Raw genomic sequence first — 72089 nt, forward strand, 5'->3', positions numbered from 1 at the left:
CATGATGTCATAACAAGAAAGCGACTCGTTATGGGTCAAAACGGTCACTTTCTTGACAGAGTTCTGACGGGAAATCACCTTTACGGCGAAATCCCGCCAGCCGGGCTCGTTCTTCGCCACTTCGTAGTTTGACCAGAAGAGTTCAAGACCCTCTGGACGAACGAAACTGACGTCAAACTCAGACGAACCGTAGGGGTGAATCAGGGCAAAAATGTCACTCGCCCTGAATTCCATCTGAAGGAGGAGCTTAACCACTTTAGCGCGAGGTGGACACGCATCTTCGCCCCTCCAAATCAGATTGACCACATTCCCTCTACCTGAATCGACCTGTCACCCCTGCGTAAAGCCTCCAGGAGGCGCTGTTGCAAATGGCCCCCAGGGCCGGCCGGAGACGGGGACCCCCCTGAACCCCCGGCAGTGACATTGGCATAGCTCCTAGGAGCAGTCACTACCGGCGGGGCAGCCAGACCAGACCCAGACCCAGAACTACTAATACCACCATTCACACCACCACTCTCATTCCCACCAGACTTACCATTTATACCTCTACCACTCCCACCAACATTCACTCCACTGACACTCCCACATACACTCCTCTCATCCACAACACTACTACACTCAGCATTCACCCACCCTGCACTCTTGACCAGACTAAAAGATTCTGGGCTGGCTGGGAGTTGTAGTATTGCTGGCTTCAGAATGGTCTTTTTCTCTGGCTTAGGTGCTGCTGCTGCTGCTGGGGTTGACACCAATGGCTCCTCCTCCATGGCTGATGTTATTATCAGAGTCTGAGGCTGCCCCACCGGGCGCACCCCAGCTCCTCCCACAATGCCAGCACCTTCCTTGCCCGACCGCACGGGCTCTGCGGATGATTCCGGCACCCGGACACTCGTCCCCCTCACAGAGGAGTGACCCGCAGTGCCCGCAGAACACACTATACTCGGAGGACCACCCCCCGAGCACATGGACCTACCACTCTCTGCCACCAGCACCCGGACACTCCCCCCCCCCTCACAGGGGAGTGCCCTGCAGTGCCTGTAGTGCCCACAGCACTCGAGCACACGGCGGCATAGCTCGCCTCTGGCACTTGGACACGCCCCCCACCACCCTGGGGCGGTCCTCCAGTGCCAGAGCTGCCCACCATGAGCCCATCCTGCCCCTCCCTACCGGCAGGATGGGTGGGCTTCACTTCTATTGCGTCCACAGCCTTTACTGATGCCATGCTGTACCCCCCATGCTGGCTCCGTTCCACCACAGAAACGGGGTATGGCAGTCTGGGGAGCCCAGCAGCCTGAACCAGCTTTGCAGCTGGCCCAGACTGCTGGAAAGGAACAAAGACATACTGCACAGTTTCCTGCATCTTATGTTTCTTAGCTTTATGCTTAACTGCCACATCCTCACATGGGTCTTCTCCAAAAGTGAAATTCTGGAGGTGGGCTGGGGACTCCTGTAACACTATAGCCCTCAGCAATCCCCCAGCCTCACTCTATGCATCATCCTCATCGCTATCAGTAAGTGGAAGTGCCACCTGTGCCGGCTCAATGTAGCTGTCCTAGGTGGTATGGGCTACAGGCAAAGCATCTTTCTCCACAACTGCACTTTCCACCACCTTCTCCTCTTCCTCACCACCATCCTCACTTTCTTCACCGCCACTACTCTCCCCATCATCCACCTCCACCTTACCTGGGGATTTCGTGGTGGCAAACCGATCCTCGTTGATCAGCTTCTCCCGGAAGAGGCCGCTCCCTTCAATGATCTCCGCCCTCCGCATCTCTAATTTCACAATTTCGCTTTTTAGCGCTGAGATCCTTTTCTTTCATTCTGGACGGTTCTTTTTGGACCCCGTATTTGCCAGATTCTGAGACAACCGTAGATCCTCTCTGGCCATCTTCAGCTCCTTGCTGCACTGGTCATACTCCGCAAACCTTGCGGCCATGCGAGAGCAGTAGGTCTCGCTGGACTCTTTGGGCCCTCTCTCAGCCCACAACTCCACACTTTTCCTCCTCGCCTTCTTTCCACCAGATCTCTGGCTGGCACCCGTTGCCGGAGGAGCAGAGCCCGCATTGCTGCAGACTCTGCTAGATCTTCTTCCTCCGGCCGGAACATTGGCTGTTGCAGTTTTCTCTCCACTCCCCGCCAGCCTGGAAGAACGAGGAGTGGAGGCCCGAGACTCGATGCAGGGAGGCTCTCCTGAGGAGCCTGCCACGCTCCTGGGAAAGGCTGATGTAACACCTGCTGCTTTGCCTCTGGAAGTCTGGAGGAGCTCAGAAAGGGACGCTCCCGCTCGCTGCACACACTGAACTTCTCTGGACTACAGGAAGTGCTCTCTGCTGACACCTCTGTCCATGTCAGGAACTGTCCGGAGTAGGAGAAGTTTACTATGGAGATGTGCTCCTACTCACAGAGAATACTGTAGTCAGACCGAAAAGAACTATACAAATTCCTCTGTAGCATACGGCAGCTGATAAGTACTGTAAGGATTAAGATTTTTAAGAAGTAATTTACAAATCTGTTTAACTTTCTGGCACCAGTTGATTTAAAAAAAAATAATAATAATAATGTTTTCCCACGGAGTACCCCTTTTACGTAACACCTGTAAATTCTGCACTACGAATATCACCAGCCACTGAAGAGAGAGGTCATCCAACAACTGAAGTCCCAAAAAAATCTGCCACTAAATCCCTCAAGCAACCGTTCAGCCCCATTCCAGAACTATCTGACCCGACCACAGGGACCAGTGTGGAGGAGAACAGGGTCCAGGCTGTAAAATAGAAGAACACCGGAGCAGCCAGATACACTGACTCTAAGGCTGAGCCTCATACTTCTACCGAAGCTGCAGAGTTATAGGGGAACTGTAAAAATGAAAGTACTACAGTGTGGTACCCCCAGTGTGGTCCGTCTGTGCCCCCCTAAGGGTCAGGGTTGGAGGAGGCACAGGTTGAACAGACACACTACAATGGGAGTTGTAGTACTGTAGTTGTTAAAGAAAAAAAAGATGTTTTCATCAGGTTGCCCATAGCAACCAATCAGATTGCTTCTTTCATTCCTTATAAGACCTCTGAAAAATAAAAGAAGTGATCTGATTGGTTGCTAAGAGCAACTGGACAACATTTCCTCTCCACAGGTACATTTCCCCGATTGTCTTCATATTTAGGATGAGAATCTACTGACAAAGTGAGTAGCCAACCATTTCTGGGCATAAAACTCTGTAAGAGACAGCAGTCTGGGGGCATCTGTGGTGGACATGAAGGAAGGGGGTGGGGGTCCAGGGAAATTGAGATTTGACGTCTGCAGCGCGCGCTTCTCACTGAGCGATGGGTCTAATCCCAGGTATTGCAGGGGGACCCCCCACGATCAGCTACTTATCCCATAACCCATGGATAGGGAATAAGTTCATTTTAATTTTTCATTCTCCTTTAATTGGCCAGATTACACCCAAAATCGGTCCCAGCCAAACATTGCTTCATTTCCTGTCATTTCTCCCAGCTGTTCTTTTTCTACCTGATTGTAAGGCATGCCTACACTCTCTAATTCCTTAAAGTGGTACTCCGCCCCTAGATATCTTATCCCCTACCTTAAGGATAGGACAAAAGATGACTGATCACTGGGACCCCCGCGATCTTCATGCAGCACCCGGCGTTCCAAAAAATATATTTAGAACTCTGGGTTCTCGTGGTGCGAGTCATGACCTCACGCCATGCCCTTTCCATTTATGTCTATGGGAGGTGGTGTGATGTCACAAGAAGGTGTGGCATGATGTCACGAATCCTGCCACAGGAACCAGTGATCTAAACATACTATTTAGAATTTTGGTTGCTGCATGGAGATTGCTGGGGTCCCAGCAGCAGGATCCCCTTGATCAGACATCTTATCCCCTATCCTTTACATAGGGGATAAGATATCTAGAGGCGGAGTACCCCTTTAAGGGACAGTTCATGTACCCAAAAGTTGATCCTTAGCAACCGTATGACCCCTAGCAAGTTCCCTGCATGAATCCCATTCATCAGAAAAAGGCTTGTGCATGGAACTTGCTGGGTGTTCTACGTTTGCCTCATAAACTGCACCACCCAGCACCAGTTGCCTCTCTCCGCACCGCATTATGCAGATCGTGCAGGAGAGCAGCTTTGGTCATCCATGTTTTGCTAACTCTATTTTCACACACAGAAATAAATAAATGAGTCGAACAAGTCAAAGAACAGTTTAAAAAAAGTGGAACTTTATTTATAATTTATTAAAATGTTTGTGTAGGGGATTTTTTGTAACCTCCCATCACTCACAAAGAGCGTACAGTAACTAATACTCAGGACAGGAAAAACCTCCAGAGGGGAGGAAACCTGTAGGGAATCCATGGCTACTGTATTGCCCTTCCTCTGGGCATACTAAAGGAGGTTACCTCTATAATTTGGGCAAATGTTTCTGTGTATGTGCATGATTCCTAGGCCTGTGCCTTCATCCAACGTCTTGCTGTAGGTCCCGAAATGCTACTCCATGTCCTGGAAATAGTGCATCTAAGATAGGGGACAAAAAAAGATAGATTATTTACATGTTTATCATAGAAATGCACATGGAACTGCAATAAAGACCTTTTGGACAAAACAATGTAACACTTACCAGTCACAGTCATGTGCATGACTTTGCATTCCCGTGTCCCTACACAGTGTCCAGCACCGGCCCCTCACTGATGAACATGAGCAGTGTTATTTCTGGGGCTATGCCTTCATCCAACGTCTTGCTGTAGGTCCGGAAATGCTACTCCATGTCCTGGAAATAGTGCATCTAAGATAAGAAAAAATAAAATAAATTATTTACATGTTTATCATAGAAATACACATGGAACTGCAATAAAGATCTTTTGGACACAACAATGTAACACTTACCAGTCACAGTCATGTGTATGACTTTGCATTCCCCCGTCCCTACACAGTGTCCAGCACCGGCCCCTTTCTGATGAAGAATGAACAGGAGCAGTGTTATTTCTGCTCAGTGCTGCTCTTTGGTGGACAATGGTTATGACATCACATGTGTGACACGCTGTTACCTCCTGGGAGTTCTATTTCAGTAGTGCTGCTCTCTGATTGGCTGAAAATCAAAAAAGCTTTCTAATATATTCTGTATGACTGTTATCTAAGGTTTTTGACAATTTTTATTAAAATGGCGCCACTCCCTGTGGGTGCGTTATATTTGTTTCTCCTAACCAGACATTCTGTATATGTAATATCATTTGGTTGCCCCAACAGTCTGGGCCCCTAGGTTTCTTACATAGATCAATGCTACTCCGGTAGGCTCAATGAGCAGCGCTGGCCGCCGGGACGTCTGACGAGTGACGTCCCTGACGTTGCGGTCTGGAGTGAAGGATGTCACTAGTCAGACGTCCCAGCAGCCATTGATTTAAAGTGGTCGTGGCTCCTGCTGCCAGTTCAAGATCAGACACCATGGCCCTAGATTGACATACTGCAACACCGATCCCCTGTGGCTGCCCACCTGTTGCAAAACTACAACTCTCAGCCTTCGGCTGTCAGGGCATGCTGGGAGTTGTAGCCTTGCAATAGCTGGACAGACGTCTGTCGAAAAGGGGGAAAAAGCACCAGAAATAAAGCAATGTGGGCTTTGAAAAACACCATTTATATGTTGTTTTTAATCACAGCCTAAGCCTAGGAACAAACACAATTCTTGTTTGGTGTTTTTTTTTTTTTTGCAAAAAACGAAGAAACATCAAAATCTTCCCCCTCATTTCTTTTCTCAGCTATCTTTGTGTTATTTTTGCTAAAAGCACTTGGGGGGGGGGGGGGGTCTTAGACATTTATCAAAACCAGGGAAGAGGGAAAGTGGACCAGTTGCCCATAGCAACCAATCAGGTAGTTTCTTTCATTTTTAAAAAGGCCTCTGAAAAGTGAAAGAAGCGATCTGATTGGTTGCTATGGGCAACTGGTCCACTTGACCTCTGCACAGGTTTTCATACATCTGTCCCAATGTGTATTATTATTATCATCATCATCATCATCATTATTATAGGAAGTGTTTTTTCTTTGGTGTTTTTTTTCCCCCTCTGGCTTTTCTCATTACAAGTCATGTGATTCTTTCATCATTTGACTGAAGAATTTCTATAAAAAAAATAGTGAGAAACCCCCCCCCAAAAAAAAATAAAACATGCTCTCGGCATCCCACAGATTTGATAGCCTAAAAACACCATAAAAGGATAAAGAAACCCCCATTAGTGTTTGGTGTTTCATATTACCCTATTGATTCCAACCTAACATGTGCCCGCAGCGAACATGGTGTTTTTTATGACAAACACGCCAAGTGTAATCCCAGCTGAAATGAATGTTTTCACAATAGGTGTGAACAGGCTGCAGGCTGTGCTAGATATATTGGAGGGGCAAGCTGTGCATAACTAGCTTGCCCCCTGACTGGTGAGCAGTTAAGGGGTTAAGAAATATACAGGCAATGTTTTTTAGCCCCCTCCCCCGCCTGTAAAAACTTGTTGCTAACTATAGTGGTATGTCCCATGGGTGGGGGGGGAAGGAGTGCACCAATCAGGGGTCGAATAGTTTCCCGGGCTTTCAGGGGCCCTCCCCTGGGTATTTATAGCTGTGGTGCCTCCCTTCCCCCCTCAATCTGCCCAGGACCCGGAGTTTTGACTGCTGGCTGGTATGTGTCTGCCCCTTATTTGTGGCCTGGATGGAGCAGGAGGGTGAGGGCTGGCATGCTCCCTTGTGGCTGAGCTGGCCTCCCCTCCTGTTGCACCCTTGGCGGGTTCAGGAGGCTGGCGGACCTCTTATCAGTCCTGCCCTCCTTTCCCACTATAATCCCTTTGAGCCCTGTCCCGTTCTTTTGCCCTATCCCCTGCCTGTACTTTGATCCCTCTCTCCGGGGTGCTCCTGGAGCAGGCTCTGATTACCTACTTGCCCCGTCCGTCTCTTTTTTCCCCCCTGTTGCGGTCCCCTTCGTCTGCCTCCCCCCCCCCTGTTGCGGTCCTTACCATAATCCCCCCCCCTCCCGCCTGTTTGTCCCCTCCGCTCTGGAGGTGGCGGCCCCTGGGTGGCTGCTGCTGTTTTAACCCCCTTTAACGTTTGCGCAAATGGACGTTTATTAACGTCCATTTGCGCGTCCCCAGCTATAATCCGCGCTCACATAGTGAGCGCGCATTATAGCTGTTGGGTCCCAGTTGCTATTAGCGACCAGGACCCCTGATAATGCCAGACATCGCCGATCTGGCAGATGTCCGGCATCACCTTTTCAGACGCGGCGATCAAAGTCATCGCCGCGTCTGAAAATGTAATTGAACGCATCCCGGCTGCTCAGCGGGCTGATCGGGACCATCGCGATAAAATCGCGATGTCCCGATCAGCTGGGACGCAGCTGGAGGGTCACTCACCTGCCTCCTGCGCGTCCGCTCCTCAATTGATTGCTCCAAGCCTGAAATTCAGGCTTGAGCAATCAATCATTGATAACACCGATCATTGCCATGTTACTACATGGCAAGTGATCGGTGTCAGGTTCAGTGTGTGCAGTGTTATAGCTCCTAGGGGAGCTATAGCATTGCAAAAAAAAAAAAAAAAAAAAAAAAAAAAAAAACTGTTGAAGTATTTGAATAGTTAAGTTAATAAAGATCTTTTAACCCTTGCAATTTTACACGTTTGATCACCCCCCTTTTCCCCATCATAAAATAAATAAATAAAAAATAAAAATTAATAATAATAATAAAAAAAAAAAAAAAGAAAATAAAATAAAAATATCATAATAGTAATGATAAAAAATTAAAATCTATAAATAAAACAATAATACATAAAATACTGTATATTACAACAACATACACATGTGTGGTATCGCCGCATGCCTACATGTTCGTAGTATAAAAAAATAAATTAATTAATTAATTAATTAAAAAAATTAATAAATAAATATAGTCATTTAAGGCGCTCCGTCTATGGCGTACGTGTATAATATAAAAAAAAAAAAAAAAAAAAAAAACATTACAAATTTATTCATTAATGAATAAAATACATAAATAAGTAATATTACTTGAATAAATAAATTTCACAGTCCAAAATAGCGTATTTTTAACCCCTTTTTATACCGTAAATATGAAAAACAGCGATCTCAAACTCTGATCGAAACGACAATGGTACTGCGGACAGCTTCAGATCAAAACGCCAACTATATGAGCCCTCATACCGTCCCCACTCCTTTGCCCGGCTCCTTACCCCCACCACACTAGCACTCCCCCCCTGCCCACTGCTGCTGCTGCCCCCCCCTTTTTCCTCGTGCTCTTCCAGTGCTCCCCATGGTTCTTGCAGCCACTGCGCCCCCCCCCACGCCTCCCCATCACTTCTCTGCCCCGAGTTCCCAACCCCCCCCCCCTTCCCCCACTGCTGCCGCTGCTGTCCTCCTTCCTCCTGCCTCTCCAATGCCCCCCGTGGAGGGGTAGGGAGTGCTCCCCTGATTTCGTGTTGCTCTTCCCCCCTCTGGGGCCGGATGGGGGCATAGACGTATTTGTCGCCGCTCTCGCTCTGGTCCTGGGGGGCGGCACAGGAGGTGTTTTTTGGGCCTTCTGTTCACCTGCGGGGAGTAGGTGTTTCGGTTCTTCCCGCAGGGTTCTCCCTCGGAGTCCTCTACTGCTGTTTTCCCGGCGTGGTTTCCGGCGCCGTACCGGGCGGCGGCCGAGTGCCCGCGACCCGGCGGTCTCCAGCGTGCCTTGTCCCACGCCTGCGGCGGTGGTGATGTGGTTCCTCCCTCTGTTGTGCTTCTCCATTTTCTGGAATTGGTGAGTGTTCTGATGTGGGGCTTTGCCCCTTCCCTGGTTTGTGTGCTTATGGCTACGTCTGTGTAGTGTTCGTCCTTTTGTTCCCGTGTGTTTGTTGAGTTTGGGTCTCGGATATGGGTGTATATCTGTGTTGGTCTCTGGTTGTGAGTTGGGTACGTCTCTTCTTGACGGGGTGCTTTGGTAGGGTATCATTTTCTGCGGTGCGCGCTTGGGTGTGTGGTCTTTTGGCCTTACGCTCTAGGTGGCCGGGGTTTTGCTGACTTAGCTCCCGTAGGCATGTTCCTTTTTCTGAATCGGTGGCTGCCACCCAGTCACGGTTTTGTTTCTTTGGGTTTTCTCCCCCTTTGTTTGGTTTATCTCTCCATCTTAAGTTGTAGTCTCTCTCCGCTGCTCCATTGTCCTAGTATATTTGTCTGCTGTTTTTTCCTGTTTCGCCCAATCTCATGTAGGCATGGGACTCCTGTATGTCGTGCTGGGTGCTTTGGCCGATGTGGCGGAGGGTAGGTTTCGCTTGAGTCTCTGGGGGTAGGTTTTGCTTGTGTCTCCGTTTGTCTTGCCTGTGTGGTTTCTTCTGTTCGTGGTGGTATTCCGGAGGGTGATTCTCCTGTGCTCTACACTTGTTGGGGTGTGGTTTGTTGCTGCAAGGCTGACATGCAAATTTGTGAAGCGTCCATATTTTGTGCTCGCTTCGGCAGCATGTATGTTAAAATTGGAACGATTTTGAGGAGATTAGCATGTCTTCCGCATGCCTTGTTGGCGTTGGTTTGCTGCTTTTCTATGGTCAGGGAGTAATTGCGTTTTCTCTGTTTTGGTTTCTTCAGGGCTCGCTATGTGCCCCGGTTCCGGTCCTTGCTGGTTTACTGAATGTTCCACGTGGAATGTGGTTCAGGGCAGAGTTTTTTCCTGCAGGTTGTCTCTGGCCGCCGAGGGTGTGTGGTATCTGTGCCCCCGCATATGTGCCCCTGGTGCACTAAGGGCTGACGTTCCGGTTGGTTGGGGTTTTTTCAGGCGTGATGCAGTGGACAGGCCTGCTTTCAGTCCCCCGTTGCAGCTCATGGGGAGCTCGCTCTGTTCCCGGGTGTGGCTGGTTTGGTTGGTTGTTGGTGTGGTGTTTTGGTTTTCCAGTGGTGCTGCAGGGTGGTTTACTACTGGGTGTCTTGGTAGTCAGTGGGTTTCTGCCATGCTTGGGTTTTTTGTTTGCGCTTTTTCCTTTGGTGTTGGTTGTGGGACTTTGGGTGCTTGCTTCGGCAGTTCATGTTCTAGGATTGTAACGGTACTGTGTGGGTTGGCGTGGCCCCTGTGCTTGATTGCGCTATAATTTGGTGATGCTTTTCTTTTTTGGGTGTGATTTGAGTGATCGGGGGCGTTTTGTCGGTCTGACATTTGGGGCGTTGTCACTGTTATTATTTCTTTCTTTCGGCTTTCTTCCTGCGCTCGGCTTGTTGCACCTAGTGCTTCGCTGTTTGGAGATAAGGTTTATTTTGCGGCTGTACTCCCTGGGGTCGGTATTGGGTGTTGACGCTTTGTCCCGTTCTCTGGCAGTGGTTCCGGAAGTTGCTCCCTCGGGTGGAGTCGGAAGGTTTGCTCATATGGCTGTGGAATGGGAGACCACCTCGGGTTCGGGTCCCGGGGTAGGACTGAGTGATACAGTTGTGGTTAAATTTTCGGCCTGTGGGTCATCGTGGAGATTGGTGTATTTCTTGGTCCGCTTTAGTGGCTCCTGCGACTTGGTCGCACTCACGGTGAGGCGCTTGCGAGTAGTTGGGGTTGGTGTGGAGGCCGGGATGTCTACACTCAAGGAGGGTCCCGAAGGTTCCAAATGTGTCTGTGGATAGGGGTTTTGTTTTTTGTACCTACAAGGTTCTGCTGTTTGACTTCCTATTTCGTTTTGATAGGCTGTGATAAAATAAGTTAACTGCTGTGTCTCCTATCCAAGGAGGTTCGAGACTTGGGCTGTATTCTGCATGTATCCAATTAACATTCTTAGTATGTGACGCTGGGTATCTTCACCTGTTCGTGTGAATCACCTACTACTCAGTGCAAAAAAAAAAAAAAAAAAAGGGTGCTTTCCCACTGTGCTGCGATCCAGTGGGGGTGAGGTTGCCGCATGGCGGGGGGTGATTTTTCTTTTCTGCTTTGCGGTTGGTGGGATGTTGGTGTATACCTAGGGGCTGGGCCCGTGAGCGGGTGGCCTTGCTGTCGGCGACCGTTTTTTCCTATCAGTTTTTGGGTCGCTTGGTGGCGGCTGTGGGTCGGATTTTTGGTTGTCGCTTTTGCGTCGTTTTTTCTGATCCGAGGTTTTGCGCTGGCTTTTTTCGGGGCTAGGTGGATGGGGCACTTTCTTTCTCCTCGTCTCCTTCCATGACACTTGGGTGTCTGATGTGTTTTTTGGGTGTATATTTTGTGCGTTTTCAGGTCCGTCGGTCCGAGATTGCTTAGGCGATCTGGGACACACAGCTTGTGCTGCATGAGGGTCCACGAATGACTGTTTTTTCCGGTTGTCGTCCTATTGTTGACTGGACTGCGGTGGGGGCCTCCCCCCCCCCTTTTTCTTTTATGCTCCCCGCCCTCGATTGTCTGTTTTGGGTTTTGGCTTCTCTTTGTAGGAGGGGGTGTTGTGAGTTTGGGATTCGCTCTCTTTTTGTGTCGGTGTCGGCGGAGAGGGCTCAGTTTCCGTAGAGGGTAGCGCAGCGCGTGGGGCGCGGGCGATCTGCATGTTGCGTTGCTATTTTCGCCCAGTTTGATGTTTCCCACATGTGTTTTTGTTTTGCGAGCGGCTTTCCGCAAGGTGGTGCGAGTGCTGCGGCACTCTTCGGTGTATGGGCGAGTCTGAGAAATGAGTTCACACAAGAGTTAGTGAATACAAAAAAAATACAAAAAAAATAAAAAAAAATAAAAAAAAATAAAATGCAAAAACATAGGACCTGGCGGCAGGTACCTCGGATTTCCTGGAGAGGTTATGTGTTGGGCGACTTTCCTGGAGAGGAAATGTGTTGGGCGACTTTCCTGGAGAGGAAATGTGTTGGGTGTGTTCGGGGGGCTGAGTTGGCCCCAGGTGTTGGCTATCCAGTATCTCTTGGGTGGGGGTCGGAGCCCAGTGTAGGGCTAACTGGTCTCCTCCGTGGCGGTAAGAAGACGGTGAAAGCGGGGTCAACCCGGGGTAGACCTCCACACAGGACAGTGTGGCAGCACCTCTCGGGTTGGCAAGAAGCCAATCGGTGTCTTTGTTACAGTTAAATTGTTATTTATATAAGTAATTTTATAAATAAAGCTTTGGCCGATCCCCACCCACGGAAAAGTTGAATTGTTGTTGTGTCAGTTATTATTTAATTAATTATTGTAGTAAGGGGGAGGGGTAGTTATAGCCTGCTCGGAGCTAATTGGGTCTCAACAGTCTGGAGGGGCAAGCTGTGCATAACTAGCTTGCCCCCTGACTGGTGAGCAGTTAAGGGGTTAAGAAATATACAGGCAAAGTTTTTTAGCCCCCTCCCCCGCCTGTAAAAACTTGTTGCTAACTATAGTGGTATGTCCCATGGGTGGGGGGGAAGGAGTGCACCAATCAGGGGTCGAATAGTTTCCCGGGCTTTCAGGGGCCCTCCCCTGGGTATTTATAGCTGTGGTGCCTCCCTTCCCCCCTCAATCTGCCCAGGACCCGGAGTTTTGCCCTCCCTCCCTCCCTTTTTGTATCTCTGTTTATTGTAAGTCACAGCTTGGCGGTAAGAAGACGGTGAAAGCGGGGTCAACCCGGGGTAGACCTCCACACAGGACAGTGTGGCAGCACCTCTCGGGTTGGCAAGAAGCCAATCGGTGTCTTTGTTACAGTTAAATTGTTATTTATATAAGTAATTTTATAAATAAAGCTTTGGCCGATCCCCACCCACGGAAAAGTTGAATTGTTGTTGTGTCAGTTATTATTTAATTAATTATTGTAGTAAGGGGGAGGGGTAGTTATAGCCTGCTCGGAGCTAATTGGGTCTCAACAGTCTTGCATAGTTGCGGCATACAGCATGTGCAGCATTTATGTGGCGGCTTTCCGCTGGCATATGTGGCTTTCTGTGCTGGTGAATGCAGCGGGCACTTACTGGTGTTTTTTTTCCTAGCTGCACAGTTTTGCACCACAACCACTCCGGCTGGGACCAGGCTGACCGATCTAATGACCAAGATGCCGCAGTGAACGGCTTTCTTTCTGTGAAAGTTCTGGCAAACTACAATGCTCAGAAGAGGAGGAGCGCCATTGAGCTTTTGGAAAGAGAATTAGTTTGGAATGCTCAGGGCCATGTGCGTTTACAAAGCCCCCCGTGGTGCCAAAACAGTGGATCCCCCCACATGTGACCCCATTTTGGAAACTACACCCCTCACAGAATTTAATAAGGGGTGCAGTGAGTATTTACACCCCACAGATCTTTGGAACAGTGGGCTGTGCAAATGAAAAATAAAATTTTTAATTTTTACGGACCACTGTTCCAAAATTCTGTCAGACACATGTGGGGCGTAAATTCTCAATGTACCCCTTATTACATTACGTGAGGGGTGTAGTTTCCAAAATGGGGTCACATGTGTCGGGGGTCCATTGTTCTGGCACTATGGGGGCTTTGTAAACACATGTGGCCTTCAATTCCGAACAAATTTTCTCTACAAAATCCCAATGGCGCTCCTTCTCTTCTGAGCATTGTAGTTCGCCCGCAGAGCACTTTAAATTCACATATGGGGTATGTTCTTACTCAGAAGAAATGGGGTTACAAATTCGGGGGGGCTTTTTTCCTATTTTCCCTTGTGAAAATGAAAAATTTAGGGTAACACCAGAATTTTAGTGAAAAAATATTTTTTTTTTCATTTTCCCATCCAACGTTAATGAAAATTCGTCAAACACCTGTGGGGTGTTCAGGCTAATTATACCCCTTGTCACGTTCGGTGAGGGGTGTAGTTTCCAAAATGGGGTCACATGTGGGTATTTTTTTTTGCGTTTGTCAGAACCGCTGTACAATCAGCCACCCCTGTGCAAATCACCAATTTAGGCCTCAAATGTACATGGTGCGCTCTCATTCCTGAGCCTTGTGAGCCCGCAGAGCATTTTACGCTCACATCTGGGGTATTTCCGTACTCAGGAGAAATTGCTTTACAAATTTTGGGGGTCTTTTTTTCCTTTTACCGCTTGTGGAAATAAAAAGTATGGGGCAACACTAGCATGTTAGTGTAACATTTTTTATTTTTTTACACTAACAGGCTGGTGTAGCCCCCAACTTTTCCTTTTCACAAGCGGTAAAAGGAAAAAAAGACCCCCAAAATTTGTAGTGCAATTTCTCCCGAGTACGGAGATACCCCATATGTGGCCCTAAACTGTTTCCTTGAAATACGACAGAGCTCCGAAGTGAGAGAGCGCCATGCGCATTTGAGGACTAAATTAGGGATTGCACAGGGGTGGACATAGGGGTATTCTACGCCAGTGATTCCCAAACAGGGTGCCTCCAGCTGTTGCTAAACTCCCAGCATGCCTGGACAGTTAGTGGCTGTCCAGAAATGCTGGGAGCTGTTGTTTTGCAACAGCTGGAGGCTCCATTTTTGAAACCCTGCCGTACAAGACGTTTTTAATTTTTTATTGGGGGGGGGGACAGTGTAAGGGGGTGTATATGTAGTGTTTTACCCTTTATTATGTGTTAGTTTTTTTTAGGGTACATTCACACTGGTGTGTTACGGTTAATTTCCCGCTAGGAGTTTGCGCTGTGGCAAAAAATTTGCCGCAACCCAAACTTGAATCAGGAAATTTACTGTAAACCTGTCCGTGTGAATGTACTGTGTACATTCACATGGGGGAGGCAAACCTCCAGCTGTTTCAAAACTACAACTCCCAGCATGTACTGACAGACCGTGCATGCTGGGAGTTGTACTTTTGCAACAGCTGGAGGCACACTGGTTGGAAAACCTTCAGTTAGGTTCTGTTACCTAACTCAGTATTTTCCAACCAGTGTGCCTCCAGCTTTTGCAAAACTACAAAACTACTATGTGGGCATGCTAGGAGTTGTAGTTTTGAAAGATCTGGAGGGATATAGTTTAGAGACCACTGTATAGTGGTCTCAAACTGCAGCCCTCCAGCTGTTGCAAAACTACATATTCCAGCATGCCCAAACAGCTGTCTGGGCATGCTGGGAGTTGTAGTTTTGCAACATATGGAGGGCTACAGTTAGAGACCACAGTCTCAGACTGTAGCCCTCCAGATCAACTTACCGGCTTCCGTAGGATCCCCTTCGGTTCCCCATTCTGCCCCGCCTATTGTGGGTGGGCAGGATGGGGAAAATGAAAGTTAACCCCCCCGCCCCCGGTCTGCTATTGGTCGTCGCCTCTGACGATCAATAGCAGACCAATAGCAGGGATAGGAGGGGTGGCACCCTGCCACCTCACTCCTATACCTACAGAGGGATCGTGGGTGTCTTAGACAACCACGAACCCCCTTCTATTCCAGGTCACTGGGTCACAATAGATCCGTATGACCCGGAATCAGCGCAAATCGCAAGTGTGAATTCACTTGCGATTTGCGCCGACCGCCGATGGGGGGGTCTGATGACCCCCTGGGCATTTGCGCGGGGTGCCTGCTGATTGATATCAGCAGTCACCCCGGCCCGGTCCCCGCCCGGCGCGCGGCGGGGACTGAAATTCCCACGGGCGTATGGATACACCCTGGGTCCTTAAGTACCAGGACGTCAAAGCGTATCCATACGCCCTAGGTCCTTAAGTGGTTAAACACTAACCTTGAGGTTGGGGAAATTTGCCAGATTTGTAAATTATTTCTATTTAAAAATCTTAATCCTTCCAATACTTATCAGCTGCTGTATTCTACAGAGGAAGTTATTTTCTTTTTGGATTTTTTTCCAGTCTGACCACAGTGCTCTCTGCTGACACCTCTGTCCATGTCAGGAACTGTCCAGAGTAGGAGAAGTTTACTATGGAGATTTGCTCCTAGTCCCAGAGAGCACTGTAGTCAGACCGAAAAGAACTATACAACTTCCTCTGTAGCATACGGCAGCTGATAAGTACTGTAAGGATTAAGATTTTTAAGAAGTAATTTACAAATCTGAAAAATACAATGTAGCCCGGACCTAGGTCCGGGCTACATTGTATTTTTCTGGTTTCCCTTTTTAGCAATTAAGGTATAGTTGCTTAGCCCTGTTTGACCTCGGTGCGTAATAGTTGTGAGCTGCACACATCCACATTTCTTTTTCCTTAATTTACAAATCTGTTTAACTTTCTGGCACCAGTTGATTTAAAAAAAAATATATATATATATATAAGTTTTCCCCCGGAGTACCCCTTTTACGTAACACCTGTAAATTCTGCACTACGAATATCACCAGCCACTGAAGAGAGAGGTCATCCAACAACTGAAGTCCCAAAAAAATCAGCCACTAAATCCCTCAAGCAACCGTTCAGCCCCAGTCCAGAACCATCTGACCCGACCACAGGGACCAGTGTGGAGGAGAACAGGGTCCAGGCTGTAAAATAGAAGAACACCGGAGCAGCCAGATACACTGACTCTAAGGCTGAGCCTCATACTTCTACAGAAGCTGCAGAGTTATAGGGGAACTGTAAAAATTAAAGTACTACAGTCATAGGCGTGCGCAGCCTATTGCATTAGGGTGTGCACCCTAAAGCACAAACTCACTCCGCGCACGCGTGTGTGTTTATGTATATATATATATATATATATATATATATATATATATATATATATACACACAGACATACATATACACACACTCCTGCTTGCATAGTGTAGGAGGATTGGATCCAGGGCCAGTTTTAGGCTTAGCATGGCCCTGGGCAAAATCAGAAGTGGGGTCCCAAAAGTTGTAATAGTGCACTAATCAGATTAGCACATTTTTGGTCACTTCAAATACCATAACAAATATCTAAAAAGCAAAAAAAAAAAATGGTACCGATAAAAACTACAAATCACAGCGCTAAAAATGACCCTCATACATCCCCATATACAGAAAAATAAAAGTGCTATAGGGATCAGAATAGTACAATTTTATATTTTTGTATTCACATTAGGTTGGCAGCATAGTTCCCCCACATTAGGTTGGCAGTATTAATCTCCCACATTAGGATGGAAATATATTTCCCCCACATTAGGTTGGCAGTATAGTTCCCCCACATTAGGTGCAGTATAGTTCCCCCACATTAGGTTAGTAGTACAGTTCCCCCACATTAGGTTAGTAGTACAGTTCCCCCACATTAGGTGCAGTACAGTTCCCCCACATTAGGTGCAGTATAGTTCCCCCATATTAGGTGCAGTATAGTTCCCCCACATTAGGTGCAGTACAGTTCCCCCACATTAAGTTAGTAGTACAGTTCCCCCACATTAGTTTGGCAGTATAGTTCCCCCACATTAGGTGCAGTATAGCTCCCCCACATTAGGTTAGTATTATAGTTCCCCCACATTAGGCTGGCAGTATAGTTCCCCCACATTAGGTTAGTAGTACAGTTCCTCCACATTAGGTGCAGTATAGTCCCCCACATTAGGTTGGCAGTATAGTCCCCCCACATTAGGTTAGTAGTACAGTTCCCCCACATTAGGTGCAGTATAGTTCCCCCACATTAGGTTAGTAGTATAGTTCCCCCACATTAGGTTGGCAGTATAGTTCCCCCACATTAGGTTAGTAGTACAGTTCCTCCACATTAGGTGCAGTATAGTCCCCCACATTAGGTGCAGTATAGTTCCCCCACATTAGGTGCAGTATAGTTCCCCCACATTAGGTTAGTAGTACAGTTCCTCCACATTAGGTACAGTATAGTTCCCCACATTAGGTGGAGTATAGTTCCCTCACATTAGGTGCAATATAGTTCCCCCACATTAGGTGCAGTACAGTTCCCCCACATTAGGTGCAGTATAGTTATAATTGTAGGGAGGAGGACAAGTCTAGAATTTACCATGAGGCTTACGGGACTAATTCTACCCCTGATCTTATATTTGCCAAGGGGTTTAATGGGCGGAGCCAAAGGGTTGTCAAAATTAGGTTTTGCCATGTATGATTGTGACTGTCTATTATATGTAGCCTACATATAATAGACAATCACACATGATGGGGATGTAGTCCTTAGCTGTGAGCCTACATATAATAGACAATCACACATGATGGGGATGTAATCTCCTTACTACTGGGGTGACACATTGTAACAATCCTCCTTCTCATGTAATCACCTCACTACTGGGTTGACACACTGTAACAAACCTTCTCCTTATGTAATCTCCTTACTACTGGGGTGACACACTGTAACAAACCTCCTCTTCATGTACTCTACTTACTACTGGGGTGACACACTGTAACAAACCTTCTCCTCATGTAATCTCCTTACTACTGGGGTGACACAGTGTAACAAACCTCCTCCTCATGTAATCACCTTAATACTGGGGTGACACACTGTAACAAACCTCCTCCTCATGTAATTTCCTTACTACTGGGGTGACACACTGTAACAAACCTCCTACTCATGTAATCTCCTTACTACTGGGGTGACACACTGTAACAAACCTCCTACTCATGTAATCTCCTTACTACTGGGATGACACACTGTAACAAACCTCCTCCTCATATAATCTCCCTACTACTGGGGTGACACACTGTAACAAACCTCCTCCTCATTTAATCTCCTTACTACTGGGGTGACACACTGTAACAAACCTCCTCCTCATGTAATCTACTTACTACTGGGGTGACACACTGTAACAAACCTCCTCCTCATGTAATCTCTTTACTACTGGGGTGGCACACTGTAACACACCTCCTCCTCATGTAATCTCCATACTACTGGAGTGACACACTGTAACAAACCTCCTACTCATGTAATCTCCTTACTACTGGGGTGACACACTGTAACAAACCTCCTCTTCATGTAATCTTCTTACTACTGGGGTGACACACTGTAACAAACCTCCTCATGTAATCTCCTTACTACTGGGGTGACACACTGTAACAAATCTCCTCTTCATGTAATCTCCATACTACTGGGGTGACACACTGTAACAAACCTCCTCCTCATGTAATCTCCTTACTACTGGGTTGACACACTGTAACAAACCTTCTCCTTATGTAATCTCCTTACTACTGGGGTGACACACTGTAACAAACCTCCTCTTCATGTACTCTACTTACTACTGGGGTGACACACTGTAACAAACCTTCTCCTCATGTAATCTCCTTACTACTGGGGTGACACAGTGTAACAAACCTCCTCCTCATGTAATCACCTTAATACTGGGGTGACACACTGTAACAAACCTCCTCCTCATGTAATCTCCTTACTACTGGGGTGACACACTGTAACAAACCTCCTACTCATGTAATCTCCTTACTACTGGGGTGACACACTGTAACAAACCTCCTACTCATGTAATCTCCTTATTACTGGGATGACACACTGTAACAAACCTCCTCCTCATATAATCTCCCTACTACTGGGGTGACACACTGTAACAAACCTCCTCCTCATTTAATCTCCTTACTACTGGGGTGACACACTGTAACAAACCTCCTCCTCATGTAATCTACTTACTACTGGGGTGACACACTGTAACAAACCTCCTCCTCATGTAATCTCTTTACTACTGGGGTGGCACACTGTAACAAACCTCCTCCTCATGTAATCTCCATACTACTGGAGTGACACACTGTAACAAACCTCCTACTCATGTAATCTCCTTACTACTGGGGTGACACACTGTAACAAACCTCCTCTTCATGTAATCTTCTTACTACTGGGGTGACACACTGTAACAAACCTCCTCATGTAATCTCCTTACTACTGGGGTGACACACTGTAACAAACCTCCTCTTCATGTAATCTCCATACTACTGGGGTGACACACTGTAACAAACCTCCTCCTCATGTAATCTCCTTACTACTGGGGTGACTCACTGTAACAGACCTCCTCTTCATGTAATCTCCTTACTACTGGGGTGACACACTGTAACAAACCTCCTCATGTAATCTCCTTACTACTGGGGTGAAACACTGTAACAAACCTCCTCCTCATGTAATCACCTTAAAACAGGGATAACACACTGTAACAAACCTCCTCCTCATGTAATCTCCTTACTACTGGGGTGACACACTGTAACAAACCTCCTCCTCATGTAATCTCCTTACTACTGGAGTGACACACTGTAACAAACCTCCTACTCATGTAATCTCCTTACTACTGGGGTGACACACTGTAACAAACCTCCTCTTCATGTAATCTTCTTACTACTGGGGTGACACACTGTAACAAACCTCCTCCTCATGTAATCTCCTTACTACTGGGGTGACACACTAACAAACCTCCTCATGTAATCTCCTTACTACTGGGGTGACACACTGTAACAAACCTCCTACTCATGTAATCTCCTTACTACTGGGGTGACACACTGTAACAAACCTCCTCTTCATGTAATCTTCTTACTACTGGGGTGACACACTGTAACAAACCTCCTCATGTAATCTCCTTACTACTGGGGTGACACACTGTAACAAACCTCCTCTTCATGTAATCTCCATACTACTGGGGTGACACACTGTAACATACCTCCTCCTCATGTAATCTCCTTATTACTGGGGTGACACACTGTAACAAACCTCCTCTTCATGTAATCTCCTTACTACTGGGGTGACACACTGTAACAAACCTCCTCATGTAATCTCCTTACTACTGGGGTGAAACACTGTAACAAACCTCCTCCTCATGTAATCACCTTAATACAGGGATGACACACTGTAACAAACCTCCTCCTCATGGAATCTCCTTACTACTGGGGTGACACTGTAACAAACCTCCTCCTCATGTAATCTCTTTACTACTGGAGTGACACACTGTAACAAACCTCCTACTCATGCAATCTCCTTACTACTGGGGTGACACACTGTAACAAACCTCCTCTTCATGTAATCTTCTTACTACTGGGGTGACACACTGTAACAAACCTCCTCCTCATGTAATCTCCTTACTACTGGGGTGACACACTAACAAACCTCCTCATGTAATCTCCTTACTACTGGGGTGACACACTGTAACAAACCTCCTCCTCATGTAATCTCCTTACTACTGGGGTGACACACTGTAACAAACCTCCTCCTCATGTAATCTCCTTACTACTGGGGTGACACACTGTAACAAACCTCCTCATGTAATCTCCTTACTACTGGGGTGACACACTGTTTAGCAGACAGTGGAACAGTATTAGATAGAGATAGTATCGGGGGCGTGTCCTGCAGCGCATGGCGGCGGTCGCATAGTCTCTGTGCTCCGCTATTCTCTGGGCCTGCTAGCGGCTTTACTGCATCTGTACCTAACTACTTACCCCCTCACCGACTGCCACCGGTTGGGGAACTACTGGCCAGTGGGACCATGACCCGTACGAGAGGCCACAAAAAGAAGAGTCCTATGAAACTCACAGCGTTCTTCCCCGCTGCCGAGGGTTCGCAAGATGGCGCTTCGGCGTCCCCGCCTCAGCTCCTTGGAGTGCCTTCTACAAGCGGCTCTGCATCGCCACCTGCGGGGAGAACTTCTTCGGTCTCGGACTCGTCCTCAGCAAACGGCGCACACCTCCATCCTCTGATGCCCGTGGCCCTGTCCATGGCAAGCGGACCAGCACTGCACCAGGTACGATTCTCCCCTGCGCCCCCGGCAAAGCAAGTGTCAGAGAGTCTGCCTGTGAGGGGGACGGAGGAGATCAACCAGGTACCCCTTACAGAGCATGTTATGAGAGGCCTGCTAACGGAACTGCAACTCTCCATACAGGCCGACCTACAGAAAGCAGTTTCCAGTATACAAACTGAACTGACTAATATAGGGAACCGTACCTCCCATATTGAATCTAAAATGGCGGAGCTTACGGCTTCACACAATACTGTGGTGGATGTGGCCAACTCCTTAGAAGATGAAGTACTGGCTCTTAAATTGAAGATTGCTGATGTGGAAGACCGCTCCCGGCGTAATAACTTGAGAGTTAGAGGGGTGCCGGAGTCGGTCAAAACCGAGGATCTGAATGATTATTTAACTGATTTTTTCACCTTGCTTCTCCCTCAAGCTAGCCCATTAGATCTGCTCATGGACCGGGTGCATAGACTGCCCAAGCCGAAGTCCCTCTCGGCCTCAGTGCCACGTGACGTTATCTTACGCATGCACTTCTACCATACAAAAGATCAACTAATGCAAGCGGCACGTAATGCACCCACTTTGCCTGACAGATTTAAAGACCTGCAACTCTATACAGATCTTTCAGCAGCTACGCTGGCCAGACGACGGGAATTCAGTACCGGAGCCAAACTGTTGCGGGAGCAGGGGATTCCTTACAAATGGGGCTTTCCCGTCAAGATGATTATTACCCGCAATGGCTCGAAAAAGATAGTGACCACACCAGAGGAACTGGAGCATCTTTGCAATGAGTGGAATCTGCGTGTTCCTGCCTCTTCAACTCGATCCCCTGGTTCTTCTCCTATACCTGCTGTGGAAGAGGAATGGAACCTGGTCACCAACCGTAAACGGAAATCTAAGTGACACTGGGTTACTGGGATCCCCCACCTTGCCCTGGACATATGATCTTATGGACTATGGTTGCTGCGACTGGATCCGGTACAGTCTTTATGGTTCTACTATGTCCCCTGTTTTTCTTTTTTTCTCTGGAGCTGATTAGGTACTCTTCAGTTGTTTTTTTTATTCTCAGGCCCAGCTGCGGACATTTTGTGAACTGTTGTCCCCCACTGAGGCTTACCACATGGCCTTTATTGACATATGTGTTTATGTGTTTCCCCTGTTCTTGTTCCCCTTTTCTTTGTGTTTTCCCTTTGTTTGTTGGTCTGTCCAGTCCGGGTCTCTTGGGTACATGTTTTTGAGTCCAGGGTGCCCTGGTTGTATGCGATGGCGGATGATACCAGAGGCGGTGAATGTGCTTGTTGTTATGAAGTCGATGCTTATAATTCAGGGCTCCCTTTTATATTGTTATGGTACTTAAGCTGGTTTCCCTTAATACTAAGGGATTGAATTCGCCATTTAAACGCTCTCTGGTTTGGGGTGAGGCTAGGCGTTTAGATGCCGATGTTCTCTCGCTACAAGAAACACATCTGAATTTAGAAGATGCTGGTCGTCTTAAACATTCTAGATACCCTCACATGTTTCACTCCCATGCCCTGCACAAAAAGAGGGGGGTGTCCATTGCTATACGTGAATCTGTGGCCATTTCTGTGCAACATACCCATATTGATGCTGATGGGAGATATATTATCTTAACATGTATGCTTAATGGGGTACAATATACATTGGTAAACGTGTATGCACCTAATCACCGACAGTGTGTTTCTTAAATCACTCCTGCGCAAGGTGGAGACAGTAGCATTAGGTCACATAGTACTCCTGGGAGATTTTAACATGACGATGTGGCCACAGGTTGATTCTACAGCTGCTTCTTCCAGAATAGGCCCAACAGGTTTTTTCTCTTTAGTATCTGCCTTTGGGTTATATGATGCTTGGAGGGTGACACATCCTACTGAAAAGGACTTTACGTTTTACTCTAATGTGCACGAATCCTACTCACGCATAGACTATACTTTAGTGTCTAAGTCTCTGCTCCCCTTGATAGCACAGACTAAAATTATGCCTCTGGAGTGGTCTGACCACTCTCCCATTAGTATTACTATTAGAGAGACATACACACATCATCCGGTCTCTGTCTGGCGGCTTAATTCTATGATCTTAAATAATCCAGAATATGCAGACACCACCGCTGCAGTTATTCCTGCTTTTTTTCAGGTTAATGATAATGGGACGGTAACGGACACTACGTTGTGGTGCGCCTTTAATGCCACCATTAGGGGCCACTTCATTAGTCAGACGGCACATGAGAGAAAGAGAAGAGTGTCTCGCACATTGGACCTTCAACAACGGATAGCGGACTTGCACAGACGTAATAAAGTTTGCTTTTCACCTGAGGCAGCTGCTGCACTTAAGGTACTGCAGGCTGAACTGCACACTTTATCTTTACATTCTTACGAGTTAGCACTTAGGAGACTCAAAATGAAGTACTATTGGCAAGGCAATAAGACTAGTTCTATTTTAGCGAAACAACTGAAGAAAAAAGTGGTTAGATCTAGAATAGCCTATCTCACTGACTCTCGGGGTGGTAAACTTACTGACCCAAAGGGCATGGCTGATTGCTTCGCTAGCTATTATGAAAAACTGTACAATCTACGCTTGGATCCCTTGACTCACCAGCCGTCTGCTGTGGCTATTTCTTCTTTCCTTTCTTCTGTATCTCTCCCCGCCCTGTCTGCGGACCAGGCAGAAGACCTTAATAGGCCCTTTTCTGAAGAGGAGGTGGCCTCCTGTATACGCTCCCTTAAAAAAGGCAAGTCCCCAGGGCCGGATGGCATTTTGAATGACTTTTATAAAAAATTTGACACCCTGATAGCTTCATACCTGACTAGAGTATTTAATAGTATAAATGACTTGGGTCACCCCCCGAAGGAGATGTTGGAGGCCCTGATAGTGACTATCCCCAAGGAAGGTAAACCCCCCGATGATCCAGGTAGCTATAGACCCATCTCGCTACTAAACAGCGACATCAAGCTGTACGCTATGGTGTTGGCGTCCCGACTTAATACATACCTCCCATCTCTGGTCAATAGAGACCAGGTGGGCTTTGTACGGCAGCGTCAGACTCTTGATGGCACTAGACGCCTTCTGAACCTGATTTCTAAGGCCCGCTCTGATCGGACGCCTTCTCTGCTCCTGTCCCTGGATGCGGAGAAGGCGTTTGATCGGGTGCATTGGGGGTACTTGCATGCGGTCCTCCAGAAGTTTAAATTTCCACCTGCGTTTATTCGAGCGATAATGGCCCTCTATGCCTCACCTTCGGCGAGAGTATTCTCGTCTGGTGCCTTATCCGGGAGCTTCCCTCTTAGTAATGGGACAAGACAGGGGTGCCCCCTGTCCCCGGTCATTTTCACATTAGTTATGGAACCGTTTGCGCAGCACATCAGGGACTCGCCCAACATCACCGGCATAACAATAGGCCCTACGGATCACCGAATCGGCCTTTTTGCTGATGACGTTATCCTGTGCCTTTCTCGGCCTCGAACCTCCCTACCAGCTGTGATGGAAGTTTTGGAGAGCTTCAGCAAGATTGGTTACTATAAGCTGAATGCCTCTAAATCCAACATACTGGCTATTGATGTTCCTGGGGATTTGGAGAATGAGCTGAAACTACTGTTTCCCTTTAGCTGGGCAAAAGAACAGATCCCTTACTTGGGCATATCATTAACCCTTCACCCTAACAACTTAGTGTCAATGAATTTTTCTGCTTTAAAGGCGCAAATTGGGAAGGTTATGGAACACTATGTTTCCCTACCTATCTCATGGGCCGGACGTATAGCTACTGCTAAAATGATGATACTGCCTAAAGTTCTATACTTTTTTAGGAATCTGCCAGTGATAGTACCGGCCTCATACATAGCGCAGCTTCAGAGGATGATACTCCGCTTTATTTGGGCTGGGAAGCGGCCTAGGACGAGTGCATCCTTGTTGTATCAATCTGTGGAGAGAGGGGAGATGGGAGTACCTAATTTACGGGCTTACTATCAGGCGGTCTTATTGGACCAGTTGAAGAAATGGTGGTGGCGAGTGGACCCACCGCACTGGGTTGATATAGAGGCTAACCTTCTCTCCTGTGACTCACTTCTCTATTTTCTATGGACTCTTCGCTTCAACCCTACGTCTTCGCCCTCCTCTCCCTATTCTACTATAGCAGCAGCAATTCGGATGTGGTGCAAGTCTAAGTTATGCACTAGACTACTTCCCCCAAGACTACAAGATGCTCCCATAGAAGCAATTGGCCAATTCCTTCCTGACATTGACTTCCGACACTGGGTGACTAGGGGAATTAGAATTCTGGCTGATGTGGTAGACGTGGATGGACTGCTGCCGTTTTCTAAAATAGTCGACATATATGGGATCTCCAATAAGGACTTTTTCTTATACCTTAGATTGAGACATTTCATACACTCCCTACAATGGCCGGTGGTTCCCCTTAAAACGACCTATGAATCCCACTTCTCGAATGGGGAGACATTTCAGAAAGGCATTGCGATTGGGTATTCTGAGATACTAAAACTAGATTGCCCAGAGCGTTATCCCTTCCAGACTAAGTGGGAGCAAGACTTAGCTATGACGTTCTCCGACGAACAGTGGGAGCTAGCATTTTCCCTACCGAAAAAACATTCTAGGTGCGCTAACCACTTTGAGGCCTCCCGCAAACTTATGTACAGGTGGTACTACACCTCAGCCAGACTTGCTAAAATATTTACCTCGGTGTCACCTCTGTGCTGGAGATGCAATGCTGCAGAGGGGTCACTACTGCATGTTTGGTGGTCTTGCCCTAGGGTGCAACCATTGTGGGGAAAGGTGAAGGACCTTCTTGATCACTTGCTTAAGGTCCCCTTCGCGTGGGGTCCGGAGGTGGCCCTGCTGACCATGAATGTAGACCTGTTACTTCCTAAGCAGATTACGATTTTGTTTCATGTTCTCACAGTGACTAGAACAGCTATTGCTAAATGTTGGAAGTCAACGGATGTTCCGGACCCACAGGCTATTAAAGCAGTGATACGCCATAATCTTACTCTTGAGGGTCTCATAGCTAAACGCCTAGGACTCTCTAAACAACGTATTGACATGTGGTTCGACTGGACCAAAGATCTATAATGCCTTATATTATGTTTCCTGTTCATGTAACCCTTGGAATTTATGTACCCTGCTATATATGATTGCACATGTAATTCTGACCATGATGTTGGATGGACCGTGTTACTTTTCTTGTTCTTGTTATACACAATTAAAACTAAAATAAAGTTTAAAAAAAAAAAAAAAAGATAGAGATAGTATCACACATTATAGGATTAGATACAGGGGCTCAGCAACCAGTATCAGACATAGGGGGATTAGATACACAACTCAGCAGACAATATCAAACATAAAGTGAAATACACAGCTCAAATCACACATGGGGATTAGATACAGGGGCTCAGCAAACAGTATCACACATGGGGGGATTAGATACAGGGTCTCAGCAAACAGTATCACACATGGGAGGATTAGATACACTGCTCATCAGACAGATCACACCTGGGAGGATTAGATACACAGCTCATCAGACAGATCACACATGGGGGAATTAGATATAGGGGCTCAACAAACAGTATCACACATGGGAGGATTAGATACACAGCTCATCAGACAGATCCCACAAGGGGGATTAGATACATAGCTCAAACAGTATCACTTATGGGGGGTTTAGATACACAGTTTAGCAGACAGATCACACATGGGGGATTAGATACACAGCTCAGCAAACAGTATCACACATGGGAGGTTTAGATACACAGCTCATTAGACAGATCACACACTGGGGGATTAGATACATATTTTATCAGACAGATCACACATGGGGGATTAGTTACACATTTTAGCAGACAGATCACACATGGGGGGATTAGATACACTGCTCATTAGACAGATCACACATGGGGGATTCGATACACAGCTCTGCAAACAGTATCACACATGGGGAGTTTAGATACACAGCTCATTAGACAGATCACACACTGGGGGATTAGATACACATTTTAGCAGATAGATCACACACTGGGGGATTAGATACACATTTTTGCAGATAGATCACACACTGGGGGATTAGATACACATTTTAGCAGACAGATCACACATGGGGGGGTTAGATACACATTTTAGCAGACAGATCACACATGGGGGGATTAGATACACTGCTCATTAGACAGATCACACATGGGGGATTTGATACACAGCTCAGCAAACAGTATCACACATGGGGAGTTTAGATACACAGCTCATTAGACAGATCACACACTGGGGGATTAGATACACATTTTAGCAGACAGATCACACACTGGGGGATTAGATACACATTTTAGCAGTCAGATCACACACTGGGGGATTAGATACACATTTTAGCAGATAGATCACACACTGGGGGATTAGATACACATTTTAGCAGATAGATCACACACTGGGGGATTAGATACACATTTTAGCAGACAGATCACACATGAAAGGAGCCTCACCAGGTCAGTGTCTCTTCCCTGTCCGGCTGAGGCTCTGAGGACAGGAATGGCCGATATTTGTGACTGACCTTTTCACCCTGATTTGAAGACACTGTCGAGCAGCAGCTGAGGCAGAGAGAGGCACTTCGGGGGAGGAAGCAGCGCTCCTCGTCAGGATGAGGTAAGCAGAAAAGCAGCCGCAATGTGGTTGTGATTAGGGGTTGGGGGGGGGGGGGGGTACTGGATCTCACAGTGCTTCTCCAGCAACATGAGGGGTGGGGGGTGAAGGATACAAGGGTCTTGATAAAAAAATACAGATCTGTAATCTTGTATGATATATATATTTTAATTCTGCCTTTTGTAACCGCAAGGCTCGTACCATACTTCTTGTTTTCTCAACTGTTGATTCGTAACTATTGTGCACGTACATCTGGTTTTGTGTTCTGCTGACTTGTAACTATTAAGCAACCATGGTATATATATATATATATATATATATATATATATATATATATATGAACGTTGGCAAATAGTAAAACAGAGCGTACTTAGAGGGCATCTTGTGTGCATGTCTTTTTTCCACACCTGACAAGACGCTCTCCTGGCCAGTACAAGCCTTAAGCCAAATTGGACCTAGTACCAGGGGTACAGAAAAGACAGAGAACCAGTACCAGGGGTACTGAGTAGACAGAGAACCTTTCAGCTGGGGGCTCGTCCGGGATCGAGAGGGTCATCCTCCAGACCGGTAAGAACCATATCCTTGTGTGGTATTGTCGATCCGGGGGGCACTGGCCACGTCTCGATTTCAGTAAGTATAACGGTTACTTTCATATCGTGTCTAGGACACAGTATTACAGTATTTGCCTTCTGTTCAGGGAACAGGGGAAATGAGGAACTAAGAGTAATTTGACAATCCAGGGTGGTTGTCTTGTTTCAATTTGGCTTAACGCTTACAAAAACTTCTTGTATTTCTGTTTAGTTCTGTTTAGTGTTTTACTTGTAACTTTTTCCTTTAAGCTTAAGAAGACACATGAGTATACTAACATTGCTTTAATGTCTAGAGTAAGGTGCATATAACTGTAATAATAATAATAATAATAGTAATAATCTGCTGGTTCTCAAAACATCTGTAAGACGCCCCACCCTCCCGGCTAGAGGTAACTTGTTGACCCGGGATGTGGGGAAAGCAAGTGACAGTTTGTTCAGAGATACCGTGCATGCTCAGTGATTGGTGCAATTAAACTAGAGAATCCCTACTCTGTTGAGAGGAATTGTTGGAGACTTCAGAGTTCAGTACAGCCAAATCCAGAGATTGAGGCTTTGCACCAATTACTGAACATGGGTTCCAAATCATCTAAGTCATATCCTCCTCCCCTTCCTGATGAAACATGTAAGGCTTATGTGGCCCGAGTTAGCCCTACAGGATGGGACTTAGTGAATCCGTGGGTAGATGATATAGCTGGTTGGTCAGAATTCGTGAAGGACTCCAGCCCATTCCTAAGGAAGGAGGCCAATGATAAATACCACCTGACCCCCACTCTAACAACTACATTTGTAATCTCGAGAAGGGTAGAGAGCGTATATGGAGAGAATTAGAAGAGGAACTTAACCAAGTTTTCAAACAAAAATCACCACTGCCTATTGCTGTGGCATGCAAACAAAAAAACTAGTTGAAACTGTTACTGAATTTTGGAAAAGGTTCACAGCATGTTGGCGTTATGATGCAGGGCTGTGTAAATTGTTTGATATGATTAGAGATTGTTGTCAGAAATAGAGACTCAAAGTTTTGGTGGAAAAGCAGGTGATTTGTGAAGGAGAAAGCATGTGAAGCAGCATGAGGAATGTAGGATGAGCAGAGCTGAAACTGCTGGAATAAATGAAGTGAAGATGAGTGTTCAGTGCTATGGAATGGAGTGATATGGTACATCGCTAGGAAAGCCCTGTGTATGTAGTCATATGATGGCGTTTATAGGATGGTTCTTATGATATAAAGTATGTTGTATATGTGTGAGGTGTGTTAATGAGTTAAGAGTGTATAGCAAATGACCAGTGAATGTTTTCCCTGTGAAGCTGTTTGTGTTGTAATGAAAATGGTGTTAAAAGAAAAATATATTCACGTGGTATTAAATTGAACTATTTGATGATATTTCATTAATTTCTTGCCTTCACAGTAACACAGGGTTGATGCCAAAAAAAATGAAATGTATCAGGAAATGCGATTAATTGTCTGATTATATTACAGGAGTAATAAGAGAAGAAATTTGGCCAAGAAGATAAAATAAATTAAAAAAAAGTGATCACTATTTAATTGATAAACATTACTTTAGGCATTTAAAATCAAGCTAATGGTTTACTGGATTATAAACAATGCGCATTGGAGATAATTATTTTTCAAATTTTTTAAGAGAGCTGTGTACACTTTTATTTTTATATCTTTGGTGAGAATGTGGGCCCTGTGTGTTGTACGTTAAGTATTTGTAAATGTCGGTATTGTTACATGTTTCTTGTATGTCTCTTGATGTAAAGTAACACTGTCAGTAACACATGTGATACTAGACGTTTCATGGTGACTGACCAGAACTGGGGAAAGACAAGAAGCCAGACTCAAAGGGGCGGTGACTGGTGACATAGAGGTTTGGGAGGAGTAAGGCGGGGTTTATAGGGAGCATGACAGCCTCTTCTTCTTCTTCGGATCTGGAGTAATTTTCTTTTTCAGGGGATATATATGTATGTGCATATATATAGATATGTGTGTTTGTGTATGTATATATATATATATATATATATATATGTCTACTGTTTGAAATAGAGTATGTTCATAGCACCTGTATATACAATGCCCCGAGGGTGACCATTTAACCTTCCATTCTTTCGTATCATACCTGAATGCCCTGTAAACCTCCTGGGAAGAGACCTCATATGTAAACTTAAATTACATATCACTGCATCCCAGTCCAGGTTACATGTCACGTCTGACCTCGCACCCATAGTCACACCTGCAGGGTACTAACGTTATCCTGTTATGTCCCCGACCCAAGTCCCACCTGAGGTAGACCCCATTGTCTGGTCACATGGAGACCATGATGTGGGACACCATACAAGGCAAGACTCAAACCAGACATTCTCCCGGTCTACCAAAAAACAGTACCCCATGTCACCTAAAAAACTCAAAGGTATCCGCCCTATGATCAAACATTTCCTACAAACTTGAGTCTTAGAACATACTGTCTCTCCCTACTGCACTCCAATTAATCCGGTCCCCAAACCTGATGGTACTGTCTGTTTTGTACCAAAACCTGAGAGCCATCAACAGACTAATTGTGCCTATTGCCCCTATAGTTCCTGATGTCACCCAACTGTTGTCATCAATCCCAGCACAAGCAAATCATTTTTCTGTCCTCGATCTGAAGAATGCTTTCTTCTCGATCCCAGTGGACGAAGAGACCAGACTCCTTTTTGCTTTTTCCTTTGAGGGACTACAGTTAACCTGGTGTAGAATGCCCCAGGGGTATGATGATTCACTAGTTGTGTTCAGCATTGTCCTCCAAGCCTTTATAAACTCATGGCATGCCCCCCAGGGTTCAGTTCTCCTCCAATATGTTGATGATTTGTTACTGTGTAGTTTCTCTGAGGAGGCCTGCCTTGAGGATGGTGTTGTGAACAGGTTGAATATCTGGATTTTGTTGTGCCAAAAGGGAAAAGGGAGTTGAGCATGTCTAGAGTTCAGTCTGTAGCGGGCCTGGTCACCCCGCACGCCCAGAAAGAAATGCAATCTTTTCTGGGTATGATAAACTACTGCAGACAGTGGATTCCCGACTGCTCATAGAGATGCAACCCTATCAGGCAAACCAGATCTCATCAAATGGTCCTCATAAATGTACAAAGCTTTTAATGACAAGTCCAGGGCTAGGCCTCCCAGATTACAATTTGCCTTTCCACATGTATGCACGAGACAATTGTAAAACCATGGCGGGTGTGCTGACACAGTTTCATGGAGGTAAACTACGTCCTTGTGCCCTTTTTCTCAAAGGTGATGCCCGTCTCCATACAGGGGATGCCAGCATGTCTGCGAGCTCTTGCTGCCTGTGCTATGATTGTTGAACAAGCTACCATCCTCACTTTAGGACATGACACTACCTTGTACATATCTCATGATGTTATCTCTCTCCTTAAAGGCCTACATACACAACACATGTAAACACAACGGCTCTCTGGATATGAGGTAATTCTCCTCAGTAATCCATCCTTGCAAATGGTGTATGCCTCCACTACATCTTGCCCTGCGCACTAGTTGGCCTGAAAATTCATGATGATGTGATGCCGGACATACATGACTGCTTGCAAGCCATCCACACTGACGCCTCACCCAGACCCGACTTCTCTTCAGTGCCCATATCTGATGCTCCAGAAGTCTTTGTAGATGGGTCATGCACCCGCCCCAATGACAATGTTTACCATACCGGTTATGCTATTGTCCAATTACCTGACATTGTCCTCAAGGCCCAGTCCATCCCCTATAAGTCCGCACAACCTGCAGAACTCATCGCCCTCACAAGCGCCTGTACACTTTTTGCTAAGAAACCTGTCACCATTTACATACACTTACCCTACCATCACAATTAGCCATCATTCACTGCAGGACACACACACGTGGGACTGATCACATTTCAAAGGGCAATGCTCTAGCAGACCACACCGCCAAACTGGCTGCTACACAACAACCTGTCTCACTGATGTTACCAGTTCTTACACCTCCTTCACTTGAAGAAAGAAAGAAAACAAAATTCTTCTCTCTCCAGTCCTCTGTTCCCGAACAAGAGGAATATGATTGGTGTTATCCGGTATTGCAGTAACATCCTGTACCAGGATTGATCTGCAAAGAGGGGACACCATGCATACCCCAACACAGTGCCCCAGTTTTATTGCTCATTTCCACGGAGTAGGCCACAGGGAGCACCTTTGAGAACTGGAAACAAGTCCTGCCCATCATACTCTCAGAAATTAGAATGACCCCCCATAAGACTTTAAAACTCTCCCCTTTTGAGATTCTCATGGGTAGGCCTTTCCCGACTCCGTGGGCCCAACGACCACTTATAACAGAAGAAGGGGACCTCGACCAGATAAGGGAACAATATGTCACAGACCTTACCCAAACCCTTGATAAAGTAGAACAAAAAGTTGTCTGTAATTCTCCTTCTCTCCCACAGGAACCAACACACCAGTTCCAGGAAGGTGACACTGTCCTGGTTAAGACTCTGTCAAAAGGAAAGAAGCCCGGAGACTTCACCTTTGGACCCCCAACCACAGTTGTTGCCGTGACAAGGATGGCGGGTCTCACGGAAGACAGCCCTTCTTGGATCCACGCCTCTCGGAGCAAACTCGTCCAACATCACCCAAAGGAGGTAGTAACGGGGGCAGACAGCTCTGACCTTGAAAGCCTACCGAAAGATGTACCCGCTGATGCCCTGGCCTTGTTCTGGCAGATGGTCGAAGAAACTAATTCTCATGATGTTTGCATTAATGATTTTATTGACTTTGATTCACCCCACGGTGACTCTGCAGAATGAATTAGAGAGACACCCAAACAATAAGTTCCTGAAACACCATATAATGTTTGCACAAAACCTCACTGCGAAGGATTGTTGGATATGCACCCATGCCCCTGTGTCTGCCCAAAGCATGCCCTACTTTGCTATCCCTGTGCCCTCATATGAATTATTTCAGGGAGACTGTTTTGACATGCTTGCTGACAACGAGACACCATACGCAAAGAACTGAAACACCTCAGTGGAAATTCCTATAGTAGGATGGGTGGGGCAGCCATGGTGGCAGAGAAACTTAAGCAGCCCAGGCCTAGGACCACAACAAGTGTTGGCTTTCAAGGGGGGTTCCTGGGTAACTCGAGTAGTCACACAAATACTAGACCTAGGAGAGATCCCACAGAAGGGATAAAAGTTAGTTTTCGCAGGACATCCGCAAGTACTGATCTTCTTAAACCCAGCCAGATAGAAAGGTACTTACATGACCCAAAGTGGCCAAATAACACCCTCGTTACTAAGGCTACTCAAGACGTAGACTGCAATAATATAACAGGACACCAACCATGCAATGACACGTTAGAATACCAATTTACTGAACCAACATGGAATAACCCAGATGTGGGCTACTGCGGTAGATTAAGATAGATACCTTTCTGGTGTTACTTAAAAAAATGCCTAAAGACTTATTGCATAGGTCCTACTTGTTGCCATTACATAGACACTTCAGGAACAATTCAGATGCGCCACCAGCTTTGGAACATACAAAAATTGAGGAACAAATATGCCAAAGACAATGAAATCAACAAGGATAAGTGGTGGTGGTGGTGGGGGGGGGGATACCTTTTCAATATTGAATCCCGCTACCTGGCTCAAGGGCGTAGGAGGATGGATAGGGGGCGTTCTGCAGCTCATAATACACATTACTGTCATTGCCCTCATAGTATATGTGTCAATAAAACTTATTTTCTTATGTATGAAACGCTGCAAGCACAGAGATCTGCTGCAGATACTAAAATCCTCCTCTCCACCTCGTCAGACACCCAAGTCCCTCTACTTCACCATCACTCGGCAGAAGGCTATGCTGCCTACATAAAGACTTTTCAAAAGAAAATAGAAAACAAGAAAAACCAAGTTGTCTAAAGTGACATCTGGTTTTCAGAGGGGATTGAAGGATACAAGGGACTTGATAAAATAATACAGATCTGTAATCTTGTATGATATATATTTTAATTCTGCCTTTTGTAACCGCAAGGCTCGTACCATACTTCTTGTTTTCTCAACTGCTGATTCGTAACTATTGTGCACGTACATCCTGTTTTTGTGTTCTGCTGACTTGTACCTATTAAGCAACCACGGTATATATATTATATATATATATATAATATGAACGTTGGCAAATAGTAAAACAGAGCGTACTTAGAGGGCATCTTGTGTGCATGTATTTTTTCCACACCTGACAAGACGCTCTCCTGGCCAGTACAAGCCTTAAGCCAAATTGGACCTAGTACCAGGGGTACAGAAAAGACAGAGAACCAGTACCAGGGGTACTGAGTAGCAGGGACATGCACAAACATTTTAGAGGGCAGGGGCTCAAGTAAAAAATGAGGGCACTTCTCATCATTTAAAAAACGTCTGCCAGACTTAATGTGCTGCGGCCCAGGTACACAGTGGACCTCCCGCCAGGCCCCCTTGACATTCCCATAAAAGTTGGTGCTTTTGTAAAATAAAGTCAAGAACAGTTTCTCTGAGGTCTGCCATATGTATATACACTTTGGCTGTGCTGTCAGTCTTATTTACAGAAAACATGTGACAGCTGCCCTATAATATACTGCTTTATAGAGGAGATTTATACAAAACCTGTGCAGAGAAAGAGCGATGCAGTCGCCCCTAGCAACCAATCAGATCGCTGCTTTCATTTTGCAGAAGGCTTTTCCTCTGCAAAGGTTTTAATAAATCTCCCCCTATATGCCCCGGTCTGACCTCTATATGACAGAACTTGCACTGTATCTGGCCTCACCCAGCACCCATCCCCAATCACCCAGCACCCATCCCCAATCACCCAGCACCCATCCCCAATCACCCATCCCCAATCACACAGCACCCATCCCCAATCACCCAGCACCCATCCCCAATCACCCAGCACCAATCACACAGCACCCATCCCCAATCACCCAGCATCCATCCCTAATCACCCATCCCCAATCACCCAGCACCCATCCCCAATCACCCAGCACCAATCACACAGCACCCATCCCCAATCACTCAGCACCCATCACCAATCACCCAGCACCCATCCCCAATCACCCATCCCCAATCACCCATCCCCAATCACACAGCACCCATCCCCAATCACCCAGCACCCATCCCCAATCACCCAGCACCAATCACACAGCACCCATCCCCAATCACCCAGCACCCATCCCCAATCACCCAGCACCCATCCCTAATCACCCATCCCCAATCACCCAGCACCAATCACACAGCACCCATCCCCAATCACCCTGCACCCATCACCAATCACCCATCCCCAATCACTCAGCACCCATCCCCAATCACCCAGCACCAATCACACAGCACCCATCCCCAATCACCCAGCACCCATCCCCAATCACCCAGCACCAATCACACAGCACCCATCCCCAATCACCCAGCACCCATCCCCAATCACCCAGCATCCATCCCTAATCACCCATCCCCAATCACCCAGCACCAATCACACAGCACCCATCCCCAATCACCCAGCACCCATCCCCAATCACCCAGCACCAATCACACAGCACCCATCCCCAATCACCCAGCACCCATCCCCAATCACCCAGCATCCATCCCTAATCACCCATCCCCAATCACCCAGCACCCATCCCCAATCACCCAGCACCAATCACCCATCCCCCATCCCCAATCACCCATCCCCAATCACCCAGCACCCATCCCCAATCACCCAGCACCAATCACACAGCACCCATCCCCAATCACCCAGCATCCATCCCTAATCACCCAGCATCCATCCCTAATCACCCAGCACCCATCCCTATTCACCCAGCACCCATCCCTAATCACCCAGCACCCATCCCCAATCACCCATCCCCAATCACCCAGCACCCATCCCCAATCACCCAGCACCTATCACCAAACACCAATCACACAGCACCCATCCCCAATCACCCAGCACCCACCTTATGCAGGAATCTCCACACAGCTCTGGTTCTTACACTGAAGAGATGGACACCACACTAATATATGCTTACATGCTACAATATACAAGAGTTGGCAAAAAAAAAGAATTATAAATATAGAAAGACGGCCAGGCATAGCACAGCATACAGGATGGAGGCAGGGAAGCTCCGCCTCCATTGCGCACAAGACTGACTTCGCATACTAGCAATGTGGGGCAATACCTAGAAAACGGCTGCTCCACATTTAGTAAGTATAACATTATCTTTCTCCTGTTCTCCTGCACTGTAACCTAGTGTATTGGGTTTAGTGCGAGTAAACAGCCTGTCAGTTTCCCTTTAATTATATACCGTACCCCCCTTAATGATCTATATACTGTGCCACCATTCATCTATTATTTCCCTATATACTGTGCCACCATTCATCTATTAATTCCCTATATACTGTGCCACCATTCATCTATTAATTCCCTATATACTGTGCCACCATTCATCTATTAATTCCCTATATACTGTGCCACCATTAATGAACTATATACTGTGCCACTATTATTTAACTATACTGTGCCACCATTAACCCTTTAAGGACCCGGGCTTTTTCCGTTTTTTCATTTGAAATTTTTCCTCCTTAACTTGAAAAAATCATAACTCTTTAAAATTTTCACCTAAAATTCTATATGATGGCTTATTTTTTGCGTCACTATTTCTAATTTGTAATGACATTAGTCATTTTACCCAAAAATCTACGGTGATTCGGGAAAAAAAAATCAATGTGCGACAAAATTGATGAAAAAACACAATTTCACAAGTTTTGGGGGCTTCCGTTTTTACGCAGTACATTTTTCGGCAAAAATGACACCTTATCTTTATTCTGTAGGTCTATATGGTTAAAATGATACCCTACTTATATAGGTTTGATTTTGTATCACTTCAGAAAAAAATCATGAATACATGCAGGAAAATTTAGACGTTTAAAATTGTCATCTTCTGACCCCTATAACTTTTTTATTTTTCTGTGTTCCGGGGCGCTTTGAGGACTCATTTTTTGCGCCATGATCTGAAGTTTCTAGCGGTACCATTTTTATTCTGATCAGACTTTTTGATCACTTTTTATTCACTTTTTTGTGGTATAAAAAGTGATCAAAAATGCGCTATTTTGGACTTTGGAATTTTTTTGCGTGTACGCCAAAAAAGCGGTATATTTTGCAGTTTAAAAAGCGGTATATTTTTATAATTCGGACATTTCCGCAAGCGGCGATACCACATATGTTTATTTTTATTTACACTGTGTTTTTTTTATTCTTGGAAATGCCGGGTGATTCAAACTTTTATTCGGGGAAGGGATAATTGAAAGGGTTAATGATTTTTTTACACTTTTCTTATGCAATATTATAGCTCCTATGGGGGGGGGGGGGGGCTATAACATTGCATTAACTGATCTTTTACACTGATTGATCCATCTCCATAGGGTGCATCAATCAGTGTTTTCGGCAATTGATTGCTCAGGCCTGGATCTCAGACTTGAAGCATTCAATCGGCGATCGGACAGCACAGGAGAAGGTAAGAAGAACTCCTCCTGTGCTACAGCTGTTCGGGTTGCCGCGATTATACCGCGGCGATCCCGAAAAGCTCCCTGAGCTAGCCGGGCACTTTTACTTTCGTTTTTAGCCGCGCGGCTCAGCTTTGAGCGCGCGGCTAAAGGGTTAATAGCGCGCAGCACCGCGATCAGTGCCGCGCGCTATTAGCGGCGGGTCCCGGCTTCACGTTATATCGCAGGACCGGGACTCAGGGCGTAAGTTTACGCCCTGGGTCCTTAACAGGTTAAGGATCTATACACAGTGCCAGAATACATAAAAATATAATGTTCCAATATAATGAAATATATGCTGTGCTTCCATAAATTCCCTATATACTGTGCTTACATTCCTCTAATAATTCCCTAATAATGTGCTTCATACAATAAATACAAGCACATAACATAAAGACACATACAGTACATAGGTCATATACACACATACAGTACATAGGTAATATACACACATACAGTACATAGGTCATACACACACATACAGTACATAGGTCATACACACACATACAGTACATAGGTAATATACACACATACAGTACATAGGTCATATACACACATACAGTACATAGGTCATATAAACACACATACAGTGCATAGGTCATATACACACATACAGTACATAGGTCATATACACACACATACAGTACATAGGTCATATACACACATACAGTACATAGGTCATATACACACATACAGTACATAGGTAATATACACACATACAGTACATAGGTCATATACACACATACAGTACATAGGTCATATACACATATACAGTACATAGGTCATATACACATATACAGTACATAGGTAATATACACACATACAGTACATAGGTCATATACACACATACAGTACATAGGTCATATATACACACATACAGTAAATAGGTCATATACACACATACAGTACATAGGTAGTATACACACACATACAGTACATAGGTAATATACACACATACAGTACATAGGTCATATACACACATACAGTACATAGGTCATATACACATATACAGTACATAGGTCATATACACATATACAGTACATAGGTAATATATACACATACAGTACATAGGTCATATACACACATACAGTACATAGGTCATATACACACATACAGTACATAGGTCATATACACACATACAGTACATAGGTCATATACACACATACAGTACATAGGTCATATACACACATACAGTACATAGGTCATATACACACATACAGTACATAGGTCATGTACACACACATACAGTACATAGGTAATATACACACATACAGTACATAGGTAATATACACACATACAGTACATAGGTAATATACACACACACATACAGTACATAGGTCATATACACACATACAGTACATAGGTCATGTACACACATACAGTACATAGGTCATATACACACATACAGTATATAGGTCATACACACACATACAGTACATAGGTCATATACACACACATACAGTACATAGGTCATATACACACATACAGTACATAGGTCATATACACACATACAGTACATAGGTCATATACACACACATACAGTACATAGGTCATATACACACATACAAAGAGACACTGACACATATATACAAAATGGAATATATACTAAAAGATATAGCCAACAAGCACATCATACATACAGGTACACACATACAATCACTCACAGATATATATACACACACATACATTCACTTGCTCACATTATATATATATATATATATATATATATATATATATATATATATATATATATATATGTGTGTGTGTGTGTGTGTGTGTGTGTGAGCAAGTGAATCTGTGTGTGTGTGTGTGAGCAAGTGAATCTGTGTGTGTGTGTGTATGTCAGTGTGTCTGTATGATGTGTATATATATATATATATATATATATATATATATATATATACACACACACACATCATACAGACACACTGACATACAGTCACTCATATATACACACTCACTTACACTAAGGCCCCAGCCATCCCTCTCTGCACAGGCACATACATAGGGATACACACACACACATATATATATATACACACACACACACACACATACAATCACACACATATATTTTCAGTTACTTACAGTAAGGGCTGCATAGACTGAAGTGTGTGGGCGGACATGCTGTGGGCGGGGCTTCTTTCTGCCTCCCCTGCTCCTGTTTCCTCCGTGTGGAGAGAAGCAGATAAACGGCAGATAATGACAGGGTGAGTGGCGCCCCCTTGCTGCAGGGAAGGCACAGCACCCTCCATTAAACCACTTACAAATCTCCCCAGCAATGGATCCTTTTTACTGCACCTATCACCCTTAGTCTGTAGCTCCTTTTATGAGGGCACTAGAGGGGCAGGTGAGGAAAAGGCAGGGGCTCCAGCCCCCTTTCACTCCTATGTGTGCACGTCCCTGCTGAGTAGACAGAGAACCTTTCAGGGGGTGTTGTGGTGTTGCGGCTCCTCCAGCAAGACGAGGCTGAGGGGAGGGCGTGTATGTTGTCAAACTAGGTTTGCTGTGACAGGGGGGGGATTTCGGCCTGGTGATGTCGGGGATGTCCGGTGGGGCTGGGGTTTAGTAGTGAGAAAAAAAAAAAAAAAGTCCTGCAGTGATTAGGGTGTGCCTGTGCACACCCGAAACACCCCGTGCGCACGCCTATGACTACAGTGTGGTACCCCCAGTGTGGTCCGTTTGTGCCCCCCTAAGGGTCAGGGTTGGAGGAGGCACAGGTTGAACAGACACACTACAATGGGAGTTGTAGTACTGTAGTTGTTAAAGAGAAAAAAGATGTTTTCATCAGGTTGCCCATAGCAACCAATCAGATTGCTTCTTTCATTCTTGAGAAGACCTCTGAAAAATAAAAGAAGTGATCTGATTGGTTGCTAAGAGCAACTGGACAACATTTCTTCTCCACAGGTACATTTCCCCGATTGTCTTCATATTTAGGATGAGAATCTACTGACAAAGGGAGTAGCCAACCATTTCTGGGCATAAAACTCTGTAAGAGACAGCAGTCTGGGGGCGTCTGTGGTGGACATGAAGGAAGGGGGGGGGGGGGTCCAGGGAAATTGAGATTTGACGTCTGCAGCGCGCGCTTCTCACTGAGCGACGGGTCTCATCCCAGGTATTGCAGGGGGACCCCCCACGATCAGCTACTTATCCCATAACCCATGGATAGGGGATAAGTTAATTTTTGCCATAGTTCTCCTTTAATTGGCCAGAACACACCCAAAATCGGTCCCAGCCAAACATTGCTTCGTATCCTGTCATTTCTCCCAGCTGTTCTTTTTCTACCTGCTTGTAAGGCATGCCTACACTCTCTAATTCCTTAAAGTGGTACTCTGCCCCTAGATATCTTATCCCCTACCTTAAGGATAGGACAAAATATGACTGATCACTGGGACCCCCACGATCTTCATGCAGCACCCGGCGTTCCAAATAATATATTTAGAACTCTGGGTTCTCGTGGTGCGGGTCGTGACCTCACGCCACGCCCTTTCCATTTATGTCTATGGGAGATGGTGTGATGTCACAAGAAGGTGTGGCATGATGTCACGAATCCCACCACAGGAACCAGTGATCTAAACATACTATTTAGAATTTTGGTTGCTGCATGGAGATTGCTGGGGTCTCAGCAGCAGGATCCCCTTGATCAGACATCTTATCCCCTATCCTTTACATAGGGGATAAGATATCTAGAGGCGGAGTACCCCTTTAAGGGACAGTTCATATACCCAAAAGTTGATCCTTTGCAACCGTATGACCCCTAGCAAGTTCCCTGCATGAGTCCCATTCATCAGAAAAAGGCTTGTGCATGGAACTTGCTGGGTGTTCTACGTTTGCCTCATAAACTGCACCACCCAGCACCAGTTGCCTCTCTCCGCACCGCATTATGCAGATCGTGCAGGAGAGCAGCTTTGGTCATTCATGTTTTGCTAACTCTAATTCACACACAGAAATAAATAAATGAGTCGAACAAGTCAAAGAACAGTTTAAAAAAAGTGGAACTTTATTTATAATTTATTAAAATGTTTGTGTAGGGGATTTTTTGTAACCTCCCATCACTCACAAAGAGCGTACAGTAACTAATACTCAGGACAGGAAAAACCTCCAGAGGGGAGGAAACCTGTAGGGAATCCATGGCTACTGTATTGCCCTTCCTCTGGGCATACTAAAGGAGGTTACCTCTATAATTTGGGCAAATGTTTCTGTGTATGTGCATGATTCCTAGGCCTGTGCCTTCATCCAACGTCTTGCTGTAGGTCCCGAAATGCTACTCCATGTCCTGGAAATAGTGCATCTAAGATAGGGGACAAAAAAAAGATAGAATATTTACATGTTTATCGTAGAAATGCACATGGAACTGCAATAAAGACCTTTTGGACAAAACAATGTAACACTTACCAGTCACAGTCATGTGCATGACTTTGCATTCCCGTGTCCCTACACAGTGTCCAGCACCGGCCCCTCACTGATGAACAGGAGCAGTGTTATTTCTGGGGCTATGCCTTCATCCAACGTCTTGCTGTAGGTCCGGAAATGCTACTCCATGTCCTGGAAATAGTGCATCTAAGATAAGAAAAAAAAGATAAATTATTTACATGTTTATCATAGAAATACACATGGAACTGCAATAAAGATCTTTTGGACACAACAATGTAACACTTACCAGTCACAGTCATGTGTATGACTTTGCATTCCCTCGTCCCTACACAGTGTCCAGCACCGGCCCCTTTCTGATGAAGAATGAACAGGAGCAGTGTTATTTCTGCTCAGTGCTGCTCTTTGGTGGACAATGGTTATGACATCACATGTGTGACACGCTGTTACCTCCTGGGAGTTCTATTTCAGTAGTGCTGCTCTCTGATTGGCTGAAAATCAAAAAAGCTTTCTAATAAATTCTGTATGACTGTTATCTAAGGTTTTTGACAATTTTTATTAAAATGGCGCCACTCCCTGTGGGTGCGTTATATTTGTTTCTCCTAACCAGACATTCTGTATATGTAATATCATTTGGTTGCCCCAACAGCCTGGGCCCATAGGTTTCTTACATAGATCAATGCTACTCCGGTAGGCTCAATGAGCAGCGCTGGCCGCCGGGACGTCTGACGAGTGACGTCCCTGACGTTGCAGTCTGGAGCGAAGGATGTCCCTAGTCAGACGTCCCAGCAGCCATTGATTTAAAGTGGTCGTGGCTCCTGCTGCCAGTTCAAGATCAGACACCATGGCCCTAGATTGACATACTGCAACACCGATCCCCTGTGGCTTCCCACCTGTTGCAAAACTACAACTCTCAGCCTTCGGCTGTAAGGGCATGCTGGGAGTTGTAGCTTTGCAATAGCTGGACAGACGTCTGTCGAAAGGGGGGAAAAAGCACCAGAAATAAAGCAATGTGGGCTTTGAAAAACACCATTTATATGTTGTTTTTAATCACAGCCTAAGCCTAGGAACAAACACAATTCTTGTTTGATGTTTTTTTTTTTTTTTGCCAAAAACAAACAAACATCAAAATCTTCCCCCTTATTTATTTTCTCAGCTATCTTTGTGTTATTTTTGCTAAAAGCACTGGGGGGGGGGGGGTCTTAGAGATTTATCAAAACCAGGGAAGAGGGAAAGAGGACCAGTTGCCCATAGCAACCAATCAGGTAGTGTCTTTCCTTTTTAAAAAGGCCTCTGAAAAGTGAAAGAAGCGATCTGATTGGTTGCTATGGGCAACTGGTCCACTTGACCTCTGCACAGGTTTTCATACATCTGTCCCAATGTGTATTAATATTATTATTATCAGGGCCGGATTAACGTAGGGACGGATGGAGCTACCGCTCCAGGCCCCTACATTAAAATAGGCCCAGCGAATAGCACGGGCGGCCCACGACAGCTATATTTACAGAAAAAGAGGGCCGGCCATGTAGAGGAGGCTCTTTCATTAGGCCACCGCTTAAGGCCTCGCTCTGACTCCCGACCAAAGCTCAAGCCCTAAGTGGTCTAATGGAAGAGCCGCTTCCAGGTGGCTCCTGGGGCTGCTGAGTGTGCCGCGCGCAAACACGTCCCCTATGTCCCCGCCCCGGAGCACGGGAGAAAGAAGGGGCGCGGGAGAAAAGAGCGCCAACCCTCAGCACCATCACGTCCGTGGCTGCCTGTTGCCTGATTCAGGTGCCCCCTCAGTGACCTTGAAACCCCCGCCACCCCCCACCCCCCCAGCACGGGGAGCACGGAGAAGTTCGTGCCTCCCTGCTCTGAAAAGTTCTTGTCTTCATTCCCCTGAGACCTGCCTGCGTAGAAGATAAGAAGAACTGTACCAGCGGGGGGTGGAGGTCATCTGTTGTGCAGTTAGTAGTCCTGTTGAGGTAAGGATGCCTTAATGGGTTCTCATTTTGTCCGGTGGTAATCCCCCAGTGTTTTCAAAACAGTGAGCATCCAGCTGTTGCAAAACTACGACTCCCACCATGCTCCCAACGGCTGTCTGGGCATGTTGGGAGTTGTAGTTTTGCAACAACTGGAGACACCCTGTTTGGAAAATGCATATAGATAGATATGAGATAGATAGATAGATAGATAGATAGATAGATAGATAGATAGATAGATAGAGAGATAGATATGAGATAGATAGATATGAGATAGATATAGATAGATATGAGATAGATATAGATAGATATGAAATAGATATAGATAGATATGAGATAGTTAGATATGAAATAGATAGATATAGATAGATATGAAATAGATAGATAGATATGAGAGAGATATGAAATGATAGATAGATATGTGATTATCTATCTTTCTATGCTTCCCAACAGTCTGCCTCCAGCTGCTGCAAAACTACAACTCTCAGTATGTCCGGACAACTGAGTTGTAGTTTTGCAACAGCTGGAGACACCTCGGGTTGGAAACACTGATCTATTTCTCTATCTAGCACCTATCTATCTATCTCATATCTATCTATCTCATATCTATCTATCATCTATCTCATCTATCTACCTGTATCTGTATATATCTATCTCATATCTATCTATCTATCTATCTATCTCATATCTATCTATCTATCTCATATCTATCTATCTATCTATCTCATATTTATCTATCTCATATCTATCTATATATCTCATATCTATCTATCTATCTATCTATCTATCTCATATCTATCTATCTATCTATCTATCTATCTATCTCATATCTATCTATCTATCTCATATCTATCTATCTCATATTTATCTATCTCATATCTATCTATCTATCTATCTCATATCTATCTATCTCATATCTATCTATCTATCTCATATCTATCTAACTATCTATCTCATATCTATCTATCTATCTATCTCATATCTATCTATCTCATACCTATCTCATATCTATCTATCTATCTATCTCATATCTATCTATCTATCTATCTATCTCATATCTATCTATCTCATATCTATCTATCTCATATCTATCTATCTATCTATATCTATCTATCTATCTATCTCATATCTATCTATCTCATATCTATCTATCTCATATCTATCTATCTCATATCTATCTATCTATCTATCTATCTATCTCATATCTATCTATCTATCTCATATCTATCTATCTCATATTTATCTATCTCATATCTATCTATCTATCTATCTCATATCTATCTATCTCATATCTATCTATCTATCTCATATCTATCTAACTATCTATCTCATATCTATCTATCTATCTATCTATCTCATATCTATCTATCTCATACCTATCTCATATCTATCTATCTATCTATCTCATATCTATCTATCTATCTATCTATCTCATATCTATCTATCTCATATCTATCTATCTCATATCTATCTATCTATCTATATCTATCTATCTATCTATCTCATATCAATCTATCTCATATCTATTTATCTCATATCTATCTCTCTGTATCTGTATATATCTATCTCATATCTATCTATCTATCTCATATCTATTTATCTATCTATCTATCTATCTATATATCTCATATTTATCTATCTCATATCTATCTATCTCATATCTATCTATCTCATATCTATTTATCTATATATCTATCTATATATCTCATATCTATCTATCTCATATCTATCTATCTATCTATCTATCTATCACCTATCTCATATCTATCTATTATATCTCATATCTATCTATCTACGGTATCTATCTCATATCTATTTATCTCATATCTATCAATCTATCTCATATCTATCTATCTATCTATCTATCTATCTATCTATCTATCTATCTATCTATCTATCTATCTGTGTTTCCTAACCAGGGTGCCTCCAGCTACTGCAAAACTACAACTCCCAGCATGCCTAAAGAGCCTTGGGGCATACTGGGAGTTGTAGTTTTGCAACAGATAAAGCCCCCCTGGTTGGGAAACAATGATCTATCTATCTATCTATCTTGGCTCAAGGCCAAAAGGGGTTGTGTCCCAAAGGAGTTAAAATATAAATGTTTTGTGTTGCACATGGATGGATGCATGGTGGCCCCATGAGTTGTCAGTGCACCCCTGCACCACAGTATGTAAACACAGACAGTGTTTGGCAGCGCAGCCGCAGTGAAGGCATGCCGCAGCCTCCTGTGCCTTTGCCCCCACCACCAGCTCCACTACTCTGTAGCAGCCGGCTACAAAAACATTACAGTCATGATAACACTGACCATGCCCTGGCAGACCCATGATACCCATCATGCTATATGCCCTCCCTACTACTATGTGCAGTGCCACACTGACGCTGTACTGTGACATAGCTGCTTAACCCTGTACTTTGCAGCATGGCCTCCCCTATACTGTGATATCACTGTGTATATTAACCATGTACTGTGATGGTGCTGTGCATGTTAACCCTATACTGGGACTTATAGTACAGGGTTAATATGCACAGTGACATCAAAATACAGGGTTAATATATACCGTGACATGCCAGTACAGGGTTAATATGCACACTTTTAAAGGGGCTATATGGCTAAAGGGTTTTATTTTCAGAAGTATGCCCATATCTAGTATATATAAAAAATAAACCTGTACTCACCTCCAGCGCTCCTATGGGGCCTCCGGTGTCCTGCTCTGGTCCCTGAGTGCAGGATCGGATCACCATGGGAGGACTGCTGAAAATGATGTGGGGCCTCATGTTCTCATTTCACCTAAGGCCTCACAAAGTCTAGAGCCGCCTCTGCGGCCATGTGATGTCCCAGGCCAGTCTTGTTTCCTTACCTACGGCCCTGGGTGGTTAGGTGGACAGCAGGCTGCTTAACCTATTGACCCGCGTGCCCCACGTGACATCAGGGTAGCATAGGAGGCTCCTCCCCATTTCTAGAAAAAGCAGCGTATGTGCTGCATTTTAGTTCAGCTAAGATTGAAGTATTAGCAGTTTCTGCTGCTTGCCTGAGGTCCCGCCGGCGGTCTCTGCCTCTGTAGTGTCCCCAAAGGTATCACTAGTCCACCAGGCATGAACTTACTTGCCATTCAGGTACGCAGAAAAACTAGGTGACCATTTCTCACCTAGATTTTCCATGTTCCTGAATGGCATGTCTGCTTATAATAGCTGAGCTATATACCATTCAGAAGCCCAGAAAAGCTAGGTGACAATTTCTAACCTAGCTTATTTCATTCTCCTGAATGGCATATCTGCTTATCATAGCTCAGCTATTATAAATAGATTTACCTATAACTTTTAGTCAAATCTGTCTATAATAGCTGAGCTATGAAAAGCAGATATGCCATTCAGGAGCCCAGAAAAGCTAGGTGATAATTTCTCACCTAGCTTTTTCATGCTCCTGAATGGCATATCTGCTTATATGGGCCCCAAAAAAAGTGATTTTTATTTTTTATAGCCGAAGAACAGATTCTATAAAGATATGCAAAGTTTCCATACACTATCATATACTCATTTATCCTGGTAATTTAATGTGCTTAAAACATGTGACAAATGCAATTTATTTGAGTTAAAGAAAATTGCTTTGTGTTGAGTTTTCATTTTATATATTTCTTCAAAAAGGCGCATCAAAATCTTCAGCACCAGGCCCATGATGCGCTTAATCCTGCCCTGATTATCATCATCATCATCATCATCATCATCATTATTATTATTATTATTATATGAAGTGTTTTTTCTTTGGTGTTTTTTTTTTCCCCCTCTGGCTTTTCTTATTACAAGTCATGTGATTCTTTCATCATTTGACTGAAGGATTTATATAAAAAAAATAGTGAGAAAATACCCCCCCCCCCAAAAAAAATAAAACATGCTCTCGGCATCCCACAGATTTGATAGCCTAAAAACACCATAAAAGGATGAAGAAACCCCCATTAGTGTCTGGTGTTTCATATTACCCTATTGATTCCAACCTAACATGTGCCCGCAGCGAGCATGGTGTTTTTTATGACAAACACGCCAAGTGTAATCCCAGCTGAAATGAATGTTTTCACAATAGGTGTGAACAGGCTGCAGGCTGTGCTAGATATATTTGCATAGTTGCGGCATACAGCACGTGCAGCATTTATGTTGCGGCTTTCTGCTGGCATATGTGGCTTTCTGTGCTGGTGAATGCCGCGGGCACTTTCTGGTGGTTTTTTCCTAGCTGCACAGTTTTGCACCACAACCACTCCGGCTGGGACCAGGCTGACCGATCTAATGACCAAGATGCCGCAGTGAACGGCTTTCTTTCTGTGAAAGTTCTGGCGAACTACAATGCTCAGAAGAGGAGGAGCGCCATTGAGCTTTTGGAAAGAGAATTCGTTTGGAATGGTCAGGGCCATGTGCGTTTACAAAGCCCCCCGTGGTGCCAGAACAGTGGACCCCCCCACATGTGACCCCATTTTGGAAACTACACCCCTCACAGAATTTAATAAGGGGTGCAGTGAGTATTTACACCCCACAGATCTTTGGAACAGTGGGCTGTGCAAATGAAAAATTAAATTTTTCATTTTTACGGACCACTGTTCCAAAAATCTGTCAGACACATGTGGGGCGTAAATTCTCAATTTACCCCTTATTACATTACGTGAGGGGTGTAGTTTCCAAAATGGGGTCACATGTGTCGGGGGTCCATTGTTCTGGCACTATGGGGGCTTTGTAAACACATGTGGCCTTCAATTCCGGACAAATTTTCTCTACAAAATCCCAATGGCGCTCCTTCTCTTCTGAGCATTGTAGTTCGCCCGCAGAGCACTTTAAATTCACATATGGGGTATGTTCTTACTCAGAAGAAATGGGGTTACAAATTTGGGGGGGCTTTTTTTCTATTTTCCCTTATGAAAATGAAAAATTTAGGGTAACACCAGCATTTTAGTGAAAAAATATATTTTTTTTCATTTTCCCATCCATCTTTAATGAAAATTCGTCAAACACCTGTGGGGTGTTCAGGCTCATTATACCGCTTGTCACGTTCGGTGAGGGGTGTAGTTTCCAAAATGGGGTCACATGTGGGTATTTTTTTTTTTTGCGTTTGTCAGAACCGCTGTACAATCAGCCACCCCTGTGCAAATCACCAATTTAGGCCTCAAATGTACATGGTGCGCTCTCATTCCTGAGCCTTGTTGTGAGCCCACAGAGCATTTTACGCTCACATCTGGGGTATTTCCGTACTCAGGAGAAATTGCGTTACAAATTTTGGGGGTCTTTTTTTCCTTTCACTGCTTGTGGAAATAAAAAGTATGGGGCAACACCAGCATGTTAGTGTAAAATTTTTTATTTTTTTACACTAACAGGCTGGTGTAGCCCCCAACTTTTCCTTTTCACAAGCGGTAAAAGGAAAAAAAGACCCCCAAAATTTGTAGTGCAATTTCTCCCGAATATGGAGATACCCCATATGTGGCCCTAAACTGTTTCCTTGAAATACGACAGGGCTCCGAAGTGAGAGAGCGCCATGCGCATTTGAGGACTAAATTAGGGATTGCACAGGGTTGGACATAGGGGTATTCTACGCCAGTGATTCCCAAACAGGGTGCCTCCAGCTGTTGCTAAACTCCCAGCATGCCTGGTCAGTCAGTGGCTGTCCAGAAATGCTGAGAGCTGTTGTTTTGCAACAGCTGGAGGCTCCGTTTTGGAAACCCTGCCGTACAAGACGTTTTTAAATTTTTATGGGGGGGGGGACAGTGTAAGGGGGTGTATATGTAGTGTTTTACCCTTTATTATGTGTTAGTGTAGTGTAGTGTTTTTAGGGTACATTCACACTGGCGTGTTACGGTGAATTTCCCGCTAGGAGTTTGCGCTGCGGCGAAAAATTTGACGCAGCCCAAACTTGAAGCAGGAAATTTACTGTAAAACTGTCCGTGTGAATGTACCCTGTACATTCACATGGGGGGGTAAACCTCCAGCTGTTTCAAAACTACAACTCCCAGCATGTACTGACAGACCGTGCATGCTGGGAGTTGTACTTTTGCAACAGCTGGAGGCACACTGGTTGGAAAACCTTCAGTTAGGTTCTGTTACCTAACTCAGTATTTTCCAACCAGTGTGCCTCCAGCTTTTGCAAAACTACAACTCCCAGCATGTACTAATCACCGAAGGGCATGCTGGGAGATGTAGTTATGCAACAGCTGGAGGTACCCAACTACAATTCCCAGCATGCCGAGACAGCTGTTTGCATATTCCAGCATGCCCAAACAGCTGTCTGGGCATGCTGGGAGTTGTAGTTTTGCAACATCTGGAGGGCTACAGTTAGAGACCACAGTCTCAGACTGTAGCCCTCCAGATAAACTTACCGGTTTCCGTAGCACAGGGTGGGCAGGACGGGGAAAACGAAAGTTAACCCCCCCGCCCCCGGTCTGCTATTGGGCGTTGCCTCTGATGATCAATAGCAGACCAATAGCAGGGATAGGAGGGTTGGCAACCCTGTCACCTCACTCCTATGCCTACAGGGGGGATCATGGGTGTCTTAGACAACGGCGATCCCCCTTCTATTCCGGGTCACAATAGACCCGTATGACCCAGAATCGGCGCAAATCGCAAGTGTGAATTCACTTGCGATTTGCGCCGATCGCCGATGGGGGAGGGGGGGGTCCCTGGGCATTTGCGCGTGGTGCCTGCTGATTCATATCAGCAGTCACCCCGGCCCGGTCCCCGCCCGGCGCGCGGCTGGGACCGAAATTCCCACGGGCGTACGGATACGCCCTTGGTCCTTAAGTACCAGGACATCAAAGCATATCCATACGCCCTAGGTCCTTAAGTGGTTAAACACTAACCTTGAGGTTGGGGAAATTTGCCAGATTTGTAAATTATTTCTATTTAAAAATCTTAATCCGTCCAATACTTATCAGCTGCTGTATTCTACAGAGGAAGTTATTTTCTTTTTGGATTTTTTTCCAGTCTGACCACAGTGCTCTCTGCTGACACCTCTGTCCATGTCAGGAACTGTCCGGAGTAGGAGAAGTTTACTATGGAGATTTGCTCCTACTCCCAGAGAGCACTGTAGTCAGACCGAAAAGAACTATACAACTTCCTCTGTAGCATACGGCAGCTGATAAGTACTGTAAGGATTAAGATTTTTAGGAAGTAATTTACAAATCTGTTTAACTTTCTGGCACCAGTTGATTTAAAAAAAAATGTTTTCCCCCGGAGTACCCCTTTTACGTAACACCTGTAAATTCTGCACTACGAATATCACTAGCCACTGAAGAGAGAGGTCATCCAACAACTGAAGTCCCAAAAAAATCTGCCACTAAATCCCTCAAGCAACCGTTCAGCACCAGTCCAGAACCATCTGACCCGACCACAGGGACCAGTGTGGAGGAGAACAGGGTCCAGGCTGTAAAATAGAAGAACACCGGAGCAGCCAGATACACTGACTCTAAGGCTGAGCCTCATACTTCTACCGAAGCTGCAGAGTTATAGGGGAACTGTAAAAATGAAAGTACTACAGTGTGGTACCCCCAGTGTGGTCAGTCTGTGCCCCCCTAAGGGTCAGGGTTGGAGGAGGCACAGGTTGAACAGACACACTACAATGGGAGTTGTAGTATTGTAGTTGTTAAAGAAAAAAAATATGTTTTCATCAGGTTGCCCATAGCAACCAATCAGATTGCTTCTTTCATTCTTGAGAAGACCTCTGAAAAATAAAAGAAGTGATCTGATTGGTTGCTAAGAGCAACTGGACAACATTTCCTCTCCACAGGTACATTTCCCCGATTGTCTTCATATTTAGGATGAGAATCCACTGACAAAGTGAGTAGCCAACCATTTTTGGGCATAAAACTCTGTAAGAGACAGCAGTCTGGGGGCGTCTGTGGTGGACATGAAGGAAGGGGGGGTCCAGGGAAATAGGATGCCCTGGAAGGGATAGCATAGGACTGGACAGCAGTTTTTTTCTGGATGGTTTGCATGAGCTGCTGCGGGGTAGCGGTTTGGGGGTGGGGGAGTCTCCAGTTCCTGTGTGGGGCGCAGCGACTAAGGTAGCAGGGCAGGGTACGCCGGGGGTTGCGGTGGCTGCGGGGCCTGCGGGGGGAGCTGGGGATAGCCTGGGGGGGTCTGCTCAGGTGGTCGCGGCTTCGGGGCTGGTGGGGGTGTTTGGTTGGCGGATGCAGCTAGGGGGGGGGTCTATGTTTGCTTTGAGGGCCCCTTGGGATCGCACCTGAAAGCGGAGGTGAGGGAAAAATTTGGAAGCGGGAGTATGTGGATATTTTTTCGCTGCTCCCGCTTGAAAAATTTAATCTGGACAAGGTTCAACCCGACGAGTCAAAGCGGTTGGAGAAAGTGGAGGAGGAGGAGCGTCGGCGGTATCGGCTGATTCCGCGGTCCTTCTCGAACTGGCTTCAGGCCTTTGCGATTTTGGCCAGTGTAGTGGGGGAAAAGGCGCCTGACACTGCTCCGGCCTCTTTTGCTATATGGATGCTGTGGGGGAGGCTTATCGGGTATATGGGGGATTGGCTTGGCTGCGGTACGATGAACAGTTCCGGCAGCGGATGGCGGTGCGTCCTGACTTGCGTTTGGACCATAAGGACATTGGGTTGTGGATGCGGCTTATGGCGGCTCCACGCAGTGGGACCGGGTTGCAGTCCTTTCAGGAGGGTGCCGGGGGAGTTGGGTCGGGGTTGGGACGGTCGGCTGGGGCAGGTAAAGGTGTGTGTTGGCAATTCAATGAAGGGAATTGCAAGTTTGGAGCAGAGTGCCGTTTTAAGCACGAGTGTTCCGGCTGTGGGGGGTGGCCACAGATTGTCCCGTCGCTTCCGTAGGGGGAAGGGCAAGCAGGGAAAGGCTGACTCGAAGAGGGGCGACCCCGGTGCAGGTGGCAAGGATGGAGCCTTTCCTCGCCAGTTACCCAAATAGACAGGCGGCGGAGTTGTTGAGGTCTGGGTTTACAGATGGCTTCCGCATTCCCTTTGTGGGGGTTGCGTCGGGGGGTAGGAGCGGTGCGGAATCTGGTCTCGGCATTGGCCCGTCCTGAGTTAGTTAGAGAGAAGTTATTGAAGGAGGTGGCCTTGGGAAGGATGGCTGGACCGTTTGAGTCGCCTCCGTTGAACGGGTTGCGGGTTTCCCCTTTGGGATTGATGCCCAAGCGGGAGCCCAACAAATTTCGCCTCATTCACCACCTCTCCCATCCGGCTGGGGGGTCGGTGAATGACGGTATTGACCCAGCGCTCTGTACGGTGTCTTATACGTCCTTTGATGCTGCGTTGTCCTGGGACCGGAGGTACGGCGAGGGGGCCTTATTGGCAAAAACGGATATTGAGGCGGCTTTCCGCTTGTTGCCGGTACACCCGGATAGTTTTGAGTTGTTGGGGTGTTGTTTGGGGGGTCAGTTTTTTGTTGACTTGTGTCTGCCCATGGGCTGCTCCATCTCCTGCGCGTATTTTGAGCAGTTTAGTTTTTTTGGAGTGGGTAGTGCGGAGTGAGTCCCGTTTGGACTCAGTGTTGCACTACCTGGACGACTTTCTTTTCCTGGGTCCGGCTGGATCTCGTGTGTGTGCCATTTTGTTGCAGGAAATGGAGTGGCTGGCGGGCTGGTTTGGGGTCCCGTTGGCTCCGGAAAAACGGAGGGCCCTGCAACTTCGGTGAAGTTCTTGGGCATAGTTATTGACACTGTGGCTATGGAGTGTCGGTTGCCGGAGGACAAGTTGGTTGAGTTGAGGGAGTTGGTGGCGCGGGCGTGTAGGGTGCGCAAGTTACAACTGCGGGAGGTCCAGTCATTGTTGGGCCGTCTCAATTTTGCTTGCCGGATCAGCCCATGGGGAGGGTTTTTTGCCGGCGCTTGGCGGCGGCTACGGCTGGTGTCACTAAAGCTAACCACTATGTGAGGTTGTCAGCGGGTTTGCGGGCTGACTTGGGGGTATGGCACAATTATTTGGGTCGGTACAACGGTCGGTCGGTAGTAATGGGGAGGTCGGTGTCTAGTGTGGATTTGGACTTATATACTCATGCGGCGGGGAGCTGTGGGTTTGGGGCTTACCTTCAGGGTCAGTGGTGTGTGGGTCAATGGCCGGTGGTTTGGCGGGAGTTGGGTTTGACTAGGAATCTCGCTTTCTTGGAACTGTTTCCGATTGTGGTGGCGGTGGTGGTTTGGGGCGAGTTGTTTCGCAATCGGAAAGTGTGCTTTCATTGCGACAACATGGGAGTGGTCTTGGCCATAAACAATCAGCCGGCGAATCCGCCGCCGGTGGTTACGCTGCTGCGGCACTTGGTGTTGAGGGTCTTGGAACTCAATTCCCACGTGGTGGCGTTGCATGTGCCTGGGGTGGATAATTCTGTGGCTGACGCTCTCTCTCACCTACAGTGGGATCGCTTTCGGGAACTGGTGCCGGATGCAGAGGAGGCCGGCGTTCCGTGCCCGGAATGGCTGTGGCGACTGGTTTAGAAGTGGCGCTTGCTTTAGTCTGTCGATCGGTGAGCCAGGCAACTTGGGTGTCATACCGGCGCTGGTGGACGGATTGGCAAAAATTGGTGGGGCAGTTGTCCATAGCGGGTGTCTCCTCTGACTGGGAGGTGGCTCTGTTGTTTTACATTGGTAGGGCGTTTTGCGAGGGCGTGTCTCCATCGGGTGTTGGTCGGCGGATGTCGGCGCTGGCTTTTTGGTTTTGGGTTAGGGGTCTGCCTGATGTGACTAAGTCGTTTTTGGCACGACAAGCGCTGCGGGGGTTCCGGAGGGGGGCGGTGGCCAGGGATGTGTGGCGCCCGGTGACTTTTCCGCTTTTGGGGCGGTTGGGGGCGGCTTTGGCGGGGATTTGTTTTTCGGACTACGAATGTCGTTTGTTTCGTTTGGCTTTTGCGCTGGCCTTTTTTGGTGCATTTCGGATCTCGGAGCTGGTGGCTCCTACTTGTAAGCGTGTTGGGGGCCTACTTTTTTCGGATGTTTATCTTGTCGATGGGGTGTTGCGGTGTTTTTTGCGGTGTTCAAAGACGGATCAGGTTGGTCGAGGGGTGCCTGTTCATTTGGCGGCCTTGAGGGGCTCGCCTACGTGTCCGATTTTTTGTTATACGGCATTTTTGGAGGTGCAGGAGGGGGTTGCGGGCCCTCTTTTGATACATGCGGACGGCAGTTTTTTGTCGCGTTTTCAGTTTATTGGGGTTTTTCGGAAATGTTTGGCGGCGGTTGGGTGTGCAGTGGAGGGATACAGCTCTCACTCCTTCCGTATAGGAGGGCCTGGGTCCAGAGGTTATTAGACGGATTGGGAGGTGGGAGTCGGAAAGGTTTCAATTGTATGTTCGTCCTCATTTGGTGTGATGCATGTGTTTTTGTGCTGTTGCTTGTATTGCATTTATTTTTTTGTCGTTTCAGATGCCGGCCCGGGATTGATATGGATCATCGGGCACTCTTATGTGGTGCGGGGTGGGGTGCGGGCTGGTGTGCGACCGGCTGATCGCCAATTGGGGTTAGCTGGCACTGAAGGGCAGGTTTATTGGTTGGGAAAGAGTGGGATGCAGTGGGCCGAGTTGTTGGGGAGGGTACAATTTTTTGTCCAGCTTGATAGGGCTCCCGATGTAATAGTGATTCATCTTGGGGGTAATGATTTGGGGGCTCGGAGGTCCCGGGACTTGATTCGGGATGTTAAATTAGACCTTTTGAGGTTATGGTCCTCCTTCCCCGGCCTGGTAGTCGTCTGGTCGGAAATGGTGGCGAGGCGCAAGTGGCGGCAGTCCCGCTCGGTTGTTGCCTTAAACAGAGCCAGGATTAAGATTAATAAGTGTGAATTAATTTAGAAAACAGACATGGCGCACATCTACAATCTTGTATAATGATCTGATTGCTTCCCAGCATAATATCAAAAACTAACAGGTTGTTAGTATACATTTTTGATGAAAAAGTACAAGCCCACTCGCCACGTCAAGGCCACCTATTCAGAGTGGGTCCCTAACGTCCCTAGCATAAAATGGCGTAGCACTGGGCGGCGACCACCACCGCCGCGACACCAGTGCCCACGGGGGGGGGAAACGACCCACTGGCAGAGCTGCCCCAATGCCACTCAAACAAGTCTATGGGCCGCACCCGCCCACAGACACAGCGCCACGGCAGCAACGGACGCCGCCCAGCACCACACCAGTGTGAACAAGGTGTAATGGCTCACTTACCATGCTCTCCCAGTCAGACTGGGAGGCTACTAGGAATGAAATAGCCCTTATGTAGCTAATTACTACCTATATAGGGTTGGGCTGAGGGGGTGGGGAAGAGTGCAGCACATGTTCAAAAAAAAAAAAGGGGAAGATAGAAATCACAGTGTGAATTCAGGTAGAAAACAGACATGGCGCACCATGTCTTTTTTTCTACCCGAATTCACACTGTGATTTCTATCCCCTCCTTTTTTTTTTTTTTTGTTTGAACATGTGCTGCACTCTTCCCCACCCCCTCAGCCCAAACCTATATAAGTAGTAGTTAGCTACACCTGAGCCATTTCTTTCCTAGCAGCCTCCCAGTCTGACTGGGAGAGCATGGTAAGTAAGCTATTACACCTTGTTCACACTGGTGTGGTGCTGTGTGGTGTCCGTTGCTGCTGTGGCGCCGTGTCTGCGGGGGGGGGGGGGGGTTGCGGCCCAGCGGCCCATAGACTGGTTTGAGTGGCATTGGGGCCGCTCTGCCAGTGGGTCGTTCCCCTCTGTGGGCATTGGTGTCGCGGCGGTGGTGGTCGCCGCCCGGTGCTGCGCCATTTTATGCTAGGGACGTTAGGGACCCACTCTGGATAGGTGGCCTTGACGTGGCAAGTGGGCTTGTACTTTTTGATCAAAAATGTATACTAACAACCTGTTAGTTTTTGATATTATGCTGAGAAGCAATCAGATCATTATACAAGATTGTAGATGTGCACCATGTCTGTTTTTCTACCCGTATTCACATTAAGATTGATAAGGTTGTCAGCAAGTTTGTGGCGCGTAATGGGGGCCTGGTGGTACGTCACCGGGATCTGGAAGGGGGTGCTCCTGAGTTCATGGATCAGGATGGTATCCTTCTCAATGTGTTTGGCATGGACTTGTGTCTTTTGGAGATTAAGGAGGCGGTGGCCCGAGCCCTTATTTTGTGGAGGAACGGGGACAAGTGAGGGGGGTCACTTGTCGCCGTTGTGGAGGGGGCAGGAGTGGGACCTGGAGGCACCTGTGTATGGCATGATGGAGATGGGAGAGAGTGTGGAGGTGGGCTGGGAGCGGTTCCCAGTCCAATGGAGAATTCATCAGGGGGACATGGGTCCCAGGACGGTTTGGGGGGCCTCACAAACGGTGACCCTGTGCAGGCGACTTGCGGCTAGGGGCAAGTGAGACCCCAGAAGAAGTTGGGTAATAGTGCCTTCAGGTCCTCCTCCTGTGATAGGGACATTTATATGGTTAAATGTTTTATTGTTTATGTATGACGTTCATACAATTGTTGTTCACAATGTTATAATTGGTTGATATTTATTAAAGGGGCTGCTGTGGCCTGTTTACACCAACACCTGGTCTTGTCATGTTTTAAGGTAAGGGGTCATGGAGGGATGGGGTTGGTGGTGGTATGGGAAAAGGTAGGCCTTAGCAGTTATTATATCCCCTAGTCAAGGAAGCCCTGGAAGGGATAGCATAGGACTGGAGGGGCACATGACAGGGGGATTATACAGTGTGGCAGGGGTTAAAGTGTAGGGAGGAAGAAGATAGAGAGGAAGGGGGGAGTTAAGAAAGGGTGAATAGGACAGGAAGAGGAGGTTTGGTCAGTCGGGAAGAAGAAGTGGACACGTGCCCGCCCGCCCGCCCTTGAATTTGTCACGGCAGCGGGGGCAGGAGTGGGACCTGGAGGCACCTGTGTATGGCATGATGGAGATGGGAGAGAGTGTGGAGGTGGTCTGGGAGCGGTTCCCAGCCCGATGGAGAAGTCATCAGGGGGACATGGGTCCCAGGACAGTTTGGGGGGCCTTACTTGCCCCTAGCCGCAAGTCGCCTGCACAGGGTCACCGTTTATGAGGCCCCCCAAACCGTCCTGGGACCCATGTCCCCCTGATGACTTCTCCATCGGGCTGGGAACCGCTCCCAGCCCACCTCCACACTCTCTCCAGAAGAAGATGGGTAATAGTGCCTTCAGGTCCTCCTCCTGTGATAGGGACATTTATATGGTTAAATGTTTTATTGTTTATGTATGACGTTCATACAATTGTTGTTCACAATGTTATAATTGGTTGATAATTATTAACCCCTTAAGGACTTTATTAACACTTTTTTTTTTAAAAATTTTATGCAGTGCAGGTCCCCATAGGGACCTATAACACTGCACACACTGATCTTTTACACAGATCACAGGCGTGTATTAACACGCCTGTGATCAGTGTTATCGGCGCTTGACTGCTCCTGCCTGGATCTCAGGCACGGAGCAGTCATTCGCCGATCGGACACAGAGGAGGCAGGTAAGGGCCCTCCCGGTGTCTGGTAAGCTGTTCGGGACGCCGCGATTTCACCGAGGCGGTCCCGAACAGCCTGACTGAGCAGCCGGGTCACTTTCACTTTAGAAGCGGCGGTCAGCTTTGACCGCCGCTTCTAAAGGGTTAATACCGCACATCGCCGCGATCGGCAATGTGTGGTATTAGCCGCGGGTCACGGCCGTTGATGAGCGCCGGGACCGAAGCGATATGATGCGGGATCGCGGCCCGATCCCGCTTCATATCGCGGGAGCCGGCGCAGGACGTAAATATATGTCCTGCGTCGTTAAGTGGTTAAAGGGACTGCTGTGGCCTGTTTACACCAACACCTGGTCTTGTCATGTTTTAAGGTAAGGGGTCATGGAGGGAAGTGGTTGGTGGTGGTATGGGAAAAGGTAGGCCTTAGCAGTTATAATATCCCCTAGTCATGAGATTTGACGTCTGCAGCGCGCGCTTCTCACTGAACGACGGGTCTCATCCCAGGTATTGCAGGGGGACCCCCCGATCAGCTACTTATCCCATAACCCATGGATAGGGGATAAGTACATTTTTGCCATAGTTCTCCTTTAACTGGCCAGAACACACCCAAAATCGGTCCCAGCCAAACATTGCTTCGTTTCCTGTTATTTCTCCCAGCTGTTCTTTTTCTACCTGCTTGTAAGGCATGCCTACACTCTCTAATTCCTTAAAGTGGTACTCCGCCCCTAGATATCTTTTCCCCTACCTTAAGGATAGGACAAAAGATGACTGATCACTGGGACCCCCGCGATCTTCATGCAGAACCCGGCGTTCCAAATAATATATTTAGAACTCTGGGTTCTCGTGGTGCGGGTCGTGACCTCACGCCACGCCCTTTCCATTTATGTCTATGGGAGGTGGTGTGATATCACAAGAAGGTGTGGCATGATGTCACGAATTCCACCACAGGAACCAGTGATCTAAACATACTATTTAGAATTTTGGTTGCTGCATGGAGATTGCTGGGGTCCCAGCAGCAGGATCCCCTTGATCAGACATCTTATCCCCTATCCTTTACATAGGGGATAAGATATCTAGAGGCGGAGTACCCCTTTAAGGGACAGTTCATGTACCCAAAAGTTGATCCTTTGCAACCGTATGACCCCTAGCAAGTTCCCTGCATGAGTCCCATTCATCAGAAAAAGGCTTGTGCATGGAACTTGCTAGGTGTTCTACGTTTGCCTCATAAACTGCACCACCCAGCACCAGTTGCCTCTCTCTGCACCGCATTATGCAGATCGTGCAGGAGAGCAGCTTTGGTCATCCATGTTTTGCTAACTCTATTTTCACACACAGAAATAAATAAATGAGTCGAACAAGTCAAAGAACAGTTTAAAAAAAGGGGAACTTTATTTATAATTTCTTAAAATGTTTGTGTAGGGGATTTTTTGTAACCTCCCATCACTCACAAAGAGCGTACAGTAACTAATACTCAGGACAGGAAAAACCTCCAGAGGGGAGGAAACCTGTAGGGAATCCATGGCTACTGTATTGCCCTTCCTCTGGGCATACTAAAGAAGGTTACCTCTATAATTTGGGCAAATGTTTCTGTGTATGTGCATGATTCCTAGGCCTGTGCCTTCATCCAACGTCTTGCTGTAGGTCCCGAAAGGGGACAAAAAAAGATAAATTATTTACATGTTTATCATAGAAATACACATGGAACTGCAATAAAGACCTTTTGGACAAAACAATGTAACACTTACCAGTCACAGTCATGTGCATGACTTTGCATTCCCGTGTCCCTACACAGTGTCCAGCACCGGCCCCTCACTGATGAACATGAGCAGTGTTATTTCTGGGGCTATGCCTTCATCCAACGTCTTGCTGTAGGTCCGGAAATGCTACTCCATGTCCTGGAAATAGTGCATCTAAGATAAGAAAAAAAAGATAAATTATTTACATTCCCGTGTCCCTACACAGTGTCCAGCACCGGCCCCTCACCGATGAAGAATGAACAGGAGCAGTGTTATTTCTGCTCAGTGCTGCTCTTTGGTGGACAATGGTTATGACATCACATGTGTGAAACGCTGTTACCTCCTGGGAGTTCTATTTCAGTAGTGCTGCTCTCTGATTGGCTGAAAATCAAAAAAGCTTTCTAATATATTCTGCATGACTGTTATCTAAGGTTTTTGACAATTTTTATTAAAATGGCGCCACTCCCTGTGGGTGTGTTATATTTGTTTCTCCTAACCAGACAGACTGTTGAGACCCAATTAGCTCCTAGCAGGCTATAACTACCCCTCCCCCTTACTACAATACATACTTAAATAATAACTGACACAACAACAATTCAACTTTTCCGTGGGTGGGAATCGGCCACAGCTTTTTTTTATAAAATTACTTATATAAATAACAATTTCACTGTAACAAAGACACCGATTGGCTTCTTACCAACCCGAGAGGTGCTGCCACACCGTCCTGTGTGGAGGTCTACCCCGGGATGACCCCGCTTTCACCGTCTTCTTACCGCCAAGCTGTGACTTACAATAAACAGAGATACAAAAAAAAAAAAGGGAGGGAGGGAGGGCAAAACTCCGGGTCCTGGGCAGATTGAGGGGGAAGGGAGGCACCACAGCTATAAATACCCAGGGGAGGGCCCCTGAAAGCCCGGGAAACTATTAAACCCCTGATTGGTGCACTCCTTCCCCTCCACCCATGGGACATACCACTGTAGCCACTGGCAAGTTTTACAGGCGGGGGAGGGGACTAAAAAACCTTGCCTGTACATTTCTTAACCCCTTAACTGCTCACCAGTCAGGGGCCAAGCTAGTTATGCACAGCTTGCCCCTCCAGACTGTTGAGACCCAATTAGCTCCTAGCAGGCTATAACTACCCCTCTCCTTACTACAATACATACTTAAATAATAACTGACACAACAACAATTCAACTTTTCCGTGGGTGGGAATCGGCCACAGCTTTATTTATAAAATTACTTATATAAATAACAATTTAACTGTAACAAAGACACCGATTGCCTTCTTACCAACCCGAGAGGTGCTGCCACACCGTCCTGTGTGGAGGTCTACCCCAGGTTGACCCCGCTTTCACCGTCTTCTTACCGCCACGGAGGAGACCAGTTAGCCCTACACTGGGCTCCGACCCCCACCCAAGAGATACTGGATAGCCAACACCTGGGGCCACCTCAGCCCCCCGGCACACCTAACACATTTCCTCTCCAGGAAATCCGCTCAACACATTTCCTATCCAGGAAATCCACTCAACACATTTCCTCTCCAGGAAATCCGAGGTACCTGCCACCAGGACCATTTTTTTATTTTTTATTTTTTTAAATAACCCGTGTGAACTTATCTCTCAGACTTGCCCATACACTGAAGAGTGCTGCAGCGCTCGCACCACCTTGCGGAAAGCCGCTCTCAAACCAAAAACACACATGGGAAACATCAAACTGGGCGAAAATAGCAACACAACATGCAGATCGCCCGCGGCCCTCGTGCAGCGCTACCCTCTCCGGAAACCCAGCCACCTCCGCCGGCCCCGATACAAAAAGAGAGCAAATCCCGAACTCACAAAACAGTCATTCATGGACCCTCATGGAGCACGAGCTGCGTCTCCCGGATCGCCTAAACAGTCTCGGACCGACGGGCCTTTTTTTTTTTTTAAACTTTTTCCATGAAACGCACAAAATAGGCACCCAAAAACAAGGACACCCAAGTCCCATGGAAGGAGACGAGGAGAAAGTGCCCCATCCACATAGCCCTGAAAAAAGCTAGCGCAAAATCTTGGATCAGAAAAAATTACGCAAAACGACAACCAAAAACCCGACCCGCAGCCGCCACCAATCGACCCAAAAACGATAGGGAAAAAACGGTCGCCGACAGCAAGGCCACCCACAGCGGACACATATATAATGGTCATATGCTGATCAAAAGAGTGGACCAGTCATTTAATTATGAATCACCATATACTTACTAACATAATTTACTTACCAGTTTCTAATATTTCCCACGGATCTACCAGTTCTTATTATTCCCCACTGATCCACTATGAATTAATCGTGTGGCATCCTATAACATTCTGTACCATTTTGCAACATTCCATATGGCACTGTATCGTGAACTTACCAACATAATATTTTTACATTTTATTAATAAATAATATTATTTAACTCACACTTATATATGTATATATATGTGTGCACCCTAGCACGTAATATATACACCTTATAGTATATGTACTTACATGATTAGATGGATGACCCTAATTAGACTTGTGGTCACCTTAGTATTTAATATATGCACCTCAGTATATTAACACTTGATATATGCACCTATATAATGGATGGGTGGCCATAGTTGGTTTTGTGATCACGCACCCATCTCATATTGATTGTATGTAAATAGAACATCTACTTACCTGTTTGCTTATAAGCTTTTTGTAAGCACACTGTCTTGCCCTATCACAGTATGTAGGCAATACCTGCACTGTGATGTTTCCATACCAACGGATAAACAAACTCTAGATACAGGCGCAGCTCATCTGACCAGGTACCACATGGCCAGGATCACGTGAGTAAACAACGGCAGTATGCCGGCGTGATTGGTTGGAAGGATACTGTGGGCGGAGACCGGCGGAGCCCTAGCGTGATTGGTAGGAGGCATCTTAGTCCCAGTGAGAATCACAGATGCATGAAAACTAAACCAATCGCGGAGCCGGATCAGGGTGACGAGGAGGCTCGTCGGTTGTGGAATGCTGCGATTGGGCAAATGTTCGTTGTGTATAGAGATGACGTTCACATATCTTGATTGGCTACAAGTGCGGTGGCGTGTGATGTGTAAGTGATACATTGGCTAGTAAGTTAACAATAGAGTAGATAGTATGGTGATTGGCTGGAAATAAGCGCTGTGTGTCATTTCTATTGGCAGAGATATATACGGTTTCTGATTGGTGAGGTCTACACTAGACCCTCCCAAAAATGGTATAAATTGCTCAGAAGCACTGAGACACTCATTGCTGTCAGTTGTCTCCTTGATAAAGCCCTGTGAGGGGCGAAACATGTCGGGGTGACAGCATTTTATTTTAAATTTGCACCTCATCGTGACCTAAAGAGGGAAATGCACATAAATAACTAATTCCTACCTAAGCACCACCGTCCAACCCACACCCGCGGTGCACAGCGCGGTGGGGGGTTGGTTTACTCCATCTTGAACAGTGGTTGATGTCAATCATCACAGGCTCCAATGGTAGGCTGGCCATAAAATAAATTTACTTTGGTCGACCTACAAGCTATCACCACTATACGTCCACTCCAAACCTTTAATTGGAGTTTATCATAGTGACGTGCCTTTAGTGGACTGATATAGTGGCATATACCTTAAATTGGGACTGACAGTGACGCGTAGACTAATTAGTGTATAGTAGGGACCAATAGTAAAATAGTGTCACCTCATGTGGTGTGGTTTTAAATGTTTGTTCTCACTTTTTATTTATACACATTAAAAGTTAAGTATTATTTATCAACACATATCCAAGAGGACTTTTTTAACCCCTAAGCAGCCCCTAGGTATACACCACCCACTCGCGGGCCCCCTAGGTATACACCACCCCCAAAGCAGAAAGAAAATCACCCCCTGCCATGTGCCGTGCGCCGTGCGCCAACCACACCCCGCTGGATCGCAGCACAGCGGGAAAGCCACAGGAGAATCCCCCTCCGGAAAAACCACCACAAACAGGAGAACCCACAAGGAAAGACAAACTGAGACTCAAGCGAAACCTACCCACCGCCACATCAGCTAAAGCACCCAGCACGACATACAGGAGTCCCATGCCTACCAGAGATCGGGAGCAAAACAGGAGAAAACATCAGACAATACACTAGGACAAACAGAGCAGCGGAGAGGGACTACAACTAGTGACTGAGAGAAACACCAAACCAAGGGGGGAGAAAACCAAAAGAAACAAAACCGTAACTGGGTGCCACCGATTCAGGATAAGGAACAAGCCTCAGGAGCTAAGTCCACAAAACCCGGTCATCCAGAGCGTAAGGCCAAAAGACCACTCACTAAGCGTGCACCGCAGAAAATGATACCACACCAAAGCACCCCGTCAAGAAGAGACGTACCCAACTCACAACCAGAGACCAACATAAACATACTCCTATATCCGAGACCCAAACCCAACAAACACACAGGAACAAAAGGCGGATACTACCCAGAACAGCCATAAGCACACTAACCGGGGAAGGAGAGGGCACCAACCAAACCTAGCCAGCTGAAGACAACTGGCCTGCCAAAGCCCCAAGGGCAGGCACGAAAATAGAGTCACCCCTGCCCCCCCCCCCCCCCCGCAACAGAACGCTCACTAAGTCCAGAAGATGGAGAAGGCACAAAAGCTGGAGGAACCACTTCACCACGGCAGGCGTGGGACAAGGCACGCTGGAGACCACCTGGTTGCGGGTACTCTGCCGCCGCCCGGAATGGCGCCGGGAAACCAGCAGCAGAGGACTCAGGAAGAGGGACAGCAGCGGCCGCAGTGGTTTTTTTTTGGGAACTCGGGGCGGAGAGGTGATGGAGGGTTTGGGGTGCAGTGGCTGCAAGAACCATGCGCCGTGATCCGAAGTTTACAGCGGTACCATTGTCGGGTCAATCAGAGTTGTGATTACTATTATTATTATTTTTTAATAGGTATAAAAAGCGACCAAAATACGCTATATGGGACTGTAGAATTTATATATTTAATTATTAATTGCGCTTACACCCTAAACCGTGCGATCAAATGATGATATATAACTTGATAGTTCGGACATCGACGCACGTGGCGATACCACATGCGTATGTGTATTGAAATCTACACAGTTTGTACTTTTTCATTTCATTGTAATTTATTATTTATTTATTATTATTTATAATTTTTTATTATTTTATTTTATTTAATTTTTTGCGCGTATGCCATTAAAGGAGTACTGCAATCGAAGATATATTTTGATAGTACAGACATGTACGCACGCAGCGATACCGTATACGTGTATATGCTTGATGTAATACAGATTTTTATATTTTATTTATTTAATTATTATTTTATTTTATTTATTTATTTATTTTTTTATGTATGGGGGAAAAAAGGGGGGGGGGAGTAGTGATCCAAACGTTTATTATGGCAAGGGTTAAATTGATCTTCATGAACATAGCTTTTTTTTTGTTTTTTTGTGCAATGCTTTAGCTCCCATAGGGAGCCACAACACTGCACACACAGATCCTAACACAGATCACTTGCCATGTGTTAACATGGCAATGATCTGGGTTATCGGTGATTGATTGCTCAAGCCTGAATTTCAGGCTTGCAGCAATCAATCCAAGAGCGGACGCGCAGGAGGCAGGTGAGTGACCCTCCTGCTGCGTTCCAGCTGATCGGGACATCGCGATTTAATCGGGATGGTCCCGATCAGCCCGACTGAGCAGCCGGGGACGCCTGTACATACATTCAGATGCGGCGATCAACTTTGATCGCCGCATCTAAAAAGGTAATGCCGGGCATCTGCCCGATCGGCGATGTCCGGCATTAGCATGGGTCCTGGTAGCTAATAGCAACTGGGACCCACCGGCCATGATGCGCGCTCAACGTGTGAGCGCGCATTATACTGGGGACACGCAAATGGACGTTAATAAACGTCCATTTGCGCAAGGAATAAAAAAAAAACAGCAGCAGCAGCAGCCACCCAGGAGGCCGCCCCGAAGGGACAGAGAGGACAATAACGGGGGAAGGAGGCAAAGCACGCTCATAAGGAGCACGCCTGGGGAGGGGGCTCGGGCCAGGGGCAGAGGATTGAAGGAATGGGCAGAGAAAAAGATTAAAGGAACGGGAAGGGGAATGAAGGAACGGGCAGGTAAGAGGATTAAAGGAACGGGCAGGGAAGAGGATTAAAGGAATGGGAAGGAGATTAAAGGAACGGGCAGGACAGAGGGAAGGAGAGCGGAACTGAGGAGAGGTCCGCCAGCCTCCCGAATCCAACGCCAGGGTGCAACAGGAGGGGAGGACAGCTCAGCCACAAGGGAGCATGCCAGCCCTCACCCTCCTGCTCCATCCGGGCCATAATATAAGGGGCAGATACATACCAACCGGCAGACAAAACTCCGGGTCCTGGGCAGATTGAGGGGGAAGGGAGGCACCACAGCTATAAATACCCAGGGGAGGGCCCCTGAAAGCCCGGGAAACTATTAAACCCCTGATTGGTGCACTCCTTCCCCCCCACCCATGGGACATACCACTGTAGCCACTGGCAAGTTTTACAGGTGGGGGAGGGGGCTAAAAAACCTTGCCTGTACATTTCCTAACCCCTTAACTGCTCACCAGTCAGGGGGCAAGCTAGTTATGCACAGCTTGCCCCTCCATTCTGTATATGTAATATCATTTGGTGGCCCCAACAGCCTGGGCCCACAGGTTTCTTACATAGATCAATGCTACTCCGGTAGGCTCAATGAGCAGCGCTGGCCGCCGGGACGTCTGACGAGTGACATCCCTGACATTGCGGTCTGGAGCGAAGGATGTCACTAGTCAGATGTCTCAGCAGCCATTGATTTAAAGTGGTTGTGGCTCCTGCTGCCAGTTCAAGATCAGACACCATGGCCCTAGATTGCCATACTGCAACACCGATCCCCTGTGGCTGCCCACCTGTTGCAAAACTACAACTCTCAGCCTTTGGCTGTCAGGGCATGCTGGGAGTTGTAGCTTTGCAATAGCTGGACAGACGTCTGTCGAAAGAGGGGAAAAGCACCAGAAATAAAGCAATGTGGGCTTTGAAAAACACAATTTATATGTTGTTTTTAATCACGGCCTAAGCCTAGGAACAAACACAATTCTTGTTTGATTTTTTTTTTTTTTTTGCAAAAAACAAACATCAAAATCTTCCCCCTCATTTCTTTTCTCAGCTATCTTTGTGTTATTTTTGCTAAAAGAAAACCCCCCCATTAGTGTCTGGTGTTTCATATTACCCTATTGATTCCAACCTAACATGTGCCCGCAGCGAGCATGGTGTTTTTTATGACAAACACGCCAAGTGTAATCTTAGCTGAAATGAATGTTTTCACAATAGGTGTGAACAGGCTGCAGGCTGTGCTAGATATATTTGCATAGTTGCGGCATACAGCACGTGCAGCATTTATGTGGCGGCTTTCCGCTGGCATATATGGCTTTCTGCGCTGGTGAATGCAGCGGGCACTTACTGGTGGTTTTTTCCTAGCTGCACAGTTTTGCACCACAACCACTCCGGCTGGGACCAGGCTGACCGATCTAATGACCAAGATGCCGCAGTGAATGGCTTTCTTTCTGTGAAAGTTCTGGCGAACTACAATGCTCAGAAGAGGAGGAGCGCCATTGAGCTTTTGGAAAGAGAATTAGTTTGGAATGGTCAGGGCCATGTGCGTTTACAAAGCCCCCCGTGGTGCCAGAACAGTGGACCCCTCCACATGTGACCCCATTTTGGAAACTACACCCCTCACAGAATTTAATAAGGGGTGCAGTGAGTATTTACACCCCACAGATCTTTGGAACAGTGTGCTGTGCAAATGAAAAATTAAATTTTTCATTTTTACGTACCACTGTTCCAAAAATTTGTCAGACACCTGTGGGGCGTAAATTCTCAATGTACCCCTATTACATTACGTGAGGGGTGTAGTTTCCAAAATGGGGTCACATGTGTCGGGGGTCCATTGTTCTGGCACTATGGGGGCTTTGTAAACACATGTGGCCTTCAATTCCGGACAAATTTTCTCTACAAAATCCCAATGGCGCTCCTTCTCTTCTGAGCATTGTAGTTCGCCCGCAGAGCACTTTAAATTCACATATGGGGTATGTTCTTACTCAGAAGAGATGGGGTTACAAATTTGGGGGGGCTTTTTTCCTATTTTCCCTTGTGAAAATGAAAAATTTAGGGTAACACCAGCATTTTAGTGAAAACATTTGTTTTTGTTTCATTATCCCATCCAACTTTAATGAAAATTCGTCAAACACCTGTGGGGTGTTCAGGCTCATTATACCCTTTGTCACGTTCGGTGAGGGGTGTAGTTTCCAAAATGGGGTCACATGTGGGTATTTTTTTTTTTTTGCGTTTGTCAGAACCGCTGTACAATCAGCCACCCCTGTGCAAATCACCAATTTAGGCCTCAAATGTACATGGTGCGCTCTCATTCCTGAGCCTTGTTGTGAGCCCGCAGAGCATTTTACGCTCACATATGGGGTATTTACGTACTCAGGAGAAATTGCGTTACAAATTTTGGGGGTCTTTTTTTCCTTTTACCGCTTGTGGAAATAAAAAGTATGAGGCTACACCAGCATGTTAGTGTAATTTTTTTTTTTTTTTTACACTAACAGGCTGGTGTAGCCCCCAACTTTTCCTTTTCACAAGCGGTAAAAGGAAAAAAAGACCTCCAAAATTTGTAGTGCAATTTCTCCCGAGTACGGAGATACCCCATATGTGGCCCTAAACTGTTTCCTTGAAATACGACAGGGCTCCGAAGTGAGAGAGCGCCATGCGCATTTGAGGACTAAATTAGGGATTGCACAGGGGTGGACATAGGGGTATTCTACGCCAGTGATTCCCAAACAGGGTGCCTCCAGCTGTTGCTAAACTCCCAGCATGCCTGGACAGTCATTGGCTGTCCAGAAATGCTGGGAGTTGTTGTTTTGCAACAGCTGGAGGCTCCATTTTGGAAAGCCTGCCGTACAAGACGTTTTAAATTTTTTATTGGGGGGGGACAGTGTAAGGGGGTGTATATGTAGTGTTTTACCCTTTATTATCTGTTAGTGTAGTGTAGTGTTTTTAGGGTACATTCACACTGGCGTGATACAGTGAATTTTCCGCTAGGAGTTTGCGCTGCGGCGAAAAATTTGCCGCAGCCCAAACTTGAAGCAGGAAATTTACTGTAAGCCTGTCCGTGTGAATGTACCCTGTACATTCACATGGGGGGCAAGCCTCCAGCTGTTTAAAAACTACAACTCCCAGCATGTGCTGACAGACCGTGCATGCTGGGAGTTGTACTTTTGCAACAGCTTGAGGCACACTGGTTGGAAAACCTTCAGTTAGGTTCTGTTACCTAACTCAGTATTTTCCAACCAGTGTGCCTCCAGCTGTTGCAAAACTACAACTCCCAGCATGTACTAATCACCGAAGGGCATGCTGGGAGATGTACATATGCAACAGCTGGAGGTACCCAACTACAATTCCCAGCATGCCGAGACAGCTGTTTGCTTTCTGGGCATGCTGGGAATTGCAGTTTTGCAACATCTGGAGAGCTACAGTTTTTAGACCACTGCACAGTGATCTCCAAACTGTGGACCTCCAGATGTTGCAAAACTACAACTCCCAGCATGCCCAGACAACAAACAGCTATGTGGGCATGCTAGGAGTTGTAGTTTTGCAAGATCTGGAGGGATATAGTTTAGAGACCACTGTATAGTGGTCTCAAACTGCAGCCCTCCAGCTGTTGCAAAACTACATATTCCAGCATGCCCAAACAGCTGTCTGGGTTCCGGGCGCTTCCCCTCCTAGTAGAGTACTGAATCTTAGGTAGGCAGATCCATAGAATAAAAAGGGAGTAAAGCGAATAAACTCCCTTTTTATTCTATGGATCTGCCTGCCTAAGATTCAGTACTCTACTAGGAGGGGAAGCGCCCGGAACCCAGTCCTCCTTTTATGTGTCCCAGGCCTTTGGTTCACATTATTCCAGACTGTATCAGAAATGCTGAGTGACTAGCTCACTCAGAGAGGACTTCAGGAGCTGCTGACCTCATCTTCACCGAGCGATACTACATGCAGATATAGGTGTTGTGCCCTGAGCATGACCACTTCTGGTAAGCCTACCTAATTATCCTAAGGGGCTCACCTGTCTGAACCATCCGCACTAGGAGCGCACCTCTCTTTTTGTCTTTTTCTCTACAAACAGCTGTCTGGGCATGCTGGGAGTTGTAGTTTTGCAACATCTGGAGGGCTACGGTTAGAGACCACAGTCTCAGACTGTAGCCCTCCAGATCAACTTACCGGCTTCCGTAGGATCCCAGGAGCCATCCTCTTCAGAAGCACGTGACGCCGCCCGCCGATCAACGTCGCCGCAGCCTCCGGACGGGTAAGTGGACGTCGGCGCCCGGTCCCCTTCGGTTCCCCGTTCTTCCCCGCCTATTGTGGGTGGGCAGGACGGGGAAAACTAAAGTTAACCCCCCCGCCCCCGGTCTGCTATTGGTCGTCGCATCTGACTATCAATAGCAGACCAATAGCAGGGATAGGAGGGGTGGCAACCCTGCCACCTCACTCCTATGCCTACAGGGGGATCGTGGGTGTCTTAGACAACCACGATCCCCCTTCTATTCAGGGTCACCGGGTCACATGACCCCCCTGGGCATTTGATGACCCCCCTGGGCATTTGCCCCCTGGCATTGATATCAGCAGTCACCCCGGCCCGGTCCCCACCCGGCGCGCGGCGGGGACTGAAATTCCCACGGGCGTATGGATACACCCTGGGTCCATAAGTACCAGGACGTCAAAGCGTATCCATACGCCCTAGGTCCTTAAGTGGTTAAACACTAACATTGAGGTTGGGGAAATTTGCCAGATTTGTAAATTATTTCTATTTAAAAATGTTAATCCTTCCAATACTTATCAGCTGCTGTATTCTACAGAGGAAGTTATTTTCTTTTTGGATTTCTTTTCAGTCTGACCACAGTGCTCTCTGCTGACACCTCTGTCCATGTCAGGAACTGTCCGGAGTAGGAGAAGTTTACTATGGAGATTTGCTCCTACTCCCAGAGAGCACTGTAGTCAGACCGAAAAGAACTATACAACTTCTTCTGTAGCATATGGCAGCTGATAAGTACTGTAAGGATTAAGATTTTTAAGAAGTAATTTACAAATCTGTTTAACTTTCTGGCACCAGTTGATTAAAAAAAAAAATATATAGATATATATATAATGTTTTCCCCCGGAGTAGCCCTTTTATGTAACACCTGTAAATTCTGCACTACGAATATCACCAGCCACTGAAGAGAGAGGTCATCCAACAACTGAAGTCCCAAACAAATCTGCCACTAAATCCCTCAAGCAACCGTTCAGCCCCAGTCCAGAACCATCTGACCCGACCACAGGGACCAGTGTGGAGGAGAACAGGGTCCAGGCTGTAAAATAGAAGAACA

The 72089-nt window shown here is 46.4% G+C and overlaps 2 long non-coding RNA genes across 3 annotated transcripts; both read right to left on the reverse strand.

The window, feature by feature from the left end:
- Nucleotides 1–4201: 4201 nt before the first annotated feature.
- Nucleotides 4202–40266, reverse strand: LOC130282454 (uncharacterized). 2 transcript variants are annotated; one of them, XR_008846395.1, is made up of 4 exons: nt 40252–40266; nt 4878–4944; nt 4612–4776; nt 4202–4508 (listed from the first exon to the last, which is right to left on the reverse strand). It is a non-coding gene; the product is annotated as an uncharacterized LOC130282454 (long non-coding RNA). The 2 variants fall into 2 exon arrangements; XR_008846396.1 differs by lacking the exon at nt 4878–4944.
- Nucleotides 40267–42147: 1881 nt separating this feature from the next.
- On the reverse strand, nt 42148–42913 carry LOC130282453 (uncharacterized). Its single transcript, XR_008846394.1, has 3 exons — nt 42824–42913; nt 42559–42723; nt 42148–42454 (listed from the first exon to the last, which is right to left on the reverse strand). It is a non-coding gene; the product is annotated as an uncharacterized LOC130282453 (long non-coding RNA).
- Between the last annotated feature and the right edge of the window lie 29176 nt (nt 42914–72089).

Source organism: Hyla sarda, chromosome 7, assembly GCF_029499605.1.
Source record: "Hyla sarda isolate aHylSar1 chromosome 7, aHylSar1.hap1, whole genome shotgun sequence".
Classification (NCBI taxonomy): Eukaryota; Metazoa; Chordata; class Amphibia; order Anura; family Hylidae; genus Hyla; species Hyla sarda.